Source organism: Eulemur rufifrons, chromosome 7 (genome assembly GCF_041146395.1).
Source record: "Eulemur rufifrons isolate Redbay chromosome 7, OSU_ERuf_1, whole genome shotgun sequence".
NCBI classification, from domain to species: Eukaryota; Metazoa; Chordata; class Mammalia; order Primates; family Lemuridae; genus Eulemur; species Eulemur rufifrons.
Genome location: NC_090989.1, coordinates 164,031,050 through 164,103,138, shown reverse-complemented (window position 1 = coordinate 164,103,138; position 72,089 = coordinate 164,031,050).

The window sequence follows — 72,089 nt, the reverse complement described above, 5'->3', positions numbered from 1 at the left end:
GTCTGTGCGGGCTGAGAGTTTAATTCTTTGCTATGTCCCCTGTGTCTAGAAATAGAGGCACACGTTAAAATATTTGTTGAATGAATGACTGTGTTGGTGGCCCCCAAGACCACCCCCAGTGTCTGTAATTCTCTAGAAGGACTCCTAGGACTCAGCAGTTGTCCTCTGGTTATAGTTTGCTGCAGTGAAAGGATACAAAGTAAACTCAGCAAGGGGAAAAGGTGCACGGTGTGAAGTCTGGAGGAAATCAGGAGCAAGCTTCCAAGAGTCCTCTCCCAGTGGAGTCACACAGGAAGCCCTTAATTCCTCAACCAAGCGGTGACAAATGTGTGAAGTGTTGTCTACTAGGGAAGCTCTTTCGAGTCTCTGTGCCCAAGGTTTCTACTCGGTGCTGATCTGCCAAGCACATACTAAAATTTCATACTTCCAGAAGGAAAACAGATGTTCAGCATAAACCACATTATTTGTAGAAACAGTTAGGGCACAGTGGCCACTCTGTAATTTATGGAAAATTTTATATCAGTGTAGGGAACAATTTATCAGTTCAAGTTCCCAGATGCCAACCAAGGGCCAGCCTTGCAAACAGGACTTTCCAATGACAGGCCGTCTTGGGCCTGCTATGTAAATTCTTTCCTGAACAATGAACAGAAGGATGCCAGGGTCCAAATTTCTGTAAAATGTACAACAAGCCTATGTGTGCAACAGGTGTTAGGAAGAGGAGGCAGTGTGCCCTGGGAAGGGTGCTGCCTTACTCACGGCTGGCAGCTCAATACCTGCTTGTCTCTAATGAGGAAGAAGAATCCAGAGGTGGGTCTACGAGCTGATTTTTCCTCCTGATGCCTAGAAACAGGTGAATTAAGACTTAAAGAAGCAGTTCTCAAACAGCATGATTTCCCCGCTCCGCCATCCCTGCCAGAAGACCTATGGCCATGCCTGAAAACATTTTATTGTCACAACTGCTGGTGGGAGACGCTACTAACATATAGGGTAGAGACCAGGGATGTTGCTAAGCATCTTACAATGCACAGGACAGCCCTTGACAGTGAAGAATTACCTAGACCAAAATTGTTAACAGTGCTGGGGGCAAGAAATCTGCCTTAGAGAATATTTATGGGGCAAAGTAGAGCCTGAGACAGGTAACTAGTAAATCTTGAGGGTGAGGCAAGGCAAGTAAGGTAATCACCCCACCTTTTATGCCCGCCCCAACCCATACTACCCTTTCTTATTTCTTGAAGTCTATAACTTAAAATTGTAAATTCTTCTTTATTCTGCATCTATGGGGGACTGGTAAAGGATGCTATGTGCAGGGAAAAGAAGGCAACCCCTTCTTTGAGTATAAAAGCTCTGATTTTAGGGTTTCACATCTGTTGCTTATGGGCTGCTCAGTCTCTGACTCTGAAGGAATGTGTGAGGATGGAAATATCAGCCTTTACATCATTGTTGAATTCCTAATAGCTGATAGTTATTCCTGCCCATGTCATCTGTGAGCCTTTCCTATTTACCACTGCTGTTTATAGCCTCATTTCCTTCCTTCTCTTTTCATAATATCTATCGAAGTGGAAGCTAATGTGAATTTTGGTGCTCTCCAACTCCTAACTGGTATGTCTAATGCCACCAGATTGAATTAATTTGAACTATTAAGCATGAAGTACATATTACTATGCAGCTTATTCCAGATGTACTATTGTTAGTTTAATTGTTATGGCTAATCATTGATTGTGGTTTCTCTGGGTGCTTGAAATAATAATAATAATACTCCTTTTTATGGTGCCTTTCATTTGAGGATCTTGAAAAGCCTGTGTCCTGGAACCACTTATTGTAAAATTGTCATTATCTCTGTATTCTCATTTGGCTGAAGTTCGGGTAGGACTATGCCAGTGTATGATTTTAAAAGCCAAGAAAAATTTATATTCATGAATCATGCTGGTATTTTTTTTTTTTTTTTTTTTTTGCAATTTACCAGCATGAAATAACAGGGGGAGGAGGAATTTAGCCCACTGGGATATTATTTCCAGAGAGCAATCCTAAGCCTTTTGTAACAATTCTGAGGCCTTTGTGTTGGCTTGCTCTCAGCTCTGACTTGGTAGGTTTTAATTGTAAATGGTTCTCAGATTGTGTGAGGCCTACTTTCTGTTTTGCCTTTCAAAACAAGACATTTTGGTTCTGTGTGTGTGTGTGTGGTGTGTGTATTTTAAAACCTTAAAAGAGATAAAGCTTCTTTGGTTACTGCTCATTGCTTACATCACATTTGGAAAAGTTCAAAATGAGTGAAAAATATAGTGCAAATAGGTCTGTTCTTACACATGTCTTTACATACACAGAAGGTTGATCCTTAAGACGAGGAGGCCTATTAAAGTATAGTTTGGTCTCTTGTTCCAAATACTTGAGTAGGGAAGGAGACAGAAGGTAAGGGAAATGGTTCCCAGCTCACCTATTTCTTGTTGTCTGGCTGAACACTCAGGAGGTCTAACCTTTTTTTTAGCAGTTGAAATTAATTGCTCCCATAAAGCGATTGCTTCAACAAAACAATTATGACAGGTTTATAGTGGAATCCTGATAAGTTTTTTTGAATCAACATTTAACCCTAAGGACCAGAGTCATCTTCATGTCTTAACTGCACTTCCAACAGGAGTTGGATTTCCCTGGAAAGGTTTCATTCTGGTTTGGGTGATAGGTGGAGGCTTTCCACCATCTGGCTGCTGTCAAGGGGCCCAGAGGAAATGAATTGCCGGACTCTTACTACATGGATTCATATTGTTGTCCCTTTCCATGGGAGGGAGAAGTGAGACCATAGACTCATGCCATGAATAATGAGGACTCTTCTTGTCACTTGGCAGGCTTTTCTCTAGAAGTCTAGGAGACCACAGTGAGAAAAAAGGCAAAGCAATCACTCTCCACCTTGGCTACATATTAGAATCTCCTGTGGAGTTTTAAAAACTCTTAGGTGCCTGGTTCCCATCCTTCTAGGGATTCTGATTTAATTGGTCTGCAGCAGAGCCTGGACATTAAGAAGTTTAAAGTTTCCCAGGTGATTCTAATTGTTAGCCCATATTGAGCACTGCTTGGTGTCCAGCTCTTAGCAGGATTAAATATTCAAAATATGTGACAATTGGGATAGCATTGAGCTCTTGCTGTCTACCTGGCACTGTATTAAATGCTTTAAATATATATATCAATCCACATGATTGTCATAATAACCATACGAATGAACATTCATTAATTCATACATTCATTTATTCAACGGATATTAATGGAGCATAGTCAATAGGCCAGGTAGTGTGTTTTGTTGTTGGGGACAAGGGTCAGGGAATACTTTCCAGGAGTGATGATATTTGAGCTGACATCTAAAGACTGAGGAGGAGTTATCGTGGTAAAGAGGGAAGTGAAGGCACTGCAGGCCCAGAGGATGGCGTTTGCAAATGCACTGTATTGGGAAGGATGGCCAGTTCAAGGAACAGAAAGAAAACCAGTCCTTCTGGCGCAGAGGATGCCGCAGGAGCATGATGCAAGGTAAGATGTACAGGTGGACAGGAACCACCTTAGCAGAGGCTGTAGGTCTGCTAAAGGCTTTTGGTTTTTATTTTGAGAGAAAATGGAAGCTCCCATCACATTTGCTTTTCCTAGAAGATCCCTCTGGTTGCAGTAGGGAAAACAGAATAGAGGGAAGCAAGAGGGGACGCATTGTAGTGAGTTGGGAGGCTATTGCAGGAGACCTGGACAGACATGAGAACGGTTTGGACTAAAGTGGTGAAGGGAAAGAGAGGTTTGAGTGATATTTAGGTGGAGGAACACTTAGGTCTTGGAGATGGATTCAAAGGAGCAGGAGGGGAAGATAACTGCGATCTCCAATTTACTTCTATTATCTCCAATTTGCAGATAAGCTGATGAGAATTTGTGTGGTTCTTCTCGAAGTTTAATGTCTGTAGGGATCACAGGAGAATCTTGTTGAAATGCAGATTGTTTCAGTAGGTTCCCAATGGGGCCTGCAGTTTTGCATTTCTTTCTTTTTTTTTTTTCCCCAAGACAGAGTCTCACTCTGTTGGCTGGGCTAGAGTGCCATGGCATCAGCCTAGCTCACAGCAACCTCAAACTCCTGGGCTCAAGCAATCCTTCTGCCTCAACCTCCTGCATAGCTGGGACTACAGGCATGCACCACCATGCCCGGCTAATTTTTTCTATATATTTTTATTTGTCCACCTAATTTCTTTCTATTTTATTTTTTTTATTTTTTATTTATTTATTTATTTATTTATTTTTAGTAGAGACGGGGGTCTTGCTCTTGCTCAGGCTGGTCTCGAACTCCTGAACTCAAGTGATCCTCCTGCCTCGGCCTCCCACAGTGCTAGGATTACAGGTGTGAGCCACCACACCCTGGCCGAGCTCTGCATTTCTAATAAGCCCCAAATGATGCTGGTGCTGCCAGTCCAGGGACCATACTTTGAGAATCAAAGGGCTTAGACAAGCAAAATAACTTAAGATGTAGTAAACTAGAGCCTGCATTTGAACCATATCTGTCAGCCTCCAAAGGCCATGATCTTAATTATGAACTCTACAGCTCCTGAAAGGTGGAAAGTTGTATGCAAGGGTAAGAAATTTAGATTTTATCTGTAGGCAATTGACAGCCATTGAAAATGTGTACACAGAGGAGTCCAATCAAAAAGTTTACCTTATGGTTTCTGGATATTTACTGTAAGTATTTTGTTTGTTCTTTTTTGTATAAATTTTTTTAGGTCCAATTGGAGCATAGTTAAAAGGGAAAAAAGAGAGGCCTCCAAATTTTGTAAGTAACAGGGATGGTTTGTTGGATCATCTACCCTGTAATAAGGGCAATAATTGGCTCTTATTTAGTGTTTCCTGCTCAGCCATCCCAAGGCACTTTACTAACAAGCATCATCTTTCTTTCAGAGTTGAGGAGGCTGATGGAGAGAGGCTGAGGGACTTGATATAGTGGGGCTGACTACTGGGCATGCCTTCACCATTTCTGTGGTATCTAGATTCTTGTACTGCAGTTCATGTATATACCTGAGCATCTGCCTTAACTACTAGACCTGTCTGTATCAGTATTTACCTGAATGTGTCCCAGGGACCTCAAGCCCGGTGAGAAACTAAATGAAACAAAAGAACACATCAAAAGTTTGGAAAATGTTATGTTTTTTCTCCTTCTTGGAGACATATAATGTATACATCAGTATAGAAGGGCTTTGAGAAGTCCCACGGTAAGGAAAAACTTTAAAACACTTGTGTAATTCTGTATAACCCATAGTTTTCCAACCTAATTTGACCTTAGAACGACCCCCAACTTTTTCCCCTCTCTGAACTCTTAACATTCCATTAAACCTTTGTTTTGTCTGATGGAGTTTATGAAACACTGGTCTGCAATCACAGATAGCTACAGTGTTTGAATGCATCAATGTCAGTTGCCTGGGGCTGTGTTCTTTTCACGAGTGACTGGCAGATTTGGCATTTGGGCATCTAAAACAACAATATAGCTTAGTTTTTACTGTGCCTTTCCTTAACCCTGGTGCTCTTACAACTGTTAAAAATATTAATACATATCTCTATTTCAGTGGTTAGTTGGAAGGGAAATCACTGATTTATCTGCATGTTTCACGGTTATCCGGAAGGAAAGAGTTGTGCTTTTGTTTCTTTGTTTCCACGTGTTTAATTCTATTTTGGCAGCCACAGAATCTTCCTGCCCACTCTGTTTCATGTAAAGATCCCAGAAATAAGATCATTACCAGACATGACTTTTACATTGAGTCATTTTTTTTATGTTAAGTGAGAAACATAAAAGTTTGAATGGTTTTTAAAAATCTGAATCAATTTGGTAATTTTGACAGTAAACTAAGTTTGTCTTTTCTCTTGAAAGATCTTGCATAGGATGAGGAAAACCTTTAAAAAAATCAGGCAGACTATGTATAGTTAGCATTCATTTAAAATCAGAAAAATCTGGCTAAATAAATTTCAAGATGTTGGTGAAATAACAATACAAGGTTGCGATCCAATATCATAGTGACAGAATGAAAACAAGTATAACAACATCATAAAAGGATAGAAAGTTGGATTTTTAAAAAAATTATTGTTTTTTTTTTTTTTAACAGATGTTGGTATGGCTGTGGATAAATAGAAATGCTTATACTCTCTTGGTGGGAATGTAAATTAGTACAACTTCTATGGAAAACAGTACAGAAATTTCTCAAAGAACTAAAAATAGCACTTCCATTCCATCCAGCAATCCCACTACTGGGTATCTACCCAAAGGAAAAGAAACTATTATATCAAAAAGATACACTTATTTACATGTTTATTGCAGCCCTAGTCACAATAGAAAAGATATGGAATCAACCTAAATGTCTATTAATGAAGGACTAGGTAAAGAAACAGTGGTATCTATAGACAGTGGAATAGTATGCAGCCTTAAAAGAGTGAAATTTTGTATTTTGTGGCAACATGGATGGAAGTAGAGGCCATTATCTTATGTGAAACAAATCAGACACAGAAAGACAAATACCATATGTTCTAACTTATAAGTGGAAGCTGAATAATGTATACACATGGCCATAGAGTTTGGAATGATAGACAGTGGAGACTTGGAAGGATAGGCGGTAGGAGGGAGGCGGATGATGAAAAATTACTTGATGGGTACAATGTACATTATTCAGGTCATGGATACCCTCAAAGGCTTGACTTCACCACTATGCAATCTATCCATGTAACAAAATTATATTTGTATCCCATAAATTTATACAAAGGAAAAAGTTATTGATTATTTTAAAAGGTGAATTTATAACTACTAAGATCTAATTTATTTATAGCTACTAAGTCTAAAGGTTGCCTGAGTTTCCTAAGAAGTCAGTGAGTTGGTTTCTTGTAGCTTTCATTGAGTTGGTTTCTTGTAGACAGCTATAGCATTCTTTTTTTTTCCATTTTTTTTCTTATTTCAGCATATTGTGGGGGTACAAAAGTTTAGGTTATGTATATTGCCCTTGCCCCCCACCCCCCAGAGTCAGAGCTTCAAAGGTGTCCATCCCCTAGACAGTGTGCATCGCACTCATTATGTATGCATGCACCCATCCCCTCCCCCACCCACATCTGCCCGACACCCGATCAATGTTATTCCTAAATGTGCTCTTTCTTAGGTGATGATCAGTGAAACCAATTTGATGGTGAGTACATGTGGAAATGAGTCTCACATTTTGGCAGGTGGCAGAATTGGCTATGAAGCTCCTTGAAAATACAGATGCTCAGGCTTCTACCTAAGAAATTCTGATTAGGTAGGTCAGGATGGCACTCAGAAATTTGTGTTTTCAGCCCTAAGACAGGTAATTCTAATACACATAAAGTTTAAGAACAACTGCTCTAGAATATTCTCTAAAGTTCTAGGATATCCAAGATTCACACAATTTGTCAAAAATGTTATTTTTAAGCCAATATCTTGGGCAACTGTATACTTTTGTGCAAGGTGTGTAGCGTACAACCCACACTGCTGTTGAGGTGGCCCTACCTCATCCTCAGCTATTCTGTTTTAGTAGGCCTGTAGTGGGTTTCCCAAATATGCATTTCCCCCTCAGGTGTATTAAGGCATAATTGGCAAATACAAATGATGTATTTTTACAGCATTCAATGTGATATTTTGGTATATGTATACATTACTAGATGATGAAATCAAGCTAATTAACATATCTATGACCTCACATATCTATTTTTTTGGGGGTAAGAATAGATCTTAAATATTACTGTTTTGGCAATTTAAGATCTAATCTCTGAGCAGTTTCCAAGTATAAATTATTAACAACTGTAGGCACTATACTTAACAATAGATCTCCAAAACTTACTCAGCTTTTCTAACTGAAACTTTGTACCCTTTGACAAAGATCTCCCCATTTTCCCCTTTCCCTAACCCCATCGTCTCACAACCACCATTTCACTCTGTTTCTACGGGTTCAGCTTTTTCAGATTCTACATATAAGTAAGAATATGTAGTATTTGTCTTTCTGTGCTTGGCTTCTTTAATTTAGCATCATGTCCTCCAGGTTCATCCACACTTCAAATGACAAAACTTACTTCTTTTTAAAAGCTGATTAATATTCCACTGTATGTACAATCATGCGCTGCATAATGATGTTCTGGTCAATGACAGATATGTGGACTGTCCCATAAGATTACATTGGAGCTGAAAAATTCCTATGGCCTGGTGACATTGTAGCCCTCATTGTAGCCCTGGTGACATTGTAGCAAAACACATTACTTATGTGCTGTGGTGCTGCTGGTGTAAACAAACCAACTCCACTGCTAGTTGTATAACAGTATAGCACATAAAATTATGTATAGTACCCAATACTTGATAATGGTAATAAATGACTGTTATTAATTTATGTATGTATTATACTATATTTTAATCATTATTTTAGTGTAGTCCTTCTACTTATGAAAAAACAGTTAACTATAAAACAACCTCAGGCAGGTCCTTCAGGAGGTATCCAGAAGAAGGCATTGTTGTCATAGGAGATGACAGCTCCATGTGTGTTATTGGCCCTGAAGACCTTCCAGTGGGACAAGATGTGGAGGTGAAAGACAGTGATACTGATAATCCTGACCTTGTGTAGGTCTAGGCTAATGTGTGTGTTTGGGTCATAGTTTTTAACAATAAAGTTTAAAAAATAGAAAAAAACTTATAGAATGAGACTATAAAGAGAAAATATTTTTGTACAGCTGTACAATGTGTCTGTGTTTTAAGCTAAATGTTATTGCAAAAGAGTTATAAGGTTTAAAAACATTAAAGAGCTTATAAAATAAAAAAGTTACAGTAATCTAAGGTTAATATATTATTGAAGAAATAGTGTTTTTTTAATATATTGAGTATAGCCTAAGTGTACAGTGTTTATCCAGTCTTCAGTAATGTCCAGTAATGTCCACCCAGGCTTCAGACTCACTCACCACTCACTCATTGGCTCACCCAGCTCAACTTCCAGTTCCACAAGCCCCATTCATGATAAGTGCCCTATACAGGTGTACCATTTTTGTCTTTCATACCATACTTTTACTACTGTACCTTTCTACATTTAGCTGGGCTTAGATACACAGATTTTTACCCTTGTGTTACAGCTGCCTGCAGTGTTCAGTATAGTCACATTCTATAAAAGCTCTTAGCATAAGAGCCATAAGCTATAACATATAGCCTGGGTGTATAGTAGGCTATATCAACTAGGTTTGTGTAAGCACAGTCTATGGTGTTCACACAATGACAAAATTGCTTAACAACACATTTCTCAGAACATATTCCAGTTGTTCAGCAATGCATGCCTGTATATATCACATTTACTTTACCCCTTTATCTGTGGGTGGACACTCAGTTTGATTCCTTATCTTGTCTATTGCGAGCAATGCTTCAATGAATATGGGGGTGCAGATGTCTCTTCAAGATATTAATTTCATGTCCTTTGGCTGTTTATCCAGAAGTGGGGTTGCTTCTAAGCGGCAGTCCTATTTTTAATTTTTTGAGGAACCTCCATACTGTTTTCCATAATGGCTATACTAATTTATATTCCCACCAGCAGTGTTTAAGTGTTCCCTTTTTTCTGCGTGTTTTCCAACACTTGTTTCCTTTCATATTTTTCATAATGGCCATTCCAGCAGGTGTGAGGTGATATCTAATTGTGGTTGTCACTAGCATTTCTCTGATGGTTAATGATGTTGAGCATTTTTTCATATATGGCTGTTTGTCATTTGTATGTCTTGTTTTGAACAATGTCTATTCAGGTCCTTTGCCCAATTTTTAATCAGCATATTTGTTTTCTTGCTATTGGGTTTTTTGGGTTTCTTATTTATTTTGAATATTAACCGCTTGTCAGATATATGGTTTGCAAATATTTTCTCCCATTCTGTAGGTCGTCTCTTTAGTCTGCTGATTGTTTCCTTTGCTGTGCAGAAGCTTTTTATTAATAGTTTGATGTAATTCCGTTTGTCTATTTTTGCTTTTTTAGTGGCTGTGCTTTGGGGTCATATCCAAAAGAATCATTGCCCAGACCGATGTTGTATATTTTTTCCCTTATATTTTCTTGTAGTAGTTCTACAGCTTGATTTGTTATGTTTTGGCCTTTAATTCATTTTGTGTTGATTTTTGTATGTGGCATGAGTGAAAGGTATGATTTCATTCTTCTACATATGGATATGCAGTTTTCCCAACACTATTTGTTGAAGAGACTCTCCTTTCCCCACTGTATGTCCTTGGCACCTTTGTCAGAGATCAGTTGACTGTAAATATATGGATTTATTTCTGGGCTCTCTATTCTGTTTCATTGGTCTATATGTTTTTATGCCAGTACCATGCTGTTTTGATTACCATAACTTTGTAGTACATTTTGAAATCAGGTAGTATGATGCCTCCTGCTTTGTTGATTTTGCTCAAAATTCCTTTGGCTATTTGTGGTCTTTTGTGGTTCCATATGAATTTTAAGGTTGATTTTTCTATTTTTGTGAAAAGGGCTGTTAGAATTTTGGTAGGAATTACATTTAATCTATAGATCACTTAGAGTAGTATGATCATTTTAATAATAATTCTTTTAATCCATGATCATGAGATATTTTTCCATTTATTTATGTCTTCTTTCATTTCTTCCATCAATGTTTTATAGTTTTTGATACATAGATATTTTACCTTCTTGATTAAATTTCTTCCTAAATATTTTTTGATGCTATTATAAATTAGATTTTTTCTTGATTTCTTTTTCAGATAGGTCATTGCTACTGCATAGAAATGCTACTGATTTTTGTATGTTGATTTTTGTATCCTGCTATTTTACTGAATTCATTTATTCTAACAGTTTTTTGGTGGAGTCTTTCAGTTTTTTCCTTAAATAAGATTAGTCATCTGTAAATAGAGAAAATTTTACTTCTTCCCTTCCAATTTAGATGCCTTTTATGTCTTTTTATTGCCTAATTGCTCTGGCTAAGACTTCGAGTGGTAAGAGTGGGTATCCCCGTTTTGTTTCTGATCTCAGAGAAAAAGCTTTCAACTTTTTACCATTGAGTAAGATGCTAAGTGTGAGCTTATCATATATGGCTGTTATTATGTTGAAATTCATTTCTTCTATACTTAATTTGTTTACAGTTTTTATTATGAAAGAATGTTGAATTTTGTCAACTACTTTTCTACATCTATTGAGATGATTATATGAGTTTTATTCTTCATTCTATTAATGCAATATATCACATTAATTCATTTCTGTAAGTTGAACAATCCTTGCATTCCAGGGATAAACCCCACTTGATCGTGGTGAATGATCCTTTTAACAAGCTTGTGTATTGAATTGGGTTTGTTGAGATTTTGCTGAGGAATTTTGCACCTATGTTCATGAGAGATATTGATCTCTAGCTTTCTTTTCTTGTCATGTCTTTATCTAGCTTTGGTATCAGGGTAATGATCACCGTGTGAAATGAGTTGGAAAGTATTCCTTCCTCTTTAATTTTTTGAAAGAATTTGAGAAGGGTTGGTGTTAATTCTTCTTCAAATGTTCGGTAAAATTTAGCAGTGAAACTAGTAGATACTTGACTTTTATTCATTGGGAGTTTTTGGTTACTGATTCAGTTTTCTTACTTGTTATTGGCCTGTTCAGATTTTCCATTTGTCCATGTTTATTTCTTGGTAGGTATGTGTTTCTAGGAATCTAACCATTTCTTCTAGGTTATCCAATTTGTTGCTAGAATGTGTATATTGGTTTACTTGATGGTGTCCTGTAATTTCTTTAGGTTTCTTCACTCTTTTTCATTCTTTTTTCTTTTTGTTCCTCTGACTGGGTAATCTCAAATGGCTTGTCTTTAAGTTCATCGATTCTTTTTTCTGGCTAATCAAATCTGCTGTTAAAACTCTTCATGGAATTTTTCACTTCAGTCATTGTGTTCTCTATGTTCAGAATGTCTGTTTGGTTCTTTTGTAATGATTTCTATCTTTTCATTAAACTTCCAGTTTCGTTTATGTATTGTTTTCTTGATTTCATTTAGTTGCCTTTCTGAGTTCTTTTGTCTTGTGGTCATATGTTTGTATCTGCACATTTGAAGAAGCAGCACCTATTCCAGTCTTTATGGACTGACTGGCTATGGCAGGGAAAGCTTTTTACCCTTTACCTGTAAGCTGGACCAGAGATTCTGATCAGGTCCTCTGGTGGGGTTCATGCACAGGCTTGCTGCTAGAGTCCTTGGGAAGAGTGCCTGGTACCTGTGTCAGCAGGTGCGCAGCCCTGGCACCTGGGTCCATAGGGGCTGATCTGGAGCCAGGGTCTGCAGGGTGGACACTGAAGCCTGAGTCCAGTGGGCTCCTAGGCTCCTGGGGCTGAGATATTCTGGGATAAGCCTGGGCACTGGGTTTATAGGGGCCAGCTTAGTGGTGGGGTTCACTGGGGTGGACCTGTCAACTTGGTCTGTTGGGGTGAGCCTGGAGTCTGTGTCCACAGGGGCCAGCCTGAAGCCTGAATCTATGTTGGAAAACCTAGCACTAGGTGGGCCCTGAGCCTGAGAGTCTAAGAGCTGGCCTGGTACTGGAATAAGCCTGGCACATAGATTCATAGGGATGGGCCTTTAGCCTCAGTCTATGGGGACTGACCTGGTACAGGGGTGGTCCTGGAGTCTGGGTCCATAGTAGTAGGGCTGGATCTGGGATGAGACTGGAGGCTTTGTCCATGGGACTGGCCTAGAGCTTGAGGCTGTGGGAGCCAGCCTGGAGCCTGGGTCCACAGAGGTGGCCCTGGAGTCTGTTGCTACAGAGGCCATCTTAGCTCCAGTGCATACTGGGGCAGGCCTGGACCAGTATGGTCTATGGAGCCCAGAGCCATGGGATCAGCTTGGAGCCTGATTCCAGCCTGGAACTGGGGCAGGCCTGGAGGCTCTCTCCATAGGGGCTGGCCCGGAGTCTGGGGCCATGGAGGCCAACCTGGCTTTTGAGTGGGCTTGGAGGCTGGTATTAGAGTACTAGCCTGGAGTCTCGGCTACAGCCAGGCATTGTAATCTTTAACCTGGTTTTCTTAACTCTTGTAAAGCTATGAATGAACATGCCCAGAGGATAAGCTATAAAGTAGTGATAAGAATTTTCCTTTCCGTTTTTTTACCTAACTTTTTTATCAGACCAGATTTTGAGTCTGGAGCAGTGATTCTCAAAGGGTTCTTCATAGACCCCCGGGGATCCCTCAGACCCTTTCAGGGGGTCCACAAGGTGAAAACTATATTACTGAAATACTAAGTTACTATTTGTCTTTTTCACTATGTTAACATTTTCACTAATGGTGCAAAAGTAATGGATTTTAAAACTGCTAGCACCATAGCATGACTCAAGGCAGTGGCACCAAAGTATATTATTGGTCTTTTATTCTTTACTGCCATTGACTTATGGTTAAATAAAAAAAAGTCAACTTCACTTAAGAATAATCTTGATGAAGAGTAAAAGTTATTAATTTAATAAAATTTTAATTGTCAGGAACCCATCTTTTTTTAGTATTCTGTGTGCTGAAATGGAAAGCATGCATAAATAACTGGTGCTGCATGAAGTATCATGGTTGTCTCAAGGCAGAGCACTTGTGACAGTGAGTTGTGAACTTAACTAGCTCTTCTTTATATGGAACACCATTTTTTACTTGAAAGAACTATTGACAGATAAAATATGGTTATGCCGACTTAGATATTTGGCAGATATTTTCTAAAAAATGCACAAAGTCAGCCTGTCACTTTAAGTAAACCATTGGACAGTATTTTTTGCCAGTGACAAAATTCAAATTTTCAAGCAAACATTCAAATTTTGGGAAACTTGCGTCTGCCCCAATAAGCTTGACAGATTCCCAATACTTAAAAGACATTTCTGATGAGATCAATGATATTAACAAATGTAATTCTTTTTTATATCCTATAATAAAATGTGTCAACATTTGGAAGATGTGCACAATTCAATGAGCCAATATTTTTGTCCAGAGCAATACATGCTGTTACAAAATTTTGCATGGGGAAAAAAATCCATTCAAAGTGCCGCATAGACCATGGCTTTTCACATAACAGAGTACTAAAAATTTATTGATATAGTTTCAGATTCCACACTGCAGCTATAACTTTTAAAGAAACTACCATTTGTTATGTTTTGATGCAGTATTAGAGGAAAATAGCCACAGTTATTTGAAAAGACTATTAAAATAGTCCTCCTGGATTTTCTTGGTATACTTCAATCACAGTAATATATCACAACAGAATGCAGAAACAGATAGGAGAATCCACCTGTCTTCTATTAATCTATATATTAAAGTGATTTTCAAAACTGTGAGACAATGCCACTCTTCTCACTAGTTTTTTTTAAAGTATGTAATTATATTTACATGTAATGATTTCTTATTATTTTTAAATGAATTAACAGTATTTTGAAAGTTTTGTGTTTTAATTTCTAATATGGTAAACATCCATAGATATAATCCACAAAAGCACAAGCTCCTTGGAGCCTTTAACAATTTTTAAGAGTATAAATAGGTCCTGAGACCAAAATGTTTGAGAAGTGCTAGCCTAGAGAACCGCTAGCCTAGAGAACCATTTTCTAAAGCATATTCCATAGATTGCTCTCCCTTGACATGCTCTACAGAAACCCAGGGCCAAAAACAAATGGCAACATAAAGCAAGAAGAATTTGTGGTTAAATAAGTTTAGAAATGTTACTAGCTACAACCCCTTATGGAGATTCACAGTTAAGAGTAGCACATTAAAGGTTGAACTTAAACTTTGTTCAGCTTTAACTCTTTCCTAAACTCTCTGTCTCTCTTTTTAAGAGACAAGGTCTCACTATGTTACCCAGGCTGGATTTGAACTCCTGGCTTAAAACCATCCTCCTGCCTCAGCTTCCCAAGTGGCTGGGACTACAGGCATATGATACCATTCCTGTCTCTTACCTCTTTTGCCCTTGAGAATATTTTTTTTATGGAATAAGATTTGGGAAATACTGTTCCCTTGCCAACAATGAATGTTAAAAATTTTAAATATTTTCCAAAATGGTAGGTTAAAAAGTTATATGCCATTATTTTTTGGCCCCTAAAATCTAGAATTTTAAGTTAAGGACCAATTGTGTTTTCCTTTAGAACAGCCTCCAGAGAATAACTTCTGAACTCAAGCCATCAGGGAGGTAAAAGTTTTGGCAACTACAGAACATGGTTTGACTTCATTCTGGCTTTTTCAGTTCAATAAACTTATCAGGTCTTAAAAAGATAGCAAATTCATGCAAACCAATGATGGTGAGAATTTGTCTATGGGTTTCACATGTCAACAGACTCGGGAAGGGGACCTTTGCTCTGGGTAGAAGACAGTTAACTCAGCAGGCTGCTGTCTTTACTGGAAATGAATGTCCTTTTGGTAGAAACTGAGTTCTTTCTGTGCCAGTGGTTACTCAATCGTATATGCTTGTGTCTTTTTTATAGAATAACTTTTTTTTCCTTTGAGTGGATGCCCGGTAATGGGATTGCTGGATCAAATGGTGGTTCTATTTTTAGCTCTTTGAGGTATCTCCATATTGCTTTCCACAGAGGTTGTACTAGTTTGCAGTCCCACCAGCAGTGTATGAGTGTTCCTATCTCTCTGCATCCACGTCAACATTTATTGTTTTGAAATTTTTAAAAAATCATATATAAGATTTTAAAAAAATCATAAATTTAAAAAAAATATGATTTGATTTTTTTCCCATTAGAAGGCTATGTAAATAAGGTAGGCCATTTATCACCATATATATTTCTCCTAATAAATGAGAGTCTGCTAGAATTCTAGTTTAGGAATTGGTTTGCTGATAGCAATTCTTTAATTACTAGGATAAAATAATACTTGAAAGTAAGCCTTGCCAACTGCTTTATTTCCACTTCTAGGAATCTATCCTAAGGAATAAACAAAATGTGAATTAAGTATGTATTTATGAAGACGTTCTCCAGAACGTTATATATAATACCCCGAATTGAAAACAACTAAAATGCTGATAAATATGGAAACAATGAAAAACTATGTATATTCATATAACAAAATGCCAGACAGACCCTAAAAAGTCTGGCTTTCGAAGACTATTTAAAATATGGGACAATACACCCAAAATAGTATCAGTAACATAAAAACATCACAATATATATTGTCAGATTGTTTTGCAGAAAGGTTGTTCCAATTCACATTCTCACTAGGATCTTTGAGAGTGATTCTCTCTCTGCACTCTTGCCAACTATGAGTGTTATTTTAAATAATATTTTCTAATGTGATAGGGTAAAAATGATATGGCATTCTTATATCAAGGAGATATTCAAAAGGGAAGACAGCAGTAATTGGCACTTCCAGAAGAGACTTGACTCTAATTGCTGTCTTGTAGGCAGAACTTCAGGCTGCACTGAGTACAGATGGACTGACTCTGATTACTGACACCTGACATCTCCTAGGAGAAAGTTCTAGAGCCCAGGCAGATGATTTGAGTCTAGAAATTAAAAGGAACTAAGAAAATGCCATCTAGTCAGATTTAGTCCTTTATCATTTTGTCCTTGGATAGATTAAATAAATACTGAGTTAAGGTCATCTCTATCCATGTGTAAAACCCCCAAATAAACATAGAAAGAGACTTGGAGGCAGAGAGAGAATATATGCCTGTCAGTCTCTTGTGTGTCAGTGGCTTTGCCATTATAAAGTTATAGCAGATCATAGAATTGTCTGTCAAGTGATTAAAATTGTCATCACGGTTTCCATTTTTCACATCCTTTATTTAGAGCATGTATGCAAAAGGTTTGCAGAATGCCTGTGGGCTTTTTGGAGCCACTAAAGGGGCTTGTTGCCTATCTCCACTCCCTGTCACTTACCACAGAAGTGTCAGTCATCCCTACAGAAATCTTTTGTCATAGTCACACTGTAACTGGGTAGAATATTGAGGGAAATGTCAGAAATGTAGCCATGTGAAAAGAATCAGAAGGCAGGGCCGTTATTCAAAGAGTTTGCTTCCGGCTTGGGCTCCTGTCTGCATGGAGCTGGCTGGATGTCTAATTTCAGCAGTGCAATTAATTCTCGGACAAGATGAGCAAAGATGTAACTACCACAATTGTATAACTTGGAAGTTGCTTCACTAATTCATGTGCTTATTTTCTTTGCGATTTCATCTGAAAGCATCTTTTGATGGCTTTTTGTTGTTGTTGAATTTTTTTTTTTTATCTTTTGAATGATGAGAAATGGACAAAAACAGAATTCAGCAAAATGTAAATGAATCAGAGCAAATGGGATGCAAGAATATAATTGTGCAGATCTGGAATGAAAATAGGGATGTTTGTTCTTCCTTTTTGAGGAAAATCAAAAAACTTTCCATGGTGTGTCAGACATGGTGTTTTACATTCTCTGTTCTCAGACATTTAAAGATGACAAAATGCAGTTTTAAACTGTTAAGATTATTGTGCATTCTGACAATAAATTAAGTGTTCATTCTAACAGATTTGTCCTCTAACCCTGTTATGATCTTTCAACACCATGGTGAATTTCTTCTTTGTGAAATAATCATTCTACTTTTGATGTTTTTACTTTTGTACTTTTCTATAGTGTCATGTCTTATTGTAATTATGAATATATCCATGATGCTGATTTTATGGAATATTCTGGATTGAGTCATGGAAATAGCAATTGCCTGCTGAATAAAAGATACCAGTGTAATGGTCTATGTGTTGTTTGATACATATTTTTGAGAATGCTATTGTAGAAAATAAATAGTTCTATTATATTCTCATTTATAAAAGGATTATTTTCAACCCGTATTGCCAATGAATAGGTCATAATATTAAGGTAATCAATAGAACTTGCCAGGATGGTGGGTGGAGCATAAGTAGAGGGTTAGTGGATGGGAAATGCATGAGTAGCTTCTTAATTGAGCTACAGAATGTTTAGACTCCTTTTGGTAATTGAATAGTGAATTTTAAGTTTTTGTTTACATGTATATATACCATTTACACCTACATGAGTATGTTCTCCAAAGGCTTGAACATATTTACTGGAAACTGTAAGTTTCAAAATTGCATTTTTCTCTAAGAGATCTGGTAATGGCATGAAACCACCATGTCCAAGTGGTCTCCAGAGCCTAACATTGAATTTCAAACTCTAATTCAATAGAATTGCTTTCTTTCTTTTTTTTTTTTTTGTAAAGTACATTAAATCAGAATTAGTGTCCTTTATTCCCATCATCTTTCTCTTTCTTGTCTTATTTTTGTGACTCCTCTTTGTAACTCGTGGTGACAAGCCCTCACTTTATTAGCCCTGCCTGCCTGGCTCTGAAACAAGGTGAAGGTCTTCATTTTCCTTTGATCTCCATTTTCTTATCTGTAAAGAAGGTTATTGATGTCATTAATGTCACTTTCCTCTCTGAAGTTCTATGTTTATGTCTCTTTTTTATTTTATCCTGCATCCATTATAGATTTACTGTAAGGATAAAATAAGAAAAGTGTAATGCAATATACAAATATGAAGTATGATTGTTGCTGTCTTGTATCAGTCTCTGTGGTTAATCTTATGTATATAACAAGACTGCATTTTTCCAGGTGTATAGTATCTTAAACTTAAAAAAATTTTACAGTGACCTTAATACAGTATGTGCTAAAGAAACACCCATGGATTTGTGCGTTCTTAAGCCAAGGATGTTTAGTTCTTGGTCAGAGTGGTGGTCATCTGAAGCTCAGCACCTAAATAGTTTACTTTTAGGCATTTCATGAGCCTAATGGACAGGCTGATATCTGAAAGGTTAGAATATATTTCCAGACTTTCAGACAACCAAGCAGTTGATGGTGAGCTTTAAGAACATTGTTTTTAAGAAGCAGAATAATGATTAATCAGAGGTCTGACCAGTGAGCAAAGTATGACCCTTGACTGAGTTGAACCACTCTCTTCTTCCTTTGATTTGTGTTTAAAATACGAGTAGAAAAATGTTGAAGAAATTAAGATGCAAAAGCTAGTTTAAAAAAAAAAAGAGTACCATTTTTCAAGTTGTTTTTTTGTTTCTTTCTGCCTAGAGCAAACTTTTGCTCCATGTAACAATAACCCCTTGAAATGCCATTTAGATTGGAAGTGCTGATGCAGCACTAATGACTTTAGAGCAAATATGTTACTCTAATTTTCTCCATCTGCTATGAATAGAATAATATGTGTATGAAGTCTGTGAGAGTTGTAGAGAAAATTGTTTCTTGGAAAAGTTGAAGATATTTTAAAATGTGTGCAGGTGTGAGGGAAGAATAATTCTTTTTTTTATTTTTTCAAGTGTCTCAAAAAAATGGGAGCTTTATTGTAGCTCAGTGGAAATGTCAAGAATTTTTTGTTAAGACTTTAGGAGAGGATAAAATGACTTGAAGACCAACCAACCATCTAGGTTTTATTGTGACATAGTCCTGATGATTCAGATGAAAACATTCACTTTGGGTTTGTTTAGAGGTTCTATCTAGGGATGAGAGCTATACCCTTGAGTGGAGAATGATTCTTTTCATTCGTGGAGGATTGTCTTCTTTTAATTTAATGCATATGTAGTCGTGTGGGATGAAGTGGGTACATACCCTGCTAGCTTCCTGGTCAACTCTGCCAATCAACAATGGTAGAACTACATTTTTAAAAGTTTCTATAGCTATTCACATTAAAATCTAGAAGAAATGATCATTCTTTAGAAATATATATATACATTCATATTCAGTATTCACATAAGCAGATTTTAAAAATTAATAACAATAATCACAGAAGAAAGTTAAAATGTACCACTAAAAAAGGCACCGGGTCCAGATAGTTTTACAGCTAAATTAAGTCTTTAAAAACAGATACTTTGAAAGATTAAAAGATACTTTTAACAGATTAAAGCTTTAAAAACAGATGTTTTCTATGGTTAGCAAACAGTTCAAGACTATACAGGAAGAGGGAATGGGCTTCAGTTTTACAAATCTTTCACAACCTTATATTAAAACTTGATATGGATAGCTCTATCATAGATACCATATGCCAATTTCATTTTTATATATAGAAGTATATAATTAAAAATAGCAACTTAAGTCTATCTGCCTATGAAATTATGATAAAATGTTTGAAATAGAGTTTATTTCAAAAATTACAAACTGGGGCCGAGTGTGGTGGCTCACGCCTGTAATCCTAGCACTCTGGGAAGCCGAGGCGGGAGGATTGCTTGAGCTGAGGAGCTCGAGACCAGCCTGAGCAAGAGCAAGACCCTGTCTCTACTAAAAATAGAAGAAATTATATGGACAACTAAAAATATATAGAAAAAATTAGCCAGGCATGGTGGCGTATGCCTGTAGTCCCAGCTACTTGGGAGGCTGAGGCAGAAGGATTGCTTGAGCCCAGGAGTCTGAGGTTGCTGTGAGCTAGGCTGACGCCATGGCACTCTAACCTGGACAACAGAGTGAGACTCTGTCTCAAAAAAAAAAAAAAAATTACAAACTGGTTCAGATTTACAAATTTATGTAGACCATTAATCACATGAGCAAATTAAAAGATAAAAATGACATAATCATATCAACATATGCTTTGTTAGACTCCTAGAACTGCCATAACAAATTACCAAACTGAGTGGCTTAAAACGTAGACATTTACTCTCTATCCATTTTGAAAGCTAGAGGTCCAAAATCAAGGTGCCCATAAGGCCATGATCTCTCTGATGGCTCTAAGGGGTAATCCTTTCTTGCCTTTTTTGACCTTCTAGTAGCAGTCAGCAGTCCTTGACATTCCTTGGCATGTGGATACATCACTCCAGTCTCTACCTCCATCATCACGTGTTGTTCTCCCCGTGTGTCTGTCTGTATTTCTGTTTTTTCTTCTTACAATGACAGTCATTGGATTTGGGCCTACCTTAATCCAGTATGACCTCTAATTACTAAGTACTATAATTTAACTAATTATATCTTCAAAGACCCAATTTCAAAATAAGGTATTCTGAGATTCTAGGTGGCCATACATTCTGGGGGGGACTTATTCAACTCAGCATACACACTGACAAGGAATTTAATTAAATTCATTAGAAATTTCTAGTAACACTCTAAGTTCATTAAACACAATAAAGAATATTTACAAAAGCCCACCATCAAACATTATATTTAATAGTGAAATATAAAAGCCATTCATGTTAAACCAGGAAAAATACAGAGGAATATTTGCTGTCAGCATTGTTACTTAGCATTGTGTTGTGGCTGCTGCTTGATGTAATTAAATGAAAAAGTTAAGCAATATAAATATTGAAAAAAATGAAATAGTCTTAGTTTTGTAAAATATGATTATATTCCTAAAAAACTTAAGACTCTGTCACACACTATTACTAAGCAAATGTGTTAGCTGGATGGCCAAAGGTAAATATATGAAAATCAAAGCTTTTCTTTATATTGTCAGTAACCAGTTATATAGAAATAGAAAAAAATTTTGTAAACAAAAAAATATAATATCCTTAGTAATAAATTTAACTAAAAAGGTGAAGGGTCTGTATAGATAAAAGAAAAATTTTATCAAGAGATAAAATATTATCTGTCAAAATAGTCATCCCATATTCCCTAATAGTTTCTAATATTATTAAATGTCATTCCTTTCTAAAAAAATATATATATGTCAATGTATATCATCAGAATGGCAACAGATTTTTATTTCTACTCTTTCTTCTAGGCATTAAAAGTTAATATAAAATTACTATTATTGAAATGATACATTGTTGGCCATGAGAAAATTTGATCAATGGAATAGAAAAAAGAATCAGAAACAGATCCAAATAATACTTAGTAAAAGTGTCTTTTCAATTCAGTGGGGAAATGTATGTTTATGTAATAAATGATGCTATAATAATTGGCTTTTCATCAACAAGTTGTAAATGTTAGACCACTATTTCTCACCATAAAATAAAGAAAAATCAGATGAGCTAAAGATGTCAATGTATACAACATTAAACAATATAAATATTACAAAAATAAGAACTCCCACACACTGATGAGATAAAGTGATATATCATGTTTGAGAAAAATGGCTAGAGATATCAAATGAGCAATCACAGAGGGAAAGTTTAAATGACCAACAGACATCAAAATCTGCTCAACTTCATTAATAGTTGTAGAAATACAAATCACAATATACTCTTCCACTAAAATAGTTGACAAAATTTGAAAATATTGATAACATCTATGCTTGGTAAGGATGCAAAGAAATGGAAAATTTTCATATATTGACAAGTCTGGAAGTATTTATCAAAATTCATAGTATACTTGCTGTTCTACACTGCAGCCCTACTTTTGGGAATCATTAATCTATCATATGAAAATGTATATTCAAAGATGTTTGCTGCCAGGATGGCAAAAAACAAAACAAGTCAAGGTAAAAAATATTAACAAAAAGACAGCTCATGAATAGTGAGATTGTTGAATATATTTATACTATAACCATACTGTGGAAAATTAAGCAAGGAATAAAAAAAAATCTCTATGTGCTATCCAGCATGTCCATGATACAGTAGTGTGTGATTATTTCATTGAGTAATTGGAACAGTATGAGCCCATTGAAATTAAAATGAAATAATGATTCTCTGTATAAATGTAAGTTTGTATCTACTTGTATGAAACTATAGAAAGATGTAAAAGGATATACAAGTAATTGATTCTAAGTTTTTGTTTTGTTTTTGTTAGTTACCATGGGAAAATAGGATTGGAAATAGGGCTAGGAGAAGAGTATTGACTTATTTTATATATATTTCACTTACATACATGTGTGTGTGTTTGTTTAATTTGTTATGTTGAGTACATATTATTTTAAAATTAAAATACTTTGCTGTAGAATTTTTTCTCATCTTGTAAGTGTTTATCTTAAATCTTCAAGGTGCTGTATTTTAAGGTAATGCTTTTACCTCACAGAAAAATGGGCCAAAATTCAAAATACTTAATGAATTACCATTCAAAATTATCTGAATGGTAATACAAAAAAGGAAGAGATATAAAACACCAATAAAACTGTCAGCCTCATTAGTTATCAAAGCAATCATAATTAGAGCAATAATGAGATTTTGCTCAGACTGGAAAGTTTCCAAAAAATTGGTACTTCTCGATATTACACAGAGCGTGAGGAAATAGGCATGTATTGTGTGGTAAACCTTTTGGAGGGCAGTTTGGCAATATTAACTGAAAAGCTCTCATAATGTTCATTCTTGCAGGTCTGGCCATACTCCTTTTGGAAAGTAATGTTAAAGAAATAATTGCAAAAATCTGTGTGTGGATGTTCACTTCAGCTTTGTTTATAATAGTGGAAAAAGCTATAAATCTCTGTATTCATAAATAGTTGGCTATTTACATAAATCTGCTTACAGGTTATATTACATTGCAGCTATGCACACACAAACACACATGCAATATTTCTAAGTTCTGATAAAAATTATGTATGATGATGTGGATTTCCATTTATGGCATAGAAAGACATTCATGGAATAGTTGATTAGTTCCAATTGTTATATAGTACAATCTAATTTTGTGATATATTTACATATTAAGATGAATAGAAATATAAACACCAGACTGTTCATGGTAGCTTTCTCTGCGTAATGTCGGTAATAGATTATCTTTTATATTTCCGTGTTTTTGAACTTTTCGAAACACGCTTGAAATACTTTTATCAAGAAAAACACATGGGGCTGCGTGCGGTGGCTCAAGCCTGTAACCCTAGCACTCTGGGAGGCCGAGGTGGGGGGGAGGGGGGAGGTATCGCTCGAGGTCAGGAGTTCGAGACCAGCCTGAGCAAGAGTGAGACCCCGTCTCTGCTAAAAAATGGAAAGAAATGATCTGGACAGCTAAAAATATAAATAGGAAAAAATTAGCCGGGCATGGTGGCACATGCCTGTAGTCCCAGCTACTTGGGAGGCTGAGGCAGAAGGATCACTTGAACCCAGGAGTTTGAGGTTTTTGTGAGCTAGGCTGATGCCACGGCACTCTAGCCTGGGCAACAGAGTGAGACTCTGTCTCAAAAAAAAAAAAAAAAAAAAAAAGAAAGAAAAGAAAAAGAAAGAAAAACACATGGAATCCCAATATCCTGATTTTACAAAAAGACACAAGGACCAAATTGGTAATATTTTACAAATTAAGAAGGGTTTTAAAAATTAAGAGTCTATGCTTTAAAAATAGAGACTCAAGTGAAGAAAGCACTGCTTATTGCTATTAATAGTCTTAAATAGTACAGGTTGTTGGTTCATAACCTAGGCTTACTGAAATGCCTGTTGGAAGGTTTGTTTTGAGCCTATTGTTACTTAAATATCTGACCTTTCTGAATTAGCTCCCCTGCCATAGGTAGTTTAACAAAGGATTCTTCACTAACATATTTGCTTTATCCTATTTGTTTGGGGGTGAGGTTTCCAATTTTTCTCCGGGGAATAAATTACTTCATGTACCTTGTTCTCAAACACTTATCTCAGAAGCAGCACACCTTTCTGATAGAAGGCAAATGTCATTACTGAATGCATGGGACAGAAACCTGATTTATATTCCTAAAATGCCTCCTTTATGTTCTAGAAGCCAAATCTGCATTCTTTTGAATGGTGTAGAATGTCAGTACAAATGCTCTATCTATGCTGAACCTGGTGAAGAGGGGGAAAAAAAAAAAGCCACACTCCACTTCTTTATTTAGAGTTTGCATTGAGAACGGCAAGCGCTATTTGAAAGGTCATCCCATTTCAAGTAGCAGATGGATAGGAAAAAAAGACTCTGGCTTTTACAAATAATTTAATTGAATTCTCCTTGCCATTTCTGCAGGCAATTCAGGATATTTTTTAAAGCATTGATCCATAATTGTCTTTCAGAGTGGTTAGCATTGTTAGACAGATGTGTAACTCTTCATGTATATAAGGGAGCAATGCAGCATCCATTTTACCTATTTGATTGTCTTTTGCTTTACTGTGCAAACAAATGCACAAAATAAAAGCCAAATCATTGCTTTAAAAAAAGAAGCAAATTAAATTTTTTTTTCGGATTTGTTTTTGATTTGAGCTCTCCTTTCTTAGGCATAGCTGTATTTATAAGGGTCAGCTTCTTTGCCTTCCTATAAACAAATTATAATTTGTGTCTAGAAAGCCTATTTGTGTTTATAGCCCCTCAGCTTAAGAATCACAGAGAGGGTCACAAACCATGAAATACAAATTTGTCATGTTAATAAAATATGAAACAGAAATGACTAAGACTTTTAAGAATGCATCATATCTGTGGTTAATTTTCCTGTCTTCTTCTTCTTTGTTTTTTTTTTTTTTTTTTTTAAGTATTTGTAATCTAACCATGCTATTCTGACTGAGTTAAAGTTGCCAGATAAAATTCAGGACACCCAGAATTTCAGAAATGAATGCTTTAAGTATAAGTATGTCCCATGTAATAGATTTTAGAGTCACCTTAGAACAGAACATCCTATTTAAATAAAAGTGTGAAATGTAATTTATATATGAAAACTGCATAGGACATGTATGCACAGATTAATGAACAATTATAATTGAACACCTATGTCAACATGTACCCAGGTCAAGATAGACCATTTCCAGCACCCCCAGCAGTCCCCTGAAAACTTCCCTGATCTAAATCCTTTCTCTGACCATGTTGGAGGTAGACACTATCCTGTACTTTGAAATAATCATTTTCCTTCATTAATCGGTACCTTTATCATCAACTTAGGTACTTGTAATCATTGCAAGTTTTGTATATTTTAAATTTCACATAAATGAAGTTATGCTGCATGCATTCTTAAAGGTAAAATATTAATAATTCAATCCAATTTTGGGAGCAAATACTAGTGGTGTCTCTTCATCAGAGTATGAAATTGACAACCCTGTTAAGCTTGAATATACTTGAGTTTTCTATGTAGGAAAGACTGGAGGATAATAAGTTAAAGGATATCTTCTTAATGAGTTCACTCATGTTAATGGTGCCATAAATATTTTCATTTTTAAAAATATTCTCCCTCTCAAAATGTTTGTTCTCTCAAGCATTATTGATTTTCCAGAACTTGGGGCCCATCCAGTGATACTTTCACAGAGTTTCTGTTGTGTTGCTATCACTGGAGTAAATCACATCTCCAACCTAAGGTCGTAATGTTCAGCAGTAAATGGATAAAGAGCCTTTTGATTTATTATTCATGTAGATAATAATACCCAGAATGACTAAGGAACATTCTCTTTTATGTCATAAATTTTATCTAGTGACATTTAAAAAATGTCTTCCAGAGTAAGGCCTTCTGATCCATAGACTATCTTTTCTTCTGTTGTTGGTACCATGTTCTCCTGTTCTCATTTCTCCTTTATCTCTTTAATGCTGAAGATGGCACATTTTCCAAGTTGCTTTGAAGAGCAACCATTACAAGAGCAAAAATAAGAAAATGCAATTTAAAAACAGATTTCTGTATGTTGTAGGAAATAGGCAATTTTGCATGGCAAGCACTTGAATTCCGGGGGTGATTTATTATTTATTTGACTGTGGTGAATATTCATGGATTGTGCATGTTAAATTTGAATTATTGAAATTTTTGTTTACCCTAAAGAAGTGTGCAAAGTCCTGTCTCTAAATTTGAATGTACTGAAATTCACTTTTCAAGGTATAGAGAACTATCTAGAAGAAATCTTAAAAATGATATGGTTAAATTTGCTAGTTAATGTATATTAAAACATTCAATGTTTTATAAAAACTGGACTGTAACTTTTTATATGAGGGCACGTACACATAGAGCCATGATTTCCTTCCTTCCCTCTTTCTTTCTTTCCTTCTTTCCTTTTTTTTTTTCTTCTTTTAAAGCAGCAGAGCCCTTTACTAGAAGAAAATCTTGCCCACAGTTTCAATATGTAAAACAGGTAGAGTTACTCTGTTTGAATAAAGAGCAGTTCAGGCCACACCTCCTCTTTCCTGTCCTCCATATGGAGCCCCAGAGTACCACTACAAAGCCTTTCATTTTCCAAGATCACAGTTTTAAAACCATTCATGTAGAGCAGAATAATTTATTTATCAAACATATTATGTGCCAGACACTGTTCTAAACGCTCACTTAATTCTCAAAACAACCCTTATAATGGTTATTATCATTATTACTCCCATTTCATAGATGAGGGAAGTGAGGCACAAAGAAATGAGTTGCCCAAGATCACATAGCTTGTCAATGGCAGAGCCTGGACAGTCTTGGGGCACAGTCCCTATTATTACCCAGAATGCTTTGCAGCCTCTCCCTAGTGGCAGCAGCAATTATATTGAACTCTTATCAGGAGTCAGACACTGTGCTAGAAGCTTTACAAGAATTATAGCTGATGCTCCCAAAGCAGCCAATGAAGTAACAGTATTGTTCCCAGTTTACAGATGCGGGAAATGAGACATAAAGAAGTTACATAACATTTCTGTGAGGGGCAAGAACAGCATTTGAACCCTCAAAGTTTGAGTTTGGAGCCCATTCTCTTGGCCATTTATTTCATTAGGTTTCCTAAAAATGAAAATATTTGTATATTTCTGAAGAGTTATAATGGTTTTCATTTTCTTTTATGTCAGTCCACATTGGTGAATAATGCCAGGAGAGCATCAGTATTCTGAGGAGCCCAAACATAACTCTACTGAGCAGCATTATGCCCAGAGAAAATTATAAAGTTCAGCATCTTAGTGTTTCTTAACCGGATCCTTATGATTTTCTAATTTCCTTTCTGGTTCTTCCCAAATTAGCCTGCTTAATTTCCTTGGTATCCTTTGCAGCTCTACTGATCAATGTCATCAAGTAATTATACTTATTTTACAAGGGGCTAATGGTTCTCCTCCTAGGTCAAGATACATTTTAACTTAATCCTCCTGGGGATAAAAAGACTTTATCCCGTTTGATGATTGAAAGGTGGAAATGTTGGATCCTGTTGCAAACTAATAATAGAGGATGCTTCTTCCTATTCAATGCTAGTCTAGCTAAAGAACTATACCTCCAGAACAGTTGTGTCCAGCATGCAAGCATAAGATGATTCTTATAGTATGATCAGAGAGAAGCCTGATGGTGTAAGATCTAATACTTGGGATGAATGAATTTGTGTTATTCATTAAACCATATTGTGCTTTGGCTCTTTATCTGCTGTGTGGAAAATTTGGAGGACAAGGCCAAGCAAAGAACACTGGTAGCCACGGGGCCTTCGTCCACTGTCAAGGCAGATGGCGCTGCTGTGTTAACTCTGTAATTAGGTGTTTCTTTTAGAAAAGTGTAGTCTGTTCCTTAGACTTAATATGCCTTTGTCAATTCCCTCTTAATATTTACCCATGACTTTAGCCTCTTGAGTTAAATCTTGGGTAAACACAGGGATTTTCAGAGACCAGTGAGGAGAGAAATACCTACTTGGTCATATTAGACCTTATGGAAATCTTGCTCTTCCTGGCCTCTTATCTAGACAGAGAGAAAGATTCAAAAATACTATCTTTTATTCCTTCCCCAGGGAAAATTAGTGATAAATAAAATTACATAGGCCATGGTTCTTCCTATTTAAAGAAAAAATAATTACAGTTAGGAAAAAATGCCCACTTTATAAAAGTGTAACTTCTTAAGTTTGCATTCACTCATGAGTGAGTGAGTTAGGAGGATCAGCAGTTTATTCAAGAAGGGATCGAAGAATGGATGAAATTAAATGATATCTGGGTAGTAGCCTCTAATATAACTACTTCAATTTCCTATAAAAATAATATATATGTCAAAAAAGTCACTGCCACTAGAAATTACTTCTTATGGTCAACTTATTCTAGATTCCTGTAGAGAATTTGACTAATGAGAAGTTTGGTGGAACTAGAATGCACAATTTCAACCGATGGTTCTCTTGTGCTGTGGCTGAAAAGAGGAAAGACCTTTAATCCTGTGGCTGCTGTCTTTCCTCTGGTTCAGAAACAAGCAGAGAATAATTAGAAAAGTGAGCAAGAATTACTTTACATGGGGGCTGGGGACACTGCGGCCTGAAGGCCACATGTGGCCTTGTAGGTCCTTAAGAGCAGCCTTTTGGCTAAATCCACATGTTACGGAAAAAATCCTTTTATTTTGATTAATACATTTTGTTTGTCTTTATATTTTTATTTTCAAAATGGACATATTTAAAATACCAAAGAATAAAATAAGTTGCAGTGAAATAATCCTCCCGGATCGACCAGCACAATTAGAACATTAATAAGCCATAAGGGCTAAATTGACGGCTCCTACATTCATGGTTTAGTTCTAACTTCCCCCACTTGACTGGCAACACTACTGCATGAGGCTGGTTGGAGAGAGTTTGTGGGGGTATGTACACCAGTCTGTTATTGGCTTTTGACAACGGTGCACTGTGTTTCTGTTTGAAGTGGAATTTGTGAATGGTTGCATAGCTCAATCATATTTTTTAATTGTGTCTAGTTAACAGCCCATCATGTGAAAGACCAAGACAATACTGAAGGAAGAAGATTGGGAATTGCAATATTATCTTGTTTCTGCTAACGGTAAGATGATTTGCTTGCTTTGTGATACTGCAATACCAACATGAAAGAAATTCAATGCTCATCAGCATTGTAACACTCATAGGGACCACAAATATTTTAAATTAGAGGGAGAGCCATGAAAGGTTGTATTGCAGAAATGACAAGATGAAAAGCAAAAACAAAGACAATTCTTTTAAGCAGCAGTAAGACCTGGAAATAATGCCACTGAAGCAACTTATAAAGTGGCTTGTATACTGGGGAAAAAAGGGAAGTCATTCAGTGATGTAGAAATGGTTAAAGAATGCATTGTTGAAGTTGTAGAATGCTTAGACCCCAATAACATTTCAAAGCACACTCAACTGCCTCTTTCAAGGAGAACCATAACTGATTGGCAGCATGAATTAGCCTTCAACTTAACAGTAAAACTTCATGCAATACTTCCAAAGGAAAATATATATTTTTCAATCACTTTGGATGTATCAACTGATATTAGTGACTCAGTGCAGGTTTTATACTTCATTTGGGTCATAACAGAAGATTTTTTTTGCTACAGAAAGTTACTCACTTTGGGCACTCTTCTGAACAGAACAGGGGTGATACATATCTTTAACAACTTTCAAGATAAATACTGTGAAGTTGGACTGAATTTGGTAAATTTAGTGAGTGTAGGTACAGACGGTACACCTTCCATGACAGGAAAACATGAAGGGTTTATTACACAGATAGAAAATGTATTAATAGATCCAGATGCTCTCATTTATTTTCATTGTATCTTGCATCAGCAAAATCGTGTGCTAAAGCTACTATTTTAAGTGATACTTTGCAATAACTTATAAGTATCGTTAACTATATTTCTGCAAATGCAATAGACCATTGTCAGTTTTGTAACATGCTGAAGTTGAAGGATGGAGTATTCAGTGTGGATTTGCTGTATCGTTCTAAAGTGTGTTGACTATCCCAGGGACAGGTGTTAGCCAAAATTTTCTCTGTGAGAACAGATAGCTCAATTTTATGAAGAGCAGAATCAGCAATGTGAATTATTGAAAGATGATTTCTGTAGGAATGTAGTATTTCTGAGTGATATCATGTCAAATCAAAATGACTTGAATCTTTCTTTGCAAGGTAAAACTAAGTCTATATATAATATCTTACAAAAAATCTAAGCCTTTTGGAAAAAAGCTATCTTTTTTCGAAACACTTCTTCAAAAGGAAATTTCAGATGAACATTTCCCCAGTTAGCAAAGATCACTGATAAGCAGGATGATATATGGGAATCATTTGAAGACTACGCAGTTGTTACAGACCTATTAATTGGAGAATACAATGAAAGGATCACTGACTTTAAGAATCATGACATCACACTCCAATTAGCATTTCAGCCTCACCTAGTTGATTTCACCAAGGCACCTAAAGAACTACTGGTGCTATTGATTGAGCTCTCAGTAGATGACATTTTAAAGTCATTGTTTGATGCTAAGAAATATCCAGCTGAAATATGGAAAAATGCAGTAGAATACCCATGCCTTTGGTTACATGCCCAAAAAATGCTTTCTTGCTTTTCAACCACTTACTGCTGTGAATCTACATTCTCCTACCTAATCCAAATCAAGATACCCTTAAGGTCACAAATGACTGATACCCATTTAGAGGATCAGCTGACACTGAGGAGGACCTCCATGCTGCAACCAAATACTCAAATGCTTCCCAACAAAAAGCAGACATAATAAAGTCATTAAAAGGTTAGCTAACTTTAAAATTAGCAAATAGTTTTCATTTTTTGAAATTATTAAGTACACAGTAGTTAGATTTTTACAAAATATGTACATTTTTAAGTATATCTCATTGAATTTTCTTGAATGTGGCCTTATAAGGTTACAGCTAAATTAATTCATCTTTCCAACATGAAAATGTTCCCCATCCCTGATATACATTATAAGTACTTTTTTGAAGCATGCCTTTTAATGAAGACTTCTTTTTCTGCATGCATGTAGAGAAAGCAAATAGTGATTGGCCAGAGGTTAGGTTTTTATGGCTGCTGTAATAAGTTAATACAAACTTTATGGTTCAAAAGAACACAGATTTATTATTTTACAGTTCTGGAGATCTGAAGTCTGAGATGTGTGTCGTTGGGCTACAAGCAAGGTACAGCAAGGCTGAATTCCTCTCTGAAGTCTCTAGTGGAGAATCTGTTCCCTTGTTTTTACAACTTCTAGAAGCTGCCTGCATCCCTTGGCTTGTGGCCTCCTTTCATCTTCACAATCAGTGATGGCTTGTCAAGTCTTTCTCATTTTGTATCACTCTGAATCTTCTACTTCTCTTTGATATTTAACCCTTGTGATTACATTGTGATTAACCCTTGTGATTCTCAGTTACTCCAGTAATTGAGAATGATCTCCCTATTTTAAAGTCAGATGATTAGCAACCTTAATTCCATCTGCTACCTTAATTCTCCTTTGCTATGTAACCTAACAGAGTCACAAATTCTACATATTAGAATGTAGACATCTTTAGAAGGCTATTATTCTGGTTGCTGGATGGAGGAATAATATTTTGGAAGTATACTTGTCAATATCCATCATAGTTAAAGCACTCTATGCTGAATGAAGGACAGTGGGTCCTCTTGAATGTAGATCCCTGTGGTACTGGAAGATTCTATGCCAATCCAAGGAGGTCCATTAGATGGAAAACCTGCTAGAGGCTGGGAATTGGGATATAAGTTCAGCAAACCAACTTATCATCCAATTGTAGGGGATTCAAGTGACACATAAATACAGACAGTCTTCATCTCTTTCTTGGAAAATGCTGGCTCTTTGATGATAAACTAAAAATAAAAAGAAATCACGATGGACAAGGGAAAGGGAATATCATCTCAGAAACTCAGAATGTAAAAGCTGACCTCCCGAGATAATTTGCAACGGAGATATGAAGGAATTTTTAGAAGTATGGCATCTTCAACAGCATTAAGAAACAAAAAGAGAAATGAGAGAAAAAATTTCAATTATGAGAAAGTAGAATTATTTGGAAACCGAACGGTTTAGTCAAGAAAACATTGTAAGAAGACCAAAATGCCATAATAGAAATAAAACATGCATTAGAAGATAAAAAGAAATCAGCATTTTTTTTAAATCACTAGCTGTATGTGATAGTTTGCACCTATAGTCCCAGCTACTCAGGAGGCTGAGGTAGGAGGTTTGCTTGAGGCCAGGAGTTTGAGAACAGTCTGGGCAACATACATAGACACCCACTCTCAAAAACAAACAAACAAACAAACAAAAAATCCTGGTAAAATGAAAAAGAAAAGTGCAAACAAAAAATTAAAATACGACATAGAAAGGATTAAAAATATAGAAAGATAGAGATCATAGACTTAAATACCTAGAACCACTCTAAGAATTATAGATGTTCTTGAGGCAGAAACAATTGGAACACAAATAGTAATGAAAGATTAATAAAATTTCTTCTGCACAAAAGAAAAAAAAAATTCCAAAACCAAAAAACGAAAATTGAAAGACCTTTTCATACTATAGGCAACACTAATGAAAGGGTTCTATATCATAATTTGGCATTTCTTTTTACATTATAAGAATGAAGAAAAAATATCCTTCAGTACACAGGCAAAGAAAACAATCTACCTTATGAAAGAGCAAAAATAAGACTGCTTGCCTTTTTCTTTTTCTTGGCCATACTATATGATATAAAATATTGCTATAAAATCTATACAATTGCTTAGAACAGAGCATTGCTTTTGAGATGAAATGTAGCAATCTGTTAGTCTTTCTAGGAGATTCTTACACACACTAACACTGGAAGCACTGGTCCAGGTAACTGAGAGAGAAATCAAAGTTAACAATATATTAATAGTAACAGAGAAGTAAATGACTATTAATAATTAAACCAACTAAACAAAAGTGAGAATTAAATGATTGCAACTTTGATTATAAAACTGAATACAAATGTAAAACTATATTTTTGAAAGAGAAAGCATGTAATATAAAATAACACTTTATTAAGTATTGAATAATGAATATATTAATATTTAATACTAAGTAATAATAAAACCAAGGATTATATTTACAGGGTCCAGAAATAAAACAGTGACAAATTCTCATTTTTCTAGGGGTAGACTCACTCAAAGATTCCATGTATTTGAAAACTTTAAAATTTATTCATTCATTCATTTGACAAATATTAATATTCTTTTTGGTATACCAGGTACCACTATTAGAAATAAAAGTAGAAGGTAGGATTTTCAAGTCAATAGAAAAAGAAAACAATGTGCAGCCTGGTCTAAATTGCCAAGTACTATCATGCTTTGGTATCTGTGGGGGATTGGTTCCAAGACCCCCACAGATACCAAATCCAGGATGCTCTCATCCCTTATATAAAATAGCATAGTATTTGCATGTAACCTGCACAAATCCTCCCATATACTTTAAATTATCTCTAGATTATTTATAATACCTAATGCAATGTAAATGCTATGTAAGTAGTCGTATTGTTTAGGGAATAATGACAAGAAAAAGTCCGTACATGCTTGGTATAAATGTTATTTTTTTTCAAAATTTTTAATACACGGTTGGTTGAATTCATGGAGGCAGATCCCGTAGAATGCAGAGGGCCAATTATATATGAAACAAAGAAAAAACATTGAAGTATAAACTACACAAAACATAAGATTGGAGAGGTACAAACATATTTATGCCAATACAAATAGTGGCATAAAGGCCCCTACTGAAGGAAAAGGCAGATAATTTGACCAAATAGTCCAATTGAACATTGATGTTCAGCAAGGACATATTATATATTTGTAAAAAGCCATTGTCTTAGTATTAGCACCCTTTGTTTAAGTCTTACCACTGCCACATATTACCTGAATGACATTGGGAAATGTATTTAACCTACCTGGTTTGGAATTTCCTTATGAGTAAGATAGAAATGACATTCCCATGTATCTTTTATGTTGAGAAGAGCAAATATGAATGTGAGAGCATTGTGTGAAGCTGAATCTCACTGCAAAGTATTCATTAAACTAGTCTGTTAAAATATGATAACCCCATATTTCAGCTAAACAATGAAATCTAACCAGAGGTTACTGAGAAGAGGTATATCAAATGCAAAGTAACTCATTAAGATTGAAAAAAAAAAAAAAAAGAATGGATACGATTTATCAGGCAAAAGCAAAATAAAGCAAAAAGTAATTTTGGCAATATTTAGACAAAATAGAATAAAGGTCTGTAAAAATATTAAATGTGATCAAGAAGGTTATATTTTCTTTAAAATAGACTTCACAATGAAGATAGGAGAATTGTGAGTTTTTATTGACATGGTAATGCCCTCAAAGTACATGAAACAAAGGCTGTTATAAATGTAAGGAAAAATTGATAGAAGTAGAATTGTGGTATGCAACTTTAATATACTTTTATTGATCTTTCATGGGTCCAATAAACACAGAATACAGAGTATTTTAATAATATAATAAACTTGATTTAATAAATATTTATTGCACTTTGTTCTCTAAAAATAAAGCACATGTTTTCTTTTTAGGGAGTCAGGAAGAATTTAGAAAAAAATTGATCATATATTATGCCTCAAAGAAACCACATTAAATTATGATATATAAAATGTTAACAAGCTACATGCTCTGCCTACAATGAAATAGAATTAGACATTAATAGCAAAAGTTTAAATGCATAGCTCAACAACTTGGAAAACAGCAATAACAATAACAAAAACCAAAAACTTTTTCTGAAGAACTAAGTTCAAATAGGAAAGCAAACAGTATAGAACTCTATGAATATATATTTTAAATGGCCAAAGCTGTATTTAGCAGAAAATTAATAGTCCTAAGTACTTTCATTATTAAAAGAGAATAACAAAATAAATCTGTGAAAAATAAAAGTAATGAACTAATAAATATACTCCTTTTTTCTGTTAAGCAAGAGCAACAGACAAATAATACTCATTCAGTAAGTTAGGAATAGGAGGAACTTACACAGCATGCTAAAAGATATCTATCAGAAACCTATAACAAGGTACATTATTTAACTTTAACGTTGGAAATATTCGCATCACTGCCACAAGTGAGATGAATATGCTTGCTACTACGTTAATTATTCAACATTGGACTAGCCATTGTACAACATGTTCTCAGCCAATGGAATCAGGTCATAAAATTAAATATGAGACAAAAATATCAGAAAGAAGAGACAAACAATACTACTTAAGAACATATAACTATCTGTCTTAAATATTCAAGAAACTCAACTAAAAAGACTGTTGAAACTGATAGTATTTAGTAGGTTCTAACGAAGATATCAAGAGATTTCTTGTACATCTGTAAGAACCACAAAACTATAGGGCTCACAAATAAACTAAAATAGAGTGGTCACCAACTATATTAAAAATTGTGAAACCCTATCAAATGGTTTAAAAGAAAACCTAAATAAATGAAAAGAACCATGTTACCCAGTGGGAAGACACAATATGTTTAAATAGTTACCGTTACAATAAAAATCCCAGCAGGATTTCTTAAGGGACCTTACAAGCACCTTCTAAATTTTGAAGGGGAAAGACAATACCTTAGAATTATTAAAAAAAAAAAAAAATGGATAGCCAAGATTTGTTTTAGTGGAAGTACCATAATAGGAGTGTTTAGCTACTAAAAAATTAAAACACTTATATAATGTACATACATACAAAATTATAGTTATTGATATATGTGGAATACTAAATTAAAGGGAAGATGGATTTTCAGTAAATGGGACAATTGGCTATCCACCTGGATAAAAAGTTAGACACACTATTACCACAGAAAAAAAGTTAGCTCCAATTAAGCTAGAGAGCCACACAGAATTTAAACACATTAGGAGACAATATAAGAGAGATTTTATAACCTTGGGATGAGAAATATCTTCTTATGCCAGATACAATACACAGATATTATAAAGGGAAAAGACTGACAAGTTAGACTTTGTAAGTTAAAAAATTCGGTGGTCAGCTGCTATAGCAGTCACCAAGATTGTTGGTAAGTATTTTAGTTGTCTTGCTTCTGGCACACTGAATGGGTATACTTCTTTGCACCTTGAAGTCAAGCAAGGCCATGTGGTTTGCTTTTAAAACAAATATAAAATGTGAACTAAAGTGACATATGTTGACTTTAGACAAAAGCATTAAAAGTGAATGTACAATTTACCATGTTTCCTTTTTTCTTCTACCAGGAAGATCAATCGATTAGTGAAGGTCACCAGCTTGTGTCCTTGAGTGAGGATGACATGAGCCTTTGTTTTTCTGGGAAATGGACATGTGCCATGAGTCAGGAAATAATCCTTTGTATTTTTTTAAGCCACTAAGGGTTTGGGGGATGTTTGTTAATGAAGCATTACTAAACTCGTCATGACTGATGTAGATGCCATAACAAACTTAAAACACAAAGGACAGTGATCTCTGCTTCCCTTATAGCCAGGTGAACTCACAAATAACAACTATAAACTCTGGACCCAAAAAACAAACAAATGAAGGAAAAACAAAAAACCCAACTGTCTGAAGGACTGGAGAATGAATAAAGGCAGCTGGACTCTGGAGGGAAGTTGATGACACCTGGAAGAGGTGACTGGTATGGGTTGTTTCCCATTCATATGACCTTGATCTGGAGGTCAAACTGCAGTCAGGCCCACACACAGGGGCCGAAACTCCAGCAGGAAACTTAGTCTTTCTGACCTGGAGAACCAGGGAACAGAGTCTGGAGCAACCACGGTACTGGAAAATACTCTGTAGTCTAGTAAGGAGGGGAATCTCAGAAAAGACAGGGCCAGAAAGGGAGAGCCACGTTGTAGGTATAAATTCTGCCCAAATCTCTGGCTTACCCTTTGTGCATGCGTACACAGGCAGACTATAAGCAGTCAGCAAAATAGATAGTATACGTTTTCTCTACAAAGAACAGAGATTTTTAAGAAAAAGATTTAAAAAGCCAACCAGGGTCTCAGGGTCCTTTGGGATAATAGTCTTAACATTCCAGTAATTGGTGTCTCAGAAGAAAAGGAGATAGAAAGTGGATTTTACAAAATATTTGGAGAAATAATGGCCCCAAACTTCCCAAGTTTGGTGAAGGAGAAAGAGAGGTTGAATTCCAGGCAATTTGTGCATAAATGGGAATGCTGGTGCCTAGAATGAAGGGCAGTGTCTAGAATGGAACCTTGTAGTTCCTTCCTGTCCCACATGTCAGGCAGGTGGAACATCCCCGTTTGCTATATGAACTCTGAATCAAGCAATCTCTTGACAAAAACAAGTTGGCTTTTACTAATCTTCAAACTGAAAGCCTTAGGCCAGTCCAGAAGACATAGCATGGCTTCTTTCTGTTGTCCATTTGAATGCCCTAAGTAGCAGGAATAGAAAGTGCAGAAAAAAGAAAGAGGATGATATTGCAGGAAAGGCAAAATTTTACCTTTTAGGTTTTTTTTTTCTTTTTGGCTGGGACTGAGGATTGAATTAGCGTAAGACAGATAGATCAACAGGAGAAAAGCATACAAGCTTAATTAATATAAGTTTTATGTGGACACAAGAACCAAAGACATAGGGCTGAACACTTATATAATGAATCATTGAAAAAGGAGTACGTTGTGAATATATGACAAGGAGAAGGGTCTTGAGCTAGGGTAGTTAATTGGGTGGAGAAGTGACTAGGGAGATAAGGATTAGTTTAACAAAGTTTGTGCAGATTTCTCTCAGCCTCAACTTCCTGTCTTTGATGATTAGAATGTTACTTTCCTTCAGCATAGGGAGGACATCTTCCACATAGGAATTTCATCTCCTGCTTTTAAGAAAAAGAAGGAAGGTTGGAGTATTTTCTTGCGTCTTCTGTTTTTCAAGTGCCTGTCACTCAAAATAGTCAATATGTCAGAGCACCATATTTTATGATGTGTGTTCTAAACTGTTTCAGTATTTAGCATTTTCTCTTCAGACTCATGGGGACTCCTGAGAAACCAATAGGAATGGGAAAGATGTAACATTTTTTTCCCCAGCAAGGTTGCATTGGTGATCAAGTGTGGTTTTTGAACTAGACTTAGGGAGCTGGTTGGATATTGGAAAGGAAGCCCAGAATGCATGATAGAATTTGTTGATGGGCAGCTCAGCCCTTGCAGGCTTTCCTTGCAAGAGGCCCAGGCACTGGAGGAGCAGAATATTGACCTCGCTCTGAGGAAAGGAAGACTGAGGGAAGCCAAGGTGTGAGGAGGAATGGAGGTGACAGGTCACACAATGTGACGGAAGACAGCACACAGGGAGGAAAGAACTTGAACTCTGAAGTTGGAAAGTCCTACATCTAGACTTGTCTACACCATACCTGCCATGTGACCTTGAGCAAGTGTGCTAGGCTGAAAAGTGGTCCCCCCAAAATCTCCACATCAAATTTATGGACCTTGTGAACGTGACGTCATTGGCAGATTGGGTCTTTGCAGATGTGATTAAGTTGAAGATCTTGAGATGAGGAGATCATCCTGGATTATTCTGGGAGCCTAAATGCCATTGCAAGTATTCCCTTATGAGAGGGGAAGAGGAAGATTTGAGACACACAGCAGGAGAGAAGGCAACATGACCAGGGAGGCCTCAGAATGAAGTGGCTTCAAGCCAAGGAATACCATGGACCACCAGAAACTGGAAGGAATGGAATCTCTCCTAGAGCTCGGGAAGGGGCTTGGCTCCACCTAACACTTTAACTTCTTGCATTTGGCCTCCAAAACTGTGAGAGGATAAATTTCTGTTATTTTAAGCCACCAAGTTTGTGGTTATTTGTTACAGCAGCCATGGGAAGGAAGCTAATACAGCCAGCTACAGACCTCCTTGAGTCTCAATTTTCTCATCTGTAAAATAGGATCATACTAGCTACCTTGTAGCCCTTTTCTCAGGATTAAATGAGAAAATGTATAGAAATAGAAATACACACAAACAAAAGAGAAGGAACATGCTGAGAAAAAATATAGACACCACTTGTTTGATGTTAGTAATTCATTCCTGATGATCAGATGTTTTACCCAAAAATGGTCTCCGGGAGGCAATTTCTTATTATTTTGTATGGGAAAAATGACATTGTGTTATATGTCAACCCAACCTCTCAACCAATTTCCTGAAATGTAAGTAAAGCACAGCAAAATGCCCATAGTTGAAAAATAAACTGTCATAGTGGGATTTAAAATACAGGCATATCTCAGAGATATCATGGGCTGGGTTCCAGACCACCACAATAAAGCAACTATTGCAATAAAGTGAGTTGCACAGATGTTTTTGTTTCTCGGTGCATATAAAAGTTATGTTTACACCATACTGTAGTCTATTACGTGGGCAATAGCATTGTGTCTAAAAAATAATGTACACACATTAATTAAAAATATACTTTATTGCTAAAAAGTACTAACGATCATCTGAGCCTTCAGCAAGTTGTACCCTCTTTGCTAGTAGAGGGGCTTTTCTTAATGTCGAAGGTGCTGTTGATTAGGGTGGGGGTTGCTGAAGGTCGGGGGGCTGTGGTGATTTCTTACAATAAGACGACAGTGAAGTTTACCGGGTCAATTGACTCTTCCTTTCATAACAGATTTCTCTGTAGTATGTAATGCTCTTTGATAGCATTTTACCCACAGTAGACCCTTTTTCAAAACTGGAGACAATTCTTTCAAACCCTGCTGCTGCTTATTTAACTGAGCTTAATATTCCAAATCCTTTGTTGTCCTTTCAAAAATGTTCACAGTTTTATCACCAAAAGGAGATTCCATCTCAGGAAACCACTTTCTTTGCTCATTCACAGGAAGCAACTCCTCATCCATTCCAGTTTTATCATGAGATGGCAGCAATTCAGTCACATCTTCGGGGCCCAGTTCTACCTCTAGTTCTCTTGCTGTTTACACCACATCTGCAGTTACTTCCTCCACTTAAGTCTGGAACCACTAAAAGTCATTCATGAGGGTTGGAATCAACTTCTAAATTCCTGTTCATGTTGATATTTTGACTTCCTCCCATGACTCATAAGTGTTCTTAATGGCATCTAGAATGGTGAGTCTTTTCCAGAGGTTTTCAATTTACTTTCCCAGATCTATCACAGGGAATCACTTTCATGCAGCTATAGCCTTAAGAAATGTATTTCTTAAATAATAAGTCTTGATAGTTGAAACACTCCTTAATCCATGGGGTACAGAATGGATGTTGTGTTAGCAGGCATGAAAACAAAATTCATCTCCTTGTACATCTCCGTTAGAGCTCTTAGGTTACCAGATGCATTGTCAGTGAGCAGTAATACTTCTAAAGAAATCTTTTTTCCTAAGTATTAGGTCTCAAGAGTGGGCTTAAAATATTCAGTAAACCATGCTCTAAACAGATGTGCTGTCATACAGGCTTTGTTGTTCCATTTATAGAGCACAGGCAGAGTAGATTTAGCATAATTCTTAAGGGCCCTAGGATTTTCAGAATGGTCAATGAGCATTGGCTTTAACTTAAAGTCACCAGCTGCTCCTAACAAGAGTTAGCCTGTCCTTTGAAGCTTTGAAGCCAGGCATTGACTCCTCCTCTCTAGCTGGGAAAGTCCTAGATGTCATCTTCTTCCAATATAAGGCTGTTTTGTCTACAATAAAAATCTATTATTTAATGTAGCCACCTTCATCAATGATCTTAGCTAGACCTTCTGGATAACTTGCTGCAGCTTCTGCATTAACACTTGTTGCTTCACCTTGTACTTTTATGTTATGAAGACAGATTCTTTCCTTAAACCTCACGAACCAACCTCTCTGCTAGCTCCAGACTTCTCTTCTGCAGCTTCCTCACCTCTCTCAGTCTTCATGGAATTGAGCAGAGTTAGAGCCTTGCTCTGGAATAGGCTTTAGTGTAAGGGAATATTGTCATTGGTTTGATCTTCTATCCAGACCACTAAAACTTTCTCCATATCAGTAATAAGGATGTTTTGCTTTCTTATCATTCGTGTGTTCACTGGAGTAGCACATCTAATTTCCTTCAAGGACTTTTCTTTTGCATTCACAGCTTGGCTAACTGTCTGGCACGAGAGGCCTAGGTTTCGCCTGTCCTGACTTTCAACATACCTTCCTTACGAAGCTTAATTATTTCTAGCTTTTAATTTAAAGTGAGAGACATGAATCTTCCTTTCACTTGAAGACTTAGGGAGCATTGTAGGGTTATTAACTCATCTAATTTCAATATTGTTGTATCTCAAGTAATAGAGAGGTCTGAGGAAACAGAGAGAGATGGGGTAACAGCTGATCATGGGAGCAGTCAGAACACAAACACTTATCAATTAAGTTCATCATCTTAAGTGGGTGCAGTTTGTGGTACCCCAAAACAATTACAATAGTAACATCAAAGTTTACTGATCACCGTACCAAATATAATAATGAAAAAGTTTGAAATATTGTGAGAATTTCCAAAATGTGACACAGAAACGAAGTGAGCACATGCTATTGGAAAAATGGCGCTGATGGACTTGCTAGATGCAGGGTTGCCACAAACCTTTAATTTCTATAATAAAAAACATGATCTCTGTGAAATGCAATAAAGCAAAAGGTAATCAAATAAGTCTGCTTGTACTTAAAAAATTTTATCCTTGGTCACTCCTACAGTTAATATGGTTGTTATAAAATACTTGCTTTGTATGTAATAGCTTTTCTCACTTGCTTTGCTTTTTTCTCCACAACTGTTTTCTATGTTTGCTCAACTCTCTGGAGACTCCAACAATAAGCAGAATGAAAAGCCAAATGTGAAAGGCACTGTGTAAATGTGCTCATCTCTCCGGTGGCAGAGTGGGCTCACACTGACGCTCTTATGGCTTTTTAACACCAGCAACATCTGAAATGACTATCCCTGGTGTTGACGCTCCTCATGCTTTTCAAAATGTCTATATATGATTCCAACATTCTACTAAAGTATTTGGAAAGTGTCTTTAGGATTTTACTGAATATCATTTTGTTAAAATTTTTGCATTGAGTTTTGGTGTCATAAATCTGAATTTTTGCTACTTGAACATTGGCAAAAAAATATATTATGAAATTTGGATTTTAAAAACCAAGGGTCATTTTACCAGGAAAATATTAATCAAAGTGGCATTCTGCAGGCTATGCCTTCATTTGTCCAATGTTTAACAGCAGAAAATTGACATGAGATATATAAAGAGTTAACATAAGTAATTAATCATAAACAAAAATGAATAGAAAAATGACAAGGGCTCTGAATAAACATAAATTGGAGAAGTAACAGAAATGGCCAATTAATGAATGAATGTACAACCTCAAAAGTAATCAGGAAATACATGTTAAAATCACTATAACATAGTTTTTTACATCTATCCAGTTGAAGAAATTAAAAGAAATCTAATAATACCAAGTGTTGGTGAGGTTGTGGAGCAGTGGAGATTGTCATTCACGGGGCAGACTGGTACAGCTGCTGTGGAGTATAGCATGGCAGCATCATCCTGAAAAGCTGAAGATGAGCATCTCCCATGGCCCTTGTGCCCAAGGAGATGTGTACAACATACTTACAAAGGCATTTTTGCCAATTCAAGAAAACCTAAATGCCCACCAATGACTGAGAAACTAATATTATGAAATATTCATCTAAGAGATGGTTTTTGAAAAGCCAAAAAGAATTAATAAGAACAACATACACTAACTGGGCTAAGTCTTAAAAATATTATGTTGAGTAAAAATGTTTAAAAGATGAATTTCAGAAGAATGCATTATGATACCATTATATAACAATTGAAAACATGAAAAAAAATCATTTTTGACTAGTTGGTAAGTGCGCTAAAATTGTACATGGGGACAACCTCTCTAGAAAAAGAGATATAGTGTTTTTGATATAGTAATCTCATTTCTAGAAGTATTTCCTAAGGATACAGAGATGCAGACAAAAATTAATTATTATAGTTGAGTATTATATTTACAGAATAATTAGTTACTCTAAATAATCTGCCAGTGAATCTTTTTAAAATTTAAAAATGTATTTTAAAATATATATTTATGTTTCTATAAATATATATTTATATATAAAAAATGTATTTAAAATATATCTTTTAAAAATTATATTTAATGACATGGGAAAATTGCTTTGTTATATAATCTAAATTTGGTCTTAGAAAATCAACAAATAGCAAAAAACATGAAAGCACACATATACATAAGATTGGGAAATACCAAAGCACTATCAATATTTATCTCTGAGTGAAAGAATAATATGTGATTTTAAAAAATTGTTTTACTGCAATTCCTAAATTGGGTACAGTGAGCAGATATGCCTTCAATAATCATAAAAGGCAGCTTCATTGACCTCTTTCTAAACGGGGTAGGACTTTGTCAGGATTGAGGTTGTCTGTACCAACTGGACAGATTCATATCCCTTTGTCTTTTCCTGTATTGCCAACTTCTGTCTATACTTGAAAGAAAAGGGTAGATTTCTATATGAAAGTGCTTAAAGGGGCTGTAGGAAGTAACCTAAGTCATGTAGGAATTGCTAAGATTAAATAAGATAATGAATGAAAAGAGCCAAGTACAGTAGCTGGCACAAGTACCTGTTATCATTACTATCATTGACATTACTACTGCTTTGTTGTTATGTTACAGATGAAAGTTTGCAAATTAGTTCTTTTATAGGACCAAAACCAGTTACCTATGAGTACAAAAGCCCTAAAGATGGAAAACAAGATGAAATTTATTATGCCACTAATATGTCTGAGACAAGAAGAGTTTAGGGGAAGAACACAAGAAACAAATAGTAAATCTTGTTCTTAAAAAGAAGGGGCCATCTGTCCCCATTACAGACAGCTGTCGTGCACAGGCTGGAGCCATTCTTTTTGCTGAATCAAGGACACTTGGAAATGGTAAATCTTTGAAACTGAAAGCTTTGTATTTTGCAATTTAGGATCATAATCTATTACCTCTCACCTCTACCCTGGTCTTTCTCTCAGGTAACTGATTCCATGTATGCAACTTGCATCAGGAAGGTCAGGAAAAGAGCCTGGAAATTGTTAAACTCTAGATTTTAATGGCATCTTGGGTAACTCCTTACAGGAAAATCTGTCAGTTACATGGCCAATGAAGTGGTAGGGCTGATACTTGCTAATTTTACATTCTATTAAATACCAATACGTGATATAATGTATGTTGTGGTTCTGCAATAAATGTTTCTTTTCTCCTGCTTCTTTGACCAATGAATTTTCATCTCCGATAACATGCAGTTGCTACATCAAAATAGAATTGTATTTTAAAAGAGACAAAAGATTAGCAAATGTGATTTTATGTGCCAAAACATGTATATTAGTAGCTATTATGATAAATGTCCTTGAAGGAAAATACAGTGAATGTGCATCTGACTTAGGCCTTCTTTAAATAACAACAACAACAACAGAATGGCTATAACAAGCATAAAGCAGTTTTATCTGTTTGGATGGCATAAATGGGTCCTTATTGTGACACATGATGGTGGCACCTCCTTGTTCCCTCTTACATCTGGAGGTTATAGGTGGGGGTTTTCAGGGAATGGTCATGATCAAAACTTTTTTGGTTTCCAAAGCCTGTCCAGGAGAGGTTGTAGGCCTTTTCTCATCTTACCTGGCATGTACATAACTGCAAATAGCAGCATGTTAAGTTGTTGGGTAACTCATTTTTGGTTGTGTTCTCTAGGTAATGCATTAGGTATTTTTGCCTACCTTGAGATCTTTAGTCTCACCTCTGGTAGACTACAAGCTCCATAATGAGAGAGACTGCTTCTAACTTGTTTAGCTCTGTACCCTAAGCTGGTAGCACCCAATGAAAACATGTTGAAAACTAAAGAAAGAATAAATTTAGTGGTTGTCCCATCTATCTCTCTGTCTATCCCATCTGTGTGTCTGTCGGTCCATCAACCTCTCCAGATTGCTGGTTTCTATATCAGATATGTCAGCCTTTGAAAAGTGATTATTTAAGTTCTGCACCACAGATGGATTGTCAAAGGCACGTGGCAAAAATAAACTTTGAGGTTAAGTTTTAATCTAATATGCAGAGAGATTGACAAAGCTAAGAAAACGAATTATGCTGTTTTTGCCATGTAGACACATGAACCATTTGGAAACATCTCAGCAACCTGAAAGAGAGGACCTAATACCTATAATTGCTCTGCTCCCCATCTTTGGCGGCTATTCACATTTTCTTCTCTTAAACAAATTTAATTTGTGACAAGTTGGGAGCCAACTCTTCTGAGATGATTTTTAAAGAATGATATATTTAAGCTGCAGCCTGTTTAGATTGTTGATCTGTATTTAAAGCCTCTAGCCAGGTATTGTATTTTGCTTATAAAATAAAATCAATAAATAAAAGGCTGGAAAAGAAACAGGCTAATCCTTAAACATTCCTAAATATATTCTTTCTCCCACTTTCAAAAAGAAACACTTCTTTATGTTTACTTATTGGATACTTCTTTCTGCGAATTCAATTTCCTGTGGCTTCTCCTTTATTCGAAAGTATAGAAGCTAAAAATGGTACAAAGTTTCCTCCAAACCAGATGCATTTGGAAGCCAGTGTCATTACTAAATGCTGTTGGTCTTGATAAGGTCTTTGATGAGCTGAGGTCAGATTCTATCACAGAGACAGATGTGGTTCATTATAAAAGAGTGTGAAGTACTGCTTAGGTATAAGGTATAACCAGTACGTAATTACTGCTGAGGAATGGCTGGTGGAAGCTGGTGGGTCAGACTAATTGAAATCTTCACATAATCTCCAAACCTCATTCTAAAGCTGTTTTCCTATCCAATTGACCTTCATAATTTTTGAAAAGAGAGAGTATGGAAGAACTTGAGCTTCCCCTCTCTCCTTATCTGGCCTCTTCTGTTTCTGGGCAGAGACATTAGCTATCAGTCAGATATCTGAGAACATTCTAAAACCCGGGTAACTCATCTGATAATTATTATTCGTCATTTATGTGCACTATACAGTAGTGGGTGGCAGGCAAAATAGGATCACTTGTAAAGTTCAGGTGTTGGTGGTGGTAGTGGAGAGGGATGTTAAAGCATTTTGGTTTTAAAGGGCAGTGATTTTAGAGAATTAATGACCTCTGCCACCAGCTACAATGAAGGAACTAGTATCAGTCTTGACTTCATTTCATGAACAACTATAAAGTTAGATAAAATGTGCGAGGCAACTGTTTTCAGAAATTGGCTAACTGGCAATGCAGGGCTTTGCTCTTTGAGAGAAGGTGAAGACCTGAGGCAAGCCTTGTATTCATCTTGGTTTTCTGCCTTGGGGTGCACTCACTGGACCAGAGGGTTAAGGAGATGGAGGTAAATATTGTATGGTTGTTTCAATAAACTGAGGAGGCAGAGTTTTTCTTTTGAGGCTGCTAAGGTGGCTAGAATTGGCAGAGCAGGGTACTGAAGAAAAGAGAGATGCGTGGGAGAGGGCGCCTAGAGGTGTGCATGGGGGTTTCTTTGCAGGTCATTGTCTGAAGGCTTGACTATGCACAAACAGGACAAGGCCCCACAGCAGAGAGTCACTGTGGGTTCAAGAGTCAAACAAAGATACCAGTGGTGGCCCAGAAAAGGGAGATGTTGTAATTCTGACCTGTTCTGAGAGGAAAGACTTCACTGGGCACCTGGGCATTCAGTTGAAACCCCAGAAAGGCCAGCCTCAGGAGTAAGAACCATACCCCAGAGTAATGCCATGTTCTGTAACTAAGGACAAAATTGAAATAGATCAGCCCTAACAATGAAAGGATGAAGAGGCTATTTTAGTAATATAATTGCCTGCTAGAACAAAACTCAGTACCCTGTAAGGAAGACAATATAATGCAGATTTTCTAAATGCATCACTCAGTGTCCATCATACAATAAAAAAATTACTGGAAATGTGAAGAAGTGGCTCTGTTAGTCAGAAAAAAAAAGTGATCAATAGAAACAGAACCAGAAATAACCCAGATATTAGGATTAGAAGATGAAGATTTTAGAACAGCTAGATAAATATATTCAAGGACTTGATATAAAATGAGTGACAAAATGGATAAAAAGATGGAAAAATCTCAGAGAAATAAATGTAAACTAAAAAAGGAAAAAAGATATATTCCAGAACTGGAAAGAGAATAATTTATGTAGCAAAAAATTTACTGAATGGCCTTTACAGCAGATTAGAGGCTATAGAAAGGGTCAGTAAATTTTAAGACAGATTGGTAGAAATTATCCAGTCTGAAGAACAGAGGGAAAAATTAGATAAAAAGATAAACAAATCTTAAGTGTCCTGTGAGGCAAAAGCAAGTGGTCTAATATTTGTCCAATTGGAGTCCCAATAAGGAGGAGAGAGTGAATAAAGCAGAAAAAAAAAATTAAAAATTAGCTAGCCAAATTTCCCCAAATATGGTGAAAAGCATCAAATTCCAGGTATAAGATGTTTAACAAACCAAAGTAGGATAAAAACTAAGAAAGCTACACCTAGGCCATGATAGTCAAACTAGTAAATCTAAAGGTAAAGAGAAAATCTGCTGAGAATGGGAGGAGGGGAGAGACATTATATACAAGAGAACCACAATAAGGGTTATTTTGGACTCCTAAATAAAAACTATTCAAGCCAGAAGAAAATGGAATGGCATTTCTTAAATACAGAAAAAAAAGAGCACTGTCTACTTAGACTTCTATATCCAGTAAATATAGACTGACTGCACAATTCAACAGGAAATGAAGATATTTTCAGATAAACAAAACCTAAGAAAATGTACTGCTACCCACCCTAAGAAATGCTAAAGTAAGTTCTTCAGGCAAAAACAAAGTGATACCTAATGCAAACTCAGATGTACAGGAAGGAATGAAGAGCATTAGAAATGGTAAATGTGTAGACTAGTATATATATACATATATATATATGTATATATTAAAAACCCTATTTTTATCTTCTCTTAATGTTTTAAAGGATAATTTACTATTTAAAGCAAAAATCATAACATTGTATTGTGATGTTTATAATGTACATAGAAGCAAAACACATGACAGCAATGATAAATGGACATGGGAGTGGTAAATAGAATTATGCTATTGTAAGTTTCTTATATTTCACATGAAGTGGTGTAATACGAATTTTAGGTAGATACTGATAAGGATGCATGTTTTTAGTTCCAGAGTGCATGTGTGTGCATACACGAGCACACACATGCACAATGTATAATTAAAAAGCCAAAAGGAGCAATAAGATGGAAATCTTAGAAATATTTATTTTAACAGAAAGAAGGAAGAAGGAAACAAAAAATAAATTGTACAAATGTTAAATAAACATTGAGATGGTAGTCTTAAAACTGAATCATATCATCACATTAAATGTAAATGGATTAAACACCCCAACTAAAAGTCAGAGATTGTCAAATAAATAAATAATAAATAAACCCCTACTATATGCTGGCTACAAGATATGAACTTTAACTATGAAGACACAAAGCGTGGAAAATAAAAGGAAGAAAAATATATGTTATGCAAATACTAATTTTAGAAAGCCAATGCTGCCATGTTAATTAGGCAAAGTAGAATTCAAGTCATGGAAGTTTAATCAAAGAAAAAGGACACTTAATAATAAATGGGTCAATTAATTAAGAACATATAGTCCTAAATACTTATTCAACTAATAACAGAACTTTAAGATGCAGGAAGCAAGAGCAGGAATTTCCCCCCCCAATATTATATTATGAAAAAAATTAAACATATGTAAAAGCTAAAAGAATTTTGCAGTGAACACCCTTTATACCCACCACTTGAAGTCTAACATTAACATGCTACTGTGCTTACTATATACATTTCTATCTGTTCATCCTTCTTTCTATTCATCAGTTCACCAGTTGCAATGATTTTGAAACTCTGCTCTGTGAAGCTCTGAGAAGTGTGTATGTATGTGTGTGTGTGTATTTTTGTGTGTGAGTTTTGGAGGGAGGGATGTACTCTGAGAACACTCTTTGCCATTTGATAAAATAATTTATGCTTTTATCTATTGCTCTGTTTTATATATTGGACTTCTGTTTAAATTTCCTGAAGATAGGGTTTTGTGGCTAAAGGAAATTTTTGAAAGCTTTTGTTCAAAAGCATTATGAGAGTAATCTATGCTCCCAATCTATTAATAGTTTAGCATAATACAGAAACCAGACCATGTGTTCCTTGACAACACTGAGTGGATGTACCCAATTCAGGTGGCTTTTGTGAGAGCAGAGACCATCCTTCATTTTTAATTTCTTTCAGGTCCAGGCCTACAATGTATTCCGAGTATAATACTGTATTTTGTGGGCACACCTATGGGAATGTGGCACAAATTAGACAGCTCTTCTTGACTCTCAGCTGTATAATTACCAACTAATAATGGGGCTGTTTTACTTTTAGAATCCCTCAAGACCATTTATTAATTAGAACAAGACTATAAATTCCCTCTGCTTAATTCAGCTTTCACTACCTGACATCCCCCAACTCAGAAATGCCAACACTGAAACATTACTTGCTTTTAAACAGGTAAGGTTTGAAGAGCACTTTGGAGTCTGAGAGGTTACATCTGATGTGTTCTAACTACCAGGACTTATTCTTCTTCTGAGTCTATTCCTACAAAGTGGGAAGCACTTGATAGCTCATTTCATGTTTTCTGAAGTTCTATTTCCTCTGGTCACATTGTCCAGCAGGTTTCTGTATATTCAGTGTCACCAGTAATAGAAAATTCTCTACACAGAATGTGCTCAGAAGACTTGATGAGCTTAAGCAACTGCATTATCCTTGGGGACACAGTAGATATCTGTGTCCCCACTACTCAGAAGAGAAGAGACCCTGAGAAATAAGAGAGGTTGTCTCAAGTCCCCAATAAAACAGGATGAGGTTTTTAGGTTTGAGAAGAGTACCTCATTCACTCCATTTCTGCCTCAGAACACTGAGCAGCATGTATCTAGGCTGAGTTTTATACTATATGAAAACTTATTTTTTACATATCAAGAATACATTACAGTTGGAAGAATTACAGTCTCTCCTTACACTAAAATTAACTCCAGCTGGATTAAAGCAATAAATAAATATATAAAGTCAATCATCAGAGACCCAGAATAGAGATGAGTATCCTGACTAGGATGAAAGAGGTCTTTATAAACTTGAAGGCGAAGAGAAAAGATCATAAAAGAAAAGTGTAGTAGATTTGACTCCATTAAAAATTAAAACCTCTGTTTGTCAAAAAACAAAACCAATGCGGTGATACATGTGTTCAGCAAATGTGAGGGACAAGTGGCTAGGGATCTTAAAAGACGAAGCCAACTGATAACAATGCATGATTCCAGTAGTTAAATGGAAGGTCAGGCATCCAGGCTTTTCTAGCCTAAAGCTGTCATTTTCAATTCTTTCTTGCTCAGTGGGAGAACACAATTGCTGAGGGTCTCTTCCTGCTTGTTATTCCATCACTCCTACTTCTGAGCCCCAGCAGGGGCCTGGTCTTACATTCCATCACAGTCCCTGCCTAAGGCTCTCTAGCTCCTACATGCAATGTTTAGTGATGTTTCTGTGAGGTTTAAATAATTTGAGGTTTCTCAGAAATGTTGTTCTATGCCATTTTTTATTAGGCATTGGTGTTTTATACTCATCTTTTATTGGAGGCATGGTGGTTTTATTTCTAGAAAAAAAAATGTGACATGTTCCCCTACTTGACTTCTCCCCTTATTTGAAAAATTGAATGCTTGAAATATGTGCGTATGTGTATGCTACTGTGCATGTGTGTGTTGAAGAGTTCAGGCTGGAGGGGAATAATGGCTATAGGAAATGATGGTGGGGAGGTCTGCCCCAGCATTACCACATTTTCTGGTCTACTGGAAACAGAAAAATGTTTGTGATCATGGGAAATAATGACCAAGTGAACACATGTTCTGAAGCAAGTTTTACTAAATCACTGAGCAAGATTCTCACTGTTACTCCTATGTCCGTTTGCAGGGACACACACTTATAACTCATGCTTACATTCTTCTAATAACCACTCTTCTAACAGGTAGGTCTTGTTCCATTGTACGGCCCCAGAGAAAATGTGCATAAGCATTCATTCATTGATAAGAGCTATTCGGGGAGAACCTACTACGTTCAAGGCACTATAAAATATACAAACAGAAATTTTCAAGATGTTTCAAATTTTAGCTGGGGATATACACAAAACATCTAATAAGATCAAAAGGCATTAAGTGTCATAAGAAAAATGAATGGAAATATAATATGCAATTAAAATACAGTAAACAGAGAATTGTGGCCCAGATAAGATAGTGTAGACCAATTGCCCCTGTTCCTCCCTTCTAAGCACAAGTCTAAACTCTGGTAATGGTATAAGAGACAATCAAATGAGAACTCTGAGAGGAGATAAAAAGCCGGTGAGCTGGTGTGTTGCCCTAAGTCTGGGGGAACAGCACAGTAGCAGGGTGTTTAGAGTCTGCTAACCCAGCAGAAGAAAGCCACCCAGAGCAGGCATGTACTAACTCCCAACCTAGCAATAAGCAGATTTCTTCCCTGATTGAATGGGTGTCCCTCTGGCAACATCAGACAAATCCAGCACTACCAACAAAGGTAAGCCTCACCAAAAATAATTGGCCAGAGGAAGTGCTCTATTTTTCCATCAATTCTGAGGCCATCACGTTCTACCAAGAAATACTGAGGCAGGTGGGCAGAACAGGTAAAAGAGAACCAGCTATAGCAAGTGGCACAGTCTGGGAAGTGTCTTTGTCTTTGTCCTTATATGCTCCTCCATTACCCAGAGACCTTGGGACAAGCAGACAGAACCAGCAAGGGGTGTGCAGTGACAAAAAGTGGCCCATTCCAGGAAGTCTCTTTGTTCTCACATGCCTGAGACTCTCTTCCCCTGCCAGGAGACACTGAAGCAGCTGGGTGACCCTACCACACCTTTCTTCCACTACCAGACAACTGAGGCCCAGTGTGGGGGAACTCCTTACAACTCATCAGGCAGTGGGGTAGAAGCAGGGACCAGTGGGAGACCCATGCCACCAGGTAAATCAAGAGGACCAAAATAACACCTCAAAGACTGTAAAACTTAGAGTAACATTAGAACCACAGCCCATAAAAGTAGGCAAGACCCGCATGATTAATTTAACAGGGTTACTGCCTGCTACAGAAAAAGATTTAAATAGGACTCAGAATCTCCTATCATAATAAACAAAATGTCCAGAATACAATGAAAAAATCATCTGTCATACCAAGAACCAAGAAAATCACAAATTGAATTAGAAAAGAAAATCAACTGGCACCAACACCAAGATGAATCAGATGATGGAATTATCTGATAGAAATTTTACATCGTCTGCCATATGTATGGATCATCAATCCATTGCAAATTCTTTTCATACATATTTCAAAAACAGTAAATTTTAGAAAATAAATAGACATTATAAAACACCTAAATAGAAATTTAAGATGAAAAATACAATAACATAAATAAAAACATTGCTGGTAGTTTTAATAATAGAGCGGAGATGAGAAAAGATAGAATTAGTAAATGTGAGGATACAGCAATAGAATACACCCACTCTGAACAACAGAGAAAAAAATAGACTGGAAAAATAGACAGAGCTTCCGAGATCTGTGAGACGATTACAAAAGAGCCAACATTCATAGCATTAGAGTGCCAGAAAAAAACGGAAAAAATAATTGGGCTGAAAGAGTATTTGAAGAAATAATGGCTGAAAACTTTACAAATTTGGTGAAAGACACAAACCTACAGATCTAAGAAACTGAATGAACCCCAAACATAATAATTGCAATGAAATGCATGCCAAGATACATCATGTATTTTTAAGATACATCATAATTTTTTTGAAAAAATGAAATATAAAGAAAAATCTTGAAAGCAGTAAGTGAGAAATGACATATTGAAACTGCCCTTTTCAATAAAGGGGTGCAAGGTGAGAACTGGGGTAAGGGCCTAGAAACTCTGTGAAGGCACAAATCTAGCTAAAAATAATAGTAATTACTCACTGTCCCTTTATTTGCTTCTCTATAATTGCTGCTATAGAGTCACATAGCTGGTAATCAAAAAGATTCTTAACTTTCTCTCTAGATAACGTCACCTTTTTGAAACCTAAATGTAGTTTCTGAGATATCTTCCATGTCTAGCATTCCAGTGGATTAGCTGACCCACCCAGACTGGTGGCCCATACAAGAAACTGACTCAACTGGAATTGTGACCCCAACCCAGGAGCAAATTCAACACAAGATTTTGTCCCCATTGCCTAATCCTTTGCCCACTGAACTATCTTTAAAAACTTTGTCTCTCCAAGTTCTTAGGAGGGCATATTTGAGGAATCCCTCCCATTTCCCTGCTTAGTAATCTATGGAATTAAACTCTTTTTCTGCTGTAACATATGCTATCTCAGGGTATTCACTTGGGTAACGGGCAATGAACCTGGTTGGGTGGTAACAGTATTACCTATAGAGGAATACAAATTCAAATGACAGCAGGTTTATCATCTTATACAATGGAAGCCAGAAGAAAATGTCACAATATTTTTCGAGTACTGAAAGAATTGTCAACTGTAAATTCTATATCTGTCAAAACTATCTTTTAGGAATGAAGAGGAAATAGAAACATTCGCAGATGAAGAAAAAGTAAGTGAATTTGTTGCTAGAAGACCTACTCTTAAAGATTGGATAAAAGAGTTTCCTTAGACAGTAAGGAAACGATAAAAGATAAAACCTTGGAGAATTAGGAAGGAAGAACAAACACGAAAATAGATGTATGGATATAGACCATGAACTATTCTTTTCTTCTTGAGTTTTACAAATCATATTTGATGATTGAAGCAAAAATTATAACATGATCTAATGATACTCAAGTCAATATTTTAAAGTGGGAAAGGCAAGGGACTTAAATGGGAGTGAAATTTCCACACTTCTTTCAAAGTAGTAAAATGTTGGTAACAGTAGCCTGTAATAAGTCACATATTAGATTCTAGCACCCAGAGCAACCACTATGAAAACTATACAAAGAAGTACTCCCCAAAACACTATACATTAAGATGGAATGCTAAACAAATGTTCAGATAACCCACAAGAAAGCAAAAAAAGAGAAGAAGAATGAAAACCAGAGGAATCAAAGAGAAAACAAGTAATAAAATATTACACTGAAATGCTAACTTATCAATAGTTACCTTAAATATAAATAGTCTACATACACTAATCAAAAGATAGAGATTGACAGAGTGAATAAAAGAACACAATCCAGCTATGTGCTGCTTGCAAGAAGCTCACTTCAAATTCAATGGTTAAGTTGAAAATAAAAGGGTGGAAAAACATATACTATACAAACATTAATTTTTTGAAAAAGGAATGGTTATACTAATATCTGATAAATGTAGACTTCTGAGTAAATAAAATATCTAGATACAAACAGGAACATTATATAATAATAAAAGAATTAATCTACCTGGAAGAAAAAATGATCCTAAAAATAGGCACACCAAAAACTAGAACCTCAAAGTACATAAAGCAAAAATTGATAGAGCTGAAGAAGAAATAAATAAATCAGCAATTATAGTGGGGGACTTCAATGTCCTCTTTCAACAACAGGTAGAAATATATGCAGAAAAGCAGCAACAGTATGGAAGATTGAGGCATCATAATCAGCAATTAGTAACTAATTGATATATATAGAATACTCCATCCATTGGCAGAATATACTTTTTATTTCAAGCACTACTCACAGAACATTCACCAAAATAGACTATACCTCTGGCCATAAAAAACCCTCAGCAAATTTTTAAAAATTGAAATGTATTCTCAGACCATGCTGAAATCTAACTAGAAATGAATAGCAAAAGTACATCATAAAAATCTCTAAACACATGCAAACATAAATTACCAACAGATCAAAGAAAAAACCTTAAAGGAAATTTAAAGATACCGAATGTAAATGGAAATACAATATATCAAAATATACAGGATGGAGCAAAACAGTGCTGAAAGGGAAATTTATGCCACTGAATGCTTATATTAGAAATGAAGAAAGGTCTCAAATCAATCACTTAAGTTTCTACTTAAAGAAACTAGAAAAAGAGGAGAGAAAAATAAATCAAAAGCAAACAGACAGAAGGAAATAATAAAGATACAAGAAGAAATCAATGAAATTAAAAACAGAAAAAAGGTAAAATCAATGAAACAAAAGTAGGTTCTTCTAAAAATTAATAAAATTACTACTAGCAAGCTTAATAATCAAAAAATTACCAATGTCAAGAATGAAATAGGAGATACATATGTATACATCTTGTAGTCATTAAAACATAAAAAAATACTATGAACAACTTTACTCTCATATATTCAACAACTTAAAAGAAATGGACCAATTTCTCAAAAATCATAAAGTACCTAAACTCAGCCAAGATGAGGTGAACAGCCCTGTAGCCATTAAAAAATTGAATTAATATTAATAATTAAAAAGCTTCCAAAAAAGAAATCTCTAGGACTACAAGTTTTCACTGGAGAATTATGCCAAATGTTTAAAGAAGAATTAATGCCAATTTTATACAATCTCTTTCAGAAAACAGAAGAGGCAGGAAAGCCTTCCAACTTATTTTATGAGGCCAGTATTACCCTGATACCCAAACCAAGGATAGCACTGAAAAAGAGGAGGTGGAGGAGAAGGAGGAGAGGGAAAAAGAGTGAGAGGGAAGGAGGGGTGAGGGGAGAGAAGGAAGAAGAGGGGAAAAAGAAGAGATTATAATTCAATACCTATTGTGAACTTTGACACAGAAATTCTCAACAAAATATTAGCAAACTGAATCCAACAACGTATAAAAAATTATGTACTATGACCAAATGGGATTTATTCCATTCCAAGTGTGTAAGATTGATGCAATAATTTAAAATGAATTAATGTAATATCGCATATCAACAAGCTAAAGAAGAAAAATCATATGATCATATAAAAGAACATTTGGCAAAATCCAACATCCATTCATAATAAAAACTCTCAGTAATTTAGGAATAGAGGTGAATTAACCCAACTTGATAAAAGCATTCTTGAGATTGGGAACAAAGCAAGGACATTTACTCTCACTATAAGTACTGGAAGCTCTAACACAACAATAAGGCAAGGAAGGGAAATAGGTGGCATGCAATTTGGAAAGGAATTAAATAAATCTAGATTTGCAAGTGACATAATTGTCTATCTAGAAAATTCAAAGGAATGTACAAGAATAAAACTCCTAGAACTAATAAGTTAGTTTATCAAGGGTGCAGGATGCTGCACACAAAAATCAATTATATTTTTATATGCTGTCAAAGAATGTGCAGAAACCAAAATTGAAAGCATGATATTGCTCATAGTAGTTCCAAAGAAAATAAAATATTTAGATATATATTAATAAAACAGGTACAGGGGTTATATGCTGAAATTATAAAGGGTTGATGAAAGAAATTAAAGAAGACCTAAATGAATGGAGACACTTGGAAATCTCAACATTGTCAAGATGTTAGTTCTCCCCAAATGGATCTTCAGGTTTAATTCAATTCCTGACAGAATCCCAGCAAGCATATTCTAAATTTATATGGAAATGTACAGGTCCTATAATAGCTAAAACAATCATGGCATAGAATAAAGTGGGAGGAATCCTTCCATCGAATATGAAACACTTACTATACAGTTGTAGTAAGCAAGCCAATGCAGAAAAGAATACCCAGAAATAGACCCCCACATATATGCTTAAATGATTTTTGTCGAAGCTGCAAAAGCATTCAATGAAGGAAACTTGTGTCCCCTTTGTTGTTCGGTTTGAGGAATCTTTCAATTTCCATCTTAATTTCATTATTGACCTAATAATTGTTCAGCAGCAGGTTGTTTAATTTCCATGACTTTGTGTACAATTTAATGTTTCTCTTGGAGTTGATTTCTAGTTTTATTCCACTGTGGTCTGAGAAGCTACATGGTATGATTTCTAATTTTTTTAAAATTTGTCAGGACATGTTTTGTGGTAAGATATGATCAATCTTGGAATGTTCAGTGTGCTGATGAAAAGAATGTATATTCAGTAGTTTGGGGGTAAAATGTTCTATAAATATCCTTTAGGCCCATTTATTCTAGAGTCCCATTTAAGTCCAGTGTTTCTTTATTTATTTTCTGCTTGGATGATCTGTCCAGTTCTGTCAGTGGAGTGTTGAAATCCTGGGAAATTACAATGCTGCTGTTTATCTATTTGCTTAGATATAGTAAGGTTTGCTTTATGAGTCTGGGCACTTGTGTGTTAGGTGGATAAATATTTAGGATTGTTATGTCTTCTTGTTGAATTTCTCCCTTTACCATTATATAATGACCCTCTTTGTCTTTCTTTACTATTGTTGATTTGAAGCCAATTTTATCTGATATGAGAATGGATATGCCTGCTTTCTTTTGGTATCCATTTGCATGGAATATTTTTTCCATCCCTTCACCTTGAGTCTGTATGAGTCTGTGGGTTAGATGTGTTTCTGGAGACAGCAGATACTTATGTTGTATTTTTTCATCCATTCAGCCAGCCGATTTCTCTTCAATGGAGTATTCAGACCATTCACGTTGATTGATAGACTCGATATGTGGGACGCAGTTCTATTTATCCTGTTGGGTAGTACCTTATTGCTTTGTTTTGCCTCTTGTGCTATTGTTCTATAGGAGTGCTGAGCTTTAGCTTTTGGTTGGTTTTACACTGGTGGGTGCCTATTGTGCTGATCCATGTATAACACAGTTCTGAGTATTTCCTGTAGGGCAGGTCTGGTCTTGACAAATTCCTCCAGCGTTTACTTGTCTGGAAAAGTCTTTATTTCTCCTTCATATATGAAACTTAGTTTTGTAGGATACAGAATTCTAGGTTGGCAGTTGTTCTGTTTAAGAAGACTGAAGGTGGGGTGCCAATCCCTTCTGGCCTGTAAGGTCTCAACTGAGAAAACTGCAGTTAGCCTGATAGGTTTTCCTTTGTAAGTTACTTGATGTTTTCACCTCACAGCTCATAGCAGTTCCTCCTTCATGTTGACTTTGGCCCATCTGATGACTAGGTGTCTTGGTGATTGCCTCTTTGCAGTAAATCTCCCAGGTATTCATTGAGCATCTCATTCATTGAGCATCTTGTACGTGGATGTCTAAATCTCCAGGAAGACCAGGGATGTTTTCCTCACTTATTCCCTCAAATAGGTTTTCCAACCCTTTTGTGTTTTCTTCTTCACCCTCAGGGATGCCTATAACTCTCATGTCTGGCCTCTTTACATGATCCCATATTTCTTGTAGACTTTGTTCCTTCCTTTTAATTCTCAGTTTTTTATCTTTGACTGACTTGTTTATTCACAGGTATTGTCTTCAAGCTCTGAGATTCTTTCTTCTGCCAGGTCTAGTCTATTCTTAAAACTTTCCACTGTGTTTTGTATTTCCTTAAATGAATATTTCATTTCCAGAAGTTGTATTTGTTTTTTTTTTTAAATATATTGATCTCTTTAGTGAATTTTCCATTCATTTCCTGAATTGATTTTCTGGTTTCTTTGAGTTGGTTTTCCATTTTCTCTTGGATTTACTTAGCTTCCTTACAATCCATATTTGGAATTCTTTATCTGTCATTTCAATATTTTCATTTTGGTTGGTATCCATTGATAAAGAGTTGGTGTTCCCTTTTAGAGGTGGCCTTTCACTCTGATTTTTCATACTTTTGGAGTTTTTCACTGATTCCTTCTCATCTGTGGCAGCTTTCACTTCTAATATTTAGTTTTTCTTTTTTATAGATTTTTTTTCCTCCCCCCTCTCTCATAAGGGAATGTCTGTAGCATATGTTGGGTAAGATCCTTTGGCTTTGCTCGATATGGGTCTAGGTTCTGTGTGGATGCCTTGATTACAGATATCCTTAGTGTGGTGGTTTTTTCAGTTGCTAGTTGTTTGTAGGCTATAGCTGTGGTGAACTACGTATGAGGGCAGAGTCCCTGTTTCTCTTTGGTGAGGGAGGATGGAGGTCTTTGAGATCCTTTCTCTTTCCCCAGTCCTGTGGTCTTAACAGTGTGAATTGTATTGGCATGCCCAGTTTAATCTCTGAGATAGTAGGTGGTACTTGTATTTACCCAAAGGAAAAGAAGGCATTTTATTAAAAAGACACCTGAACATGAATGTTTATTGCAGCACAATTCACAATTGCAAAGATGTGAAATCAACCCAAGTGCCCATTAATTCATGAGCAGATTAACAAAATGTGGTATGTGTATACTATGGAATACTATGCAGCCACGAGGAAGGGTGAATTAAGGCCTTTTGCAACAATTTGAATCAAACTGGAGACCATTATCCTAAGTGAAGTATCTAACAAACTGAAAATAAACACCACACATACTTGCTATTAAATTGGAACTAACCAGTGAGCACATATGTGCACAGAGGGAAGTAAAACTAAGCAGAATCAAGCGGGGAAGGTGGTGGAAGAGGGGATAGGCAAAAACCAACCTAATGGGTACAATGAACACTATCAGGGTGATAGGCACACTTATGACCCTGACTCAAGCATAACAAAATCGATACATGTAACCAAAAACTATTTGTACCCCTGTAATATTTTGAAATTTAAAAAAAATGTTGAAGGGATCACTGTAGGTTTAAATGAAAGGACACAAGATAGTAACTTGAATCTGGCTGAAGAAATAAAGATCTCAGTAAGGGTAAATCCATGGGCAATTAGAAAAGCTCATATAATTGTAACAATGGCTTGTGACTCCATTTTTTTGTTTCCTACATGATGTAAGAGATTAATACATTTTTTAAGAAAGCAATTATTATTCTAAAAGCTATTATTATTATAACTTTGGATTGTAACTCCACATTTTTTTCCCCGCATAGTTTAAGAAGCTGATACATTTTCAAAAAGTATTACTTTATGTTTTGGGAAACAATATATGAAAATGTAATTTTGTGACATCAACAATTGAAAGGACTAGGGACAGAGAAGTAGAGGAGCAGCATTTTTGTGTGTTCTTGAAGTTAAGATGGTATAAATCCAAATTAGTGTATAATTTTAGGATATTAAATATAATCCCCATGGTAACTACAAAGAAAATAGATATAGAATATACACAAAAGGAAATGAGAAGGGGGTTTAATCATTTCACTACAAAAAAAAAAAAATCAACCACACAAAAAAGAAGATAGTAACACAAGAAATGAGGTACAAAAAAACTGTAAGGAATATAGAAAATCAGTAGCAAAATGGGTCAGAAGAAAGTACCTCCTCATCAGTCAACTTTAACAAGGAAGGAAATTCTGACATATTCTACAACATGGATGAAACTTGAGGACATTACGCTAAGTGAAATAAGCCAGTCACAAAAAGACAAATACTGAGTGATTCCAGTTATTTGTGGTACTAAGGGTGTTCAAAATCATAGAGACAGAAAGTAGAATGGTGGCCAGGGCCTGGGTAGAGTGGAGAATTGAGACACTGTTTTATTTATTTATTTTTTTATTGAGGTAAAAAAATATATATATATACACACACATATACATATATAGTTTGTCATCTTTACCATTTTTAAGTGGACAGATCAGTGGTAATAAATACATTTATATTCTTTTCTTTCTCCTTTATCATCTTCTCCTTCCTCCTGTTTCCAGCCTATTATAACCACCAATCTACTCTATTTTCATGAGATCCACTTTTTTTTTTTTTTTTAGCTCCTACATGTGAGTGAAAACGTGGGATATTTGTCTTTCTGTGCTTGGCTTATTTCATTTAACACAATGGCCTCTGGTTCCATCCATGTTGCTGCATATGACAGGATTTTGTTCTTTTTTATGATTGCATAATATTCCATTGTGTATATATGCCACATTTTCTTTATTCATCCCTTGTTGATGGGTACTTAGGCTGATTCCATACTTTGGCTATTGTGAATAGTGCTGCAGTAAACATGGGGGTAAGTTAACTGTTTGATATATTGATTTCCTTTCTTTTGGATATACACTCAGTAGTAGAATTGCTGGATTATTTGGAAGTCCTAATTTTAGTTTTTTGAGGAATCTCCATACTGTTCTCCATAGAGGCTGTACTACTTTACATTCCTGCCAACAGTGTATGAGGGTTCCCCTTTGTCCACATCCTCACCAGCATCTCTTATTTTCTATCTTACTGATACAAACCATTTTATCTGGGGTGGATTGTATCTCATGGTGGTTTTAATTTTCATTTCTCTGATAATTGGTGATATTGAGCATTTTTTTCACATGCCTGTTGTCCATTTGTATGGCTTTTGTTTGAGCAATGTCTGTTCAGATCCTTTGTCCATTTTTAAATCAGAACACTTATTTTTTTGCTATTGTTTGAGTTCCTTATATATTCCAGTTATTAATCTCTTGTCAGATGGATAGTTTGCAAATATTTTCTCTCATTCTGTGGGTGGTCTATTCAATTTATTGATTGTTTTCTTTGCTGAGCAGAAACTTTTGAGCTTGATGTAATCCCAGTTGTCTATATTTGCTTTAATTAGCTGTGCTTTTGAGGTCTTACATAAGAAACCTTTGCCCAGACCACTGTCCTGAAGCATTTCCCCAATGTTTTCTTCTAATATTAAATCCTTTCACAGTTTCAGGTCCCAGGTGCAAGTCTTTAATCCATTTTAGTTTGATTTTTGCATATGGTGAGAGATAAGGGTGTAGTTTCATTCTTCTGCATATAGTTTTCCAGTTTCCCCAGCACCATTTGTTGAGAGACTTATTGTTTAATGGGTATATAGTTTTAGTTTTGCAAGAGGAAAACAGTTCTGGAGATGGAGGATGGTGATGGTTGTAAACAATGTGAATGTACTTCAAACCACTGAAATGTACACTCAAAAATGCTGAAAATGCTATATTTTATGTTATGTGTATTTTACTACAATAAAAATTACTGGAAAAAAATCAGTGGTAGCACCAAATGCTGACGATAATGCAAAGAACCTAGATCAGAGAAACTGGGTACCTTATTGTGAAATGCGCCTGAAGGCAGGCCAGGGTGATGAGACATCACCTGGGGGATGGTGGAGGCTTTCGAACCTGATCAGATATTGAGGGTGATCACATATTGAGGATGGGGGATTCCGGCTAAACCAGCTTTAAGAATATTCTTGCTACAATTGGGCAAGGCAAAGAGAGACACAGAAGTCCAAAAGTCAAGGCCTAGTTGGGGAGAAGAGTTAGAGGAGCCTAATTAAAGTTTGGTCAAGGAGAGACTCTTTGTCAATAGCATTAATTTCACTGTATATAGAAAGTACTTAATTACATATTTATTGAATGAATAAGTGACGTACCATCTTTTCACCACTAGATGATTCCTTTAGTCATTGACTATCTGCCAGCAGCCCAGGGTTTGCAAAATGAGAAAATGAGAGACCCTGGACAACGTACTCAATTTGTCTTACTGCAGCATTGACTTTCTCCCATCTGAAGTCAGTGTCTCCCAAGGAGGCTACACTGGTGTTCTGGGCAGGATGATTTTTTGTTGTGTGGAGATAACACACTGCAGAACTTTTAGAAACATTTAGAGTATTCCCCAAATGTCCGTATTGTCTCCCAATTACTGGGACATCAAAGAAACGCCCCTCCCCATTTCCTACTGCCCCCCTGGGGATGTCAGTTGAGAATCAGCACTTTATCTCTCTTTTAGGGAACTTGGGGCGGGGGCAGGTTACATAACTCAGAAGCTCCATCCCATCTTCCCCCATAGCATGGCTGCACGTACATTATAGAAACAGGACTTCCTTGCCTTCACAGTGGCATAAGTTAGAGTTCGAATTGGTCTAAAGTATTGATTTTACTTTTTTTGTGCTGGTTGTTCTTTTTGTTGGGCATAAGGAAATTTTCTCTTTCAGAAATATGCTGCTGAACACATACTGTATAGCACACCCAAAACCAATCTCTTTCCATCTCAGTAGAAGAAAAATACTTCAAAGGACAATGCATTAATGGATTATTTTTGTAAATGTGGAAAATCTCTTGGAAGGGCAATTTTCTCTTCTTGATTGGTAGAAAAACAGCAGTGTTAATTTTGTTGCCTTGTTAAATCTGGAAGAATGTACATAGTTAACACTGGAAACCTTTCTAATTGCCTTTGTGGAAAGGCATTTATGGGATCAGAAACCATCTCCACAGAGAAGAGCTGAGCCAGCTGTGCCCCTCTGAAGGCACTGGGGTGGGACTGCTTAGAGGACACAGTCTTGTGAGCTTAGGCCAATGAGACTTTGGGGGAAAACTGCTGAGGAGGTGGAAGTCAGAGAAAGGCAGAAGTCTCATCTTACATTCTGAGGACTTGACATCTTCTTTGCTTTTTCTCCTTTCCCTGTGGACAGAGGAGAAGGAGGCAAATTTGAATGGAAAGTTTCTAGAAGTGCCCAGAGTCATCTGGGGGCTGCTGTCCTCATGCTTGCTATCTTGGACCATGGTGGCAGGTAAGCTTCCTAGCAGAGGGAACAGGGGGCACAAATCTTGCCTCCAGTAATATGGTTCTTTCCAGAGAGCCCAGGCAAAGCGTGTGGCTTAGATATGTTGCTGCTCAACCAGGTTCATTTGCCCACTGCCCAGGAGGAAGCCAATATGCTGAGATAGCAGGGTTTATGGCAGAGAAAGAGTTTATTCTGCATTGTGCTAAGTGGTGAGACAGGAGAAATTTCTCAAATCTGCCTCCCTGAGATTATGGGAGACAGGGTTTTTAAATACAGTTTGGTGTAGGCAATTGAGTCTGCTATTGTCTGGGTTGGGGCAGAACCACAGGGTTATAGAAATTGTCTTTGGTGACCAGGTTCTAGGGTGGGGCTCACAAGACCAGTTGAGTCAGTTCTTTGGTGTGGGTCGCTGGTCTGGATGGGTCAGCCATTCCACTGGAATGCAGGACCTGGAAGGTATATCTCAGAAACTACCCCTAGGTTTCAATAAGGTGATGTTATCTATGGAGAAAGCTAAGAATCTTTATGACCACCAGCTCTGTGGCTCCAGGATGGCAATTATAGAGAAGCAAACAGGAGGGCAGTGGCTAACGATTATCATTATTTTTAGCTAGGTCCTTACCATAGTTCCACCTTGCACCCCATTATTGATTTGTCTAAAGGGCAGTTGCAGATAAAAAACAACAAAAAATGATGATTTGCATAAAAAATGGAAATGCTATGTTGCTTTCTTATAAATCTAGTTACAGTATAGAAATTTTGAGTGAACAGAGAGCCCCAGAAATGTAGAAGAATGCCGTTTGAGGTAAAAACAGGAGTTCAGAGGCTCAGCTTTTGTACCCTGCTTGAATTTCAGATGAGATAAAAGCAGCAGCTCTGCTAAGTTGCAGTGCAAAAGCTTACATGGCTTCTTGAGAAAAGCAATTTATTTTAGATTAGAGCACAGCAGCTATCGTTTAAACTGCTAGGGCCTGTAATTGAACTCAGAACCAACCTTTTCTGTGAACACAGGGTGAAGTAATAAGTTTACCCAGGCTGTTCTAAATAACATGGACATGAGGCTTTCAGGACAGATGGGTATAGTAGCCCAAACATGGAGTCACTAGTGTCTTACCTACCTTCCTATAACTAGCATATTCAAAAATAAATTCTGGGAAATGTACCTAGCTGTTTATCGAAATATGTACTTGCTGTCCATTTCCTGGGATGTTAATATGAAACAGCTAGGAGGCAGCAATCTTGGGCATGTGAGAGAATATGCAATTAACACTGGGGAACTTTTTATCTAGGGTCATGACAGGGCTCGGGGGTTGGGGGATATGGCAGAATAGAGGATAAAGAAAAGAGTTCCTCTTGATACTGGATAATCTTTGATTTGATAATGAAAGGGATGTGCTTACCCTCCAAACCCCAGAATGTCATCCTGTCATTAAGTCCTAACGCAAGCTTAATTGTTCTGTTGGGGAAAAATGACGCGTCTCATTTCCGTACATTGCATTTGCTCTCTCCTCGTTATAAATAAATCCAGTTATACTAAATTCACTATTCCTCCAGAGTTGTTCAGGGACTTAGAAGACAGCTATTCATCCAGGTTCAATTATTGATTTTTGTTTTTACTAAAAGAGCTTGTCACAACGCACTTGTTCTTTTAATAATATTCTTTTTTTTATGAAAGCAAAATCAGTACATAGTTAAATATCAAATAGTTTAGAAACAAAAAACACTTATAACGGCAAGTAACTGTTCCCACTTCCAGCCTTTCCACCTCTATTTCTGCTCCCTAAATGCAACCACTTTCACACATTCTCAGTCTTCCACATTGCTAGTTAACATTCATTTATTGATGTTTTACAGTATCTACTGATTTTCTTCTAAAAGCAAGAAGGATTTAGCTTGCTTAGACTAGCCTTTTCACATTCTCCCACTATAACATGACATTATTCTGAACCTCTAGTGGGCTTGCCTCTTCCAAATCTTATTTATATGTCCCCTTACTGTCCATCAATTTTGTCAGTATCTCCTTCCTTCACACATGGCAAGATGAAATATGAGCACTCATGCCCTTTTATTTCATTTCATTTCATTTTATTATTTTTGAGACAGGGTCTCACTCTGTCACCTGTGCTAGGGTGCAGTGGCATCATAATAGCTCACTGCAACCTCAAATTCCCGGATTCAAGCAATCTTCCTGCCTCAGTCTCCCGAGTAGCTGAGACTATAGGCATGCGACACCACATCCAGTTAATTTAATTGTGTGTGTGTGTGTGTGTGTGTGTGTGTGTAGAGATGGGGTCTGTGTTGCCTAGGCTGGTCTCAAACTCCTGGCCTCAAGCAATCCTCCAGTCTCACCCTCCCAAAGGATTACAGGCATGAGCCGCCTTGCCTGGCCCATGCCCTTTTCTTTACTGCTCTTCTTCCTCTTCCACTTTCCACTCCCAATCAGGTATACCATTATTTTTGCATTGTCAAATTTAATTTACATTTGCTCTGTCATCAGAGTGGTCTTTCTTTGTGATTTTTCTAAAGTTGAAAATATTTGTGCAATTAGGACTTTGCTAAATTCATTAGTGCCAGACCCATGTGGACTCTGTGGTTACCATGATACAACTCTTCATACTCAAAGGGGATTGTTCCTAGAGTCAGGTCCAAATAGATTCTCTTCCTTTAAATTGTTTTGTCAAAAATCATTCCATCTTTTGCTTTATGGAATATATATTTCAAATCTTTTTTATAAGTTTATTTTTGTTTGTTTTTATTGGGATTTCTGTTATCCTCTTGCCTTTTCTGAGTATATGCCTCAATCATATATTTAAGTTTTTTCAAGTTCATGATGACATTCTCTGTTCTGTTAGTTCTCTCTGTTTCTCATAGACCTCCATTTGCTCCCATTTGGATAGGTTGCTCTCTAGACTTTCTGTACAGAATCACCCTGAGATGTGCCCAATGCCCTCCAGTGTTGGATTCACTGTTTGCTGAATCCAATGAGCTTTCATTTTTGGGGTATTGTTTGGTTTTTGACTTACCTTCTGATTTTGTTATTAGCTTTCTAAGAAGGGATGAATGTTAAGTAAGATTTCTGCAGGTTGCAAATTTCAATTTTTTTATTTTGCCCTAAAAACATGATTGATAGTTTGAGCATAGACTTCTGTTTTGAAAATCATTTTCTTTGTCTTTTAGTATCGACTCCCTATGCTGATAAGTCTGATGCTACTCTGATCCTTACTTTTTTTGTAGGGTACCATCTTGTTCATCTTATCAGGAAGCTGTTAGGAATTTCTCTTGGTTTTCTAACACTTGGCAGTTCATTCTTCTTGATACTGAGTAGATTCCTATACCTTAAAGATTCATCTCTCCCTTTAACTCTGGGAAATTTTCTAACATAATCTCTTTGACAATTTCCTCCACTCCAGTTACTTTTTTCTCATTCTGAAAATTTTGTAAGTCCATCATTAGACCTCCTGAATTGATCATCTGTCTCTTATTTTTTTTCTCACTTATTTGTGTATTTAGTCTTTAGTAGATTTCTCCAACTTTGCCTTCAAATTTTCTATTGAATTTTTTATTTAAGCAATCATATTATTCCCAAAAGATCTTTCTTATTATCTGATTATTCCTTTTAAATATAATCCTGTTCTTGTTTTGCAGTTACCAAATCTCCTCAAATCATGTTTGAGAGTATTAGATAGATTTTCTTTTTAAAGTTTGTATCTTTTCCCTAAACTGTTTTCTCCAGTGTTGTGTTTTCTGTTATTTTACTTGCTCATTTTCTTTCTGTGGTAGACTTTCATAGCATATTGGATTTATGGTGATCTGTTGCACCTGTAAAAGAATGAGATAATAAAAACGCTGTGGGGGAGCTGTTTGTAAGTGGGTGGGTCTTGTAAATGGCAGCCTCGAAGAGTCACAGTTTAGGATGTGAGCAGGGGAACAGGGGGCTCCTGAGCTGTTAGAGTGAGGGGTTAACACACCTTACTGCCCTAGTTCTCCCAGACACGTTTCTTATTGCCTTCGAGCTAGTACTTGGCTTCAGGCCCGTCTACATGGAGAGTCAGGAGGGAAGGGGGTCAAAGTTCCATGAACATACTGACCTGTAATTAATGCCCCTCTTTTCAGCCCCACTAACCTCTTCTACCCTCTTTTGTACCTGCTAATTCTGAGGCCTGACGTTTTCCTGAGGTAGTCAGGCAGGTCTGCCTTCCTTTGCTACAACTCCCTTTCAAGCTGTGGTTTCTTTTGCTACAGTTCAGAAGTCAACAGACTTTTTTTTATTGAAATCATTCTTCTGTTACTGGCTTCTTCCCATTCCCTTTGTAGTTATGGGTTGGGAACTTTGTATTCCTTCAGTATCATTTAGAGAGAACTTTGGGTAAGAAAGGCAATAAATAGGTTTGCTCAGTTGACCTATGGGAACCAGAACCCACTCTTTTTAAAAAGATATTTTGTGATTTTTATATGCCACCTGCCAAAGAAATACTGCGTAGCTCTTCATTTTATTCTCAACAGTTGGTAAATCTGATACTTGGAATCCACAGACACAGAAAGTTGCAGGAATATTTCTTTAGATGGAGCCCATACAAAATATACTTGGAAAAATGTGTTTTCTGCTCTTTTTCTCTACAGCCTTTAACTGATCATGTCAAGAGTTTTGTTTCTTAAGCTTTAATGAATTCTGCAAAGTTATTAATTTGTTAAAAGTTCTGTTTTTCTTTTATTTGTTGAAGAAAACATGGTGGGATGTCTTCAATCAAAATGCTTCCCTTTTGCCTCAGAATATAAATGGGCAAAGACCTGAACAGTAGATTTGCCAAAGGGGAAACCCAATGGCCGCTAAGTATATGAAATTTGTTAATTTGAATCTATTTCAAATTAAAATAGGGAGAAACCTGATGGCCGATAAGCATATGAAACTGTTAATGACAGAGAGATTCAAATTAAAATAAGTATCTATGTTACCTATAAAATTAACAAAGATTATAAATACCTATTACTGAAAAAGAATTCTAAGATGTATACTTTTGGTAGGAACAATAAAATTTGTTACCGACTTTCTGGTAATTTGAAATGTTCATAGTATTCATTCTAGTGATTCCTCATTTTAGGAACTGAAGATAAAAAATCAGAAATTAAGATCAAGGTTTATTTTTTAAAATAATCAATATAGCAGTATATGTAATAGAAAAACCCTAAATGACATATATAAAGAATGACATATATAAACAAAAAAAATGAAGAAAATTTGGCAATTCATGTCAGAATATTCTTCATGTATTAAAATATTTGTAAATAGTTTTTAATGAAATGGTAAAATATCTAGGTATAATTTAGCTTAAAAAAAGGCTGAAAATGGTATGTGTATGAAGATCTCCACCATTCAAGGAGCAAAAAAGCTAGATATAAAACTAGACTAAAATTTTAACTGTGTTTGTCTCTTGTTGGTTCAATTGTATGAGATTTTTTTTTTTTGGCTTCTTAACATTTTGTTGTATTTTCTGATGTTTTGTAGTAAATATATTTGGTTTTGATAGAAAGAAAGGGAAAACACTTTAAATTATGTGCCTCTGAAAGTAAACCTTTAAAAAATGTCACCAAATGACCCCTATAGCTTTTTTTCCCCCTGAACTTTTTACCTTTTCTGTCACAGAATGAAGAGTGGACTGTATAAAGCGGTATATAAAGTGTTTTCCATGATTGAAAGTATCTCTCTGATACATCTGGAAAAGCTAACTGGTATATTATGTTAGATGCGCTGCTTTTTTCTCTCTGAATCTCATACCAAATGGCTGAAGTCTGATTGATGTCAACATTAGCTGAAGAAATATTCAGATTCTCTAGGAAGGGGAAGCTGCAGTTGCATGTTTGAATGGAATTAGAGACAAAGTGATAAACAATGGACTGGACGTTGGACTTGCAGTGTTAGTCCTGGCAGGCTCCCATGGTGACTGGGCTGAGCTTTCTCTGTGAGAAATGATGGCACTGACTTGGAGGATCTCTGATGTCTTTCTAGGTCTCTTATTCTGATGTTGCAGATATCTTATCCTGGAATAGACCAGATGAAACTAAGATACAGAAATGACTGCGAGAGAGGCATCTGTTCTAATAGTATGTTTTCTTGACAATTTCTGTGCTTTAAAAAGAGAACATTGACTTTGTGAATTAATAGTTTTATGCCCATTTGAAGAATGAGACAACAGAGGCACCAATAAGCCCAAAATAGAAAGCACACTGTATCTTAGGTCTAGAAAGGGCATTATTTGCTCTCAGAAGCACAGCATGGACTGAGCTTTTTTGGTATACAGAACATTATGGTAAGTTGGACAAATGAATAATTTTGGTGCATTTGTTTCCCTTCCTCAATAAAATGTATCAGTCAGTGGAATTTTGTGTAAAAACGGAAGCTGTTAGGAGATAGGTGCTGGTGCTTTGTGCACTGAAAACCGTATGGACCCTGGTTGGCTTTTGCTTTTTCTAAACGATGGCTGCTCACCTTCCTATCCTTCTCACTTTAGAAGAAATCCAAAATAGAAATTGCTATATTTTTTTCAGATTCTAGAAGTAATAATTGCCTATTTTACAAAATTAAAATTTTAAAATCCAACATAACAGAAAAATATAAAAAAACAAATACCACTTATCCTACCATGACAGCAGGAAGTTTGAGTAATATGTGGGGTAGGTTCTCCCAGACTTTCTTCTTCACCTACCCTCCAACACACACACATACAATTGATACATCCAGTAATACTATTTTATTGTTTTATCATATGCTATATCGTATTCATAGAATTTTAAATCATCATTTATAATTTCAGTATAGTGTACTTTGTATAGGTGAAATATTGTTTGCTTAGATCGGGGTGGGGAACTTGCAGCCTTAAGGTCCCATGTGGTCTTCTAGGTCCTTAAGTGTGGCCTTTTGACTAAATCCAAATTTTACAGAACAAATCCTCTTATTTTTATTAATACATTTTTGTTCATCTTTTATATATATTTTTTAAGTGAACATATTTAAAATACCAAAGAATACAATAAGTTTCAATCAAATAATCCTCGGAGATTGACCAGCACAATTAGAACATTAGAAATCCATAAGGGCTAAATTGACGGCTGCTACTCTCGTGACTTAGTTCTAACCGCCCCCCCCCCCATCTGGCACCACTACTGCACAAGGCTGATTGGATAGAGTTTATGGGGGTCGAGTACACCAGTCTGTTATCAGCTTTTGACAACAGTGAAGTGTGTTTCTGTTTGAAGTGGAATTTGTGAATAGTTGCACAGCTCAATCATATTTTTAATTATGTCTGCTTAACAGCCCATGATGTCAAAAAAGACCAAGAGAATGATGAACAAAGAAAACAGATTTTTTAATGAGGATTGAGAATTGCAATCTTATCTTATTTCTGCCAAAGATAAGATGACTTCCTTGCTTTGTGATACTGCAATATCAACATGAAAGAAATTTAATATTTATCAGCATTATAATGCTCATAAGGACCACAAATATTTTAAACTAGAGGGAAAGGCATGAAAGGTTGTATTGCAGAAAAGCAAAGGCAATTCTTTCAAGCAGCGATAAGACCTGGAAATAATGCCACTGAAGCAATTAATAAAGTAGCTTATATACTCAGAAACAAAGGAAGCCATTCAGTGATGTAGAAATTGTGAATGAATGCATTGTCTAAGTTGTAGAATGCTTAGACCCTGATAATGTTTCAATATATAAACAACTGCCTGTTTCAAGGAGAATCCATAATTGAGCTACAGCATGAATGAGCCTTTGACTTAACAACTTCATGCAATACTTCAAAAGGAAAATATATATTATTCAATCACTTTGGATGAATCAACTGATATCATTGGCTTAGCATGGGTTTTATACTTCATTCAGATCATAACAGAAGATTTTCTTTGCTGCAAAGAGTTACTTTGGGCACTCTTCTGAACAGACCAGGGAGAATAAATATCTTCAAGAACTTTAAAGATAAATATTGTGAAGTTGGACTGAATTTGGTAGATTTAGTGAGCGTATGTACAGATGGTGCACCTTCCATGATAGGAAAACATGAAGAGTTTACTGCACAGGTAAAAATATTATTAACATATCCAGATGCTCTCATTTCTTTTCATTGTATCTTGCATCAGCAAAATTTCTGTGCTAAAGCTACTATTTTAAGTGACATTTTGCAGCAAGTTATAAATATTGTTAATCATATATGTGCAAATGTGACAGGACAGCATCAGTTTTGTAACATGCTAAAGTTGAAGGAGGGGTATTTGGTG